Below are 60948 nucleotides of genomic sequence, written 5' to 3'. Positions count from 1 at the left end.
AAACCCAATCCCAAACCATAATATGCAATACACCTTAATTCCTACAAAAATTCTTAACAAAATTGACAAAGTACAAACGGGACTTCATATGGGGAACTACCAACAAGAAGAAAAGAATTCACCTCATCAAATGGTCTACCATTTGTCAACCTAAAAGCAAGGGAGGCCTTGGACTCCACAATTCAAAAGATAAGAATCTATGCAATCTTGCTAGCCTAGTCTAGAGAATCCTTACTAACAGTACTACTCCATGGGCAAACCTAATCATTAGTAATTATGATAATAATTATGCCACAAGCAAAAGTTCTTTCATATGGAAAAGCATTCAAAAGGGGTGCGATTTATGTTCCAAAGGTATTATTTGGTTACCCCACCACCAATCAAACATGAACATTTGGGAAACCTATTGGATTCCGAATTTGGGAAGCCTTAGGAAAACAATAGAAGGCCCCTTATTAAAAACGGATTACTCACAAAAATTAAATGTCATCTTTGATGGTAAAAATTGGAGGTTTTGCAATATATCCTTCAATTTTCCCAATGAAATCAAGGATAACATCTCCAAGGTTAAAATCCGTCTCAAAAGACCAAATTGTGACATCCCAATATGTTCTCTAACTACAAAAGACTTCTGCACAAGCAAAACTTTCTACACTATCATGGAATCAAATATGGACAGGCAAATTGATTTTAAATGGATTTAGGGTCTAACATGCCCAAATAAGATAAAGTTCTTTCTATGGCAATGCCTTCATAACAAGATTTCTGTTACGGCCCTAAACCCAGACCCGATCGTGATGGCGTCTCTCGTGAAGACAAGGCCAACAGACACACACCCAATTCATTTTAAGCAGTTAAAATAATACAAAGTAAGTCTTTAACATAATAATAACCCCAAAGTAAAGGTGAATACTAAAAGTTGCGGAATAGACATAGCCTGACATCGGGGTGTCACCAGTCATGAGCATCTACTACCCGATTAAAGACATGAAAAGTCTAAATAGTCTATTACAGAACTAAAACAGAGTAAATAAGATAGGAGGAGAAGCACTAGGCTGCGAACGCGGAGCAGCTACCTAGTGAATCTCCGAAATCTGCTGGAAGCTCTCAACCCTCGTAAGCAGGACCCGAAGCGCCTGAATCTGCACACAGGGTGTAGGGAGCAAAGAGAGTACTCCAACTCAGTGAGTAATAATAATTAATGACGACTGAGCGTAAAGAAATCACGTAAAAGCACATCAACATACTATAAAGAAGCAGTATAAAACCAGTAAAAACAATGAAACAATAAAACATATAAAGACAAATTAGTTCAGAAGAAGCATCTTTAAAACACATTTTTAATAGTTAAACAATTAAATGAAAAGCAGCTAGAACAGATAAACACATAAAATCCGCCCCTCGGGCACAATGTCAACAGAATCTGCTCCTCAGGCAATATCATGGAACAACACCAGCCCCTCGGGCTATATCTCATATCACAATGGGTACCCGCGCTCACTGGGGGTCTACAGACTCCGGAGGGGCCCCTTACTGCCCAAGTGCAATATCAAGCCATCTCGTGGCATAATCAATAGGCTTTCGGCCTCATATCAACAAGCCACCTCGTAGCGTACAATCTCAGGCCCTCAGCCTCATAATTATAAATCAGTGTATCCTCACAACACATGCCCTCGGCCTTACTCAGTCAGAATCTTATAAGCCACTCGGGCAATAGTAAAATACGATGTTCAGCCCAAATTATCATTTAAAATATCATTTAATGTGTTAAAATAGAGCAAACATGGCTGAGTTATGAAAGCAGTAGAATATAGCATGACTGAGTACAAGTAAAAAGTCAAAACAGTGAGGAAATATCGGTAAAAATCTCCGAAGGGTACAAATAGTTGGCACAAGGCCCAAATATGGCATTTAGCCCAAAACATGATGATAGCAAATAGTTTTCAATCAAATACGCGGTAAAACAGTCATTCGGGATGGACTAAGTCACAATCCCCAATGGTGTACGACACCACACTCCTCATCTAGCGTGTGCGTCACCTCAATATAGTACAACGATGTGTAATCCGGGGTTTCATACCCTCAAGACAACATTTATAATCATTACTCACCTCTATCCGGTTCAAATCTCTAGCTCGCAATGCATTTGCCTCTCAAATCGGCCTCCGGATACTCCAAATCTAACCAAAATCAGTGCAAAACCATCAAAATACGCTAAGGGAACAAAGACCACTCGAGAGAAATCAAATTACAACACAAATCCCGGAATTGACCAAAACCTGACCCCCGGGCCCACATCTCGGAATTCGATAAAATTTACATCAATATACTCTTTGACCACATTTCCTCCTTCGCGAACGCGTTTGACCTCTCGCAAATGCAATGCTTCCTGACTCCAACCTTCGCGAACGTGGCTCCCCTTCTCGCGAACGCGATGCTCAATGGCCCGGCCCTTCGCGAATGCGGGCCGTCCCTCCCGAACGCGAAGGCCAAATCTTCAGCCTCACCTTCTACCCCTTCGCGAACGCGAAGGCCAATTGTCTGCGACACCCAACAACAGATTTCTGCAATCTTCAACAACTTGAAATGGTCCGTTTAACCACCCGAAACTCACCCGAGGCCCCCGAGACCTCAACCAAACATGCCATCATATCCCATAACACCATTCAAACTTGTTTCAATCTTCAGAACGCTCAAAACAACATCAAAACACCAAATTCGCTTCGGATTCAAGCCTAAGAATTCCAAAATCTTCTAAATTACGCTTTTGATCAAAAAGTCTACCAAACCATGTCCGAATGACCTGAAATTTTGCACACACATCCCAAATGACACAACAGAACTATTGCAACTCCCGGAATTCCATTCCGATCCCTATATCAAAATCTCAACTATCAATCAGAAAACGCCAAAATTTCAATTTCGCTAATTCAAGCCTAAATCTACTCCGGACCTTCAAAACACATTCCGATCACGCTCCTAAGTCCCAAATCACCTCCCAAAGCTATCCAAACCATCAGAACTCACATCCGATCCCTTTAAAACATAAGTCAACATCCAGTTGACTTTTCCAACTTAAGCTTTCTCAAAAGAGACTAAGTATCTCAAACCTTACCAAAACCTCTCCAAACCCGAGCCAACCAACCTGATCACACATAGAACCGATAAGCAAAGCAATAAGAAGCAGAAATGGGAGAAACGGAGTGATAACTCATGAAACGACCGACCAGGTCGTTACATCCTACCCCTCTTAAAAAAATGTTCATCCTCGAACGAGTCAAGAAACATACCTGAAGCCTCAAACAGGTGAGGATATCTGCTCCGCATCTCCCGCTCGGTCTCCCAGATAGCCTCCTCTACGGGCCGACCTCTCCAATGCACTTTTACTGAAGCTATATCCTTTGATCTCAATTTTCGAACCTAATGCTCCAAAATAGCTACTGGCTCCACATCATAAGTCAAATCACCATCTAACTGCACCGTGCTGAAATCCAAAACATGATACGAATCCCCAGTATACTTCCGGAGCATAGAAACATGAAATACAGGATGCACACTCGACAAGTTAGGTGGCAAAGCAAGCTCATAAGACATTTTCCCAATCCTCCGAAGCACCTCAAAAGGCCCAATAAACCGAGGACTCCATTTACCCTTCTTCCCAAACCTCATAACACCCTTCATGGGCAAAACCTTCAACAGAACCTTCTCACTAACCATGTAGGACACATCTCGAACCTTCCTGTCAGCATAACTATTTTGTCTCGACTGCACTGTACGAAGCCTCTCCTGAATTACCTTCACCTTTTCTAAAGCACTGCACCAAGTCTGTCCCCAATAGCCTAGTCTCACCCGACTCAAACCAACCAACTGGAGATCTACATCGCCTCCCATACAAAGCCTCATATGGAGCCATCTGAATACTCGACTGGTAGCTGTTGTTATAAGCAAACTCAGCGAGCGTTAGAAACTGATCCCATGACCCTCCAAAATCAATGACATAAGCATGCAACATGTCCTCCAATATCTGAATAGTGCACTCGGACTGTCCGTCTGTCTGAGGGTGAAAAGCTCTGCTCAACTCAACTTGAGGACCCAACTCTCGCTGCACAGACCTCCAAAACTACAAAGTAAACTGAGTGCCCCTATCTGAAATGATGGAAACTAGGACACCATGCAAATGAACAATCTCCCGGATATAGATCTTTGGCAACCTCTCTGAAGAATAGGTAGTACACACAGGAATAAAGTGCGCAGACTTGGTCAACCTGTCCACAAACACCCAAATAGCATCGAACTTCTTCAAAGTCCATGGGAGCCCAACTACAAAGTCCATGGTGAACCGCTCCCACTTCCACTCTAGAATATCCATCTGCTGAAGCAAGCCACCCGGTCTCTGATGCTCATATTGCACGTGCTGACAATTGAGACACTGAGCTACAAATCCCACAATGTCCTTCTTCATTCTCCTCCACCAATAATATTGTCTCAGATCCTGATACATCTTCACGGCACCCAGATGAATGGAGTACCGCGAGCTATGAGCCTCCTCCAGAATCAACTCCCGAAGCCCATCTACATTGGGCACACATATCCGGCCCTACATCCTCAACACCCTATCATCACTAATGGTCACATTCTGGCATCATCATGCTAAACTCTGTCCCTAAGGACAAGCAAATGAGGATCATCATACTGGTGCTCTCTGATGCGATCATATAAAGAAGACCGAGAAATCATGCAAGCCAATACCCGACTGGGCTTCGAAATATCTAACCTCACGAACCGATTGGCCAAGACCTGAACATCAACTGCAAGAGGTCTCTCTCCAACTAGAATATATGTCAAACTCCCCATACTCACCGCCTTTCAACTCAAAGCATCAAGCCACCACATTGGCCTTCCCCGGATGGTACAATATAGTAATATCATAATCCTTTAGCAACTCCAACCACCTCCGCTGCCTCAAATTGAGATCCTTCTGCTTGACAAGTGCTAGAGGCTACAATGATCAGTAAACACCTCACAAAATAGACCATACAAATAATGCCTCCAAATCTTCAATGCGTGAACAATGGCAGCCAACTCCAAATTATGAACGGGGTAGTTCTTCTAATGAGGCTTCAACTGACGAGAAGCATAAGCAATAACTCTACCCTCCTGCATCAATACACACCTAATACCAACTCTCGAAGCATCGCAATACACAGTATATGAACCTGAAGCTGATGGCAAAACTAACACTAGAGTTGTGGTCAAGGCTGTCTTGAGCTTCTGAAAGCTCTCCTCACACTTATCCAACCATACAAATGAAGTACCCTTCTTAGGCAACTTGGTCAAGGGCGATGGGATAGATGAGAATCCCTGAACAAACCGGCGGTAATAACCCACCAAACCAAGAAAGTTGTGAATCTCTATGGCTGAAGACGGTTTGGGCCAACTCTAAACCGCCTCTATCTTCTTCGGATCAACCTGAATACCCTCATTGGACACCATGTGCCCCAAGAAAGCCACTGAACTGAGCCAAAACTCACACTTGGAGAACTTTGCATAAAATTTCTCCTCCCTCAATCTCTGCAACACAATTCTCAAATGCTCCACGTGCACCTCCTAACTACGCGAGTGCACTAGAATATCATCAATGAAAACTATGACAAACGAGTTGAGATAAGGACGAAACACGTGGTTCATCAAATGCATGAACGCTACTGGGGCATTGGGCAGCCCAAAAGACATCACCAAGAACTCATAATGACCATATCAGGTCCTGAAAGCTGTCTGAAGAATATCCGAGTCCCTAATCTTCAACTGGTGATAACCTGAACGAAGATCAATCTTGGAGAACACTCTCGCTCCCTAAAGCTGGTCGAACAAATCATCAATACGAGGCAAAGGATACTTGTTCTTAATTGTTACTTTGTTCAACTGCCTATAATCAATGCACATCCTCATAGTGTCATCCTTCTTCTTCACAAATAAAACTGGTGCACCCCAAGGTGACACACTAGGCCGAATGAACCCCTTATCAAGGAGTTCCTGAAGCTGCTCCTTTAACTCATTCAACTCCGCTGGTGCCATATGATACGGCGAAATAGAAATGGGCTGAGTGCCCGGCATCAGGTCAATACCAAAATCAATATCCCTGTCCGATGGCATGCCCGACAGGTCTGTAGGAAACACATCAGGAAAATCCCTCACAACTGGAACATAATCAATACTAGGAGTCTCTGCACTGACATCCCTCACAAAGGATAAATACGAAAGACAACCCTTCCCAACCATATGCTGGGCCTTCAAAAATGAAATTACCCTACTAGGGACATAATCAGTCAAACCTCTCCACTCAATCCGTGGCACACCCGGCATAGCCAATGTCACTGTTTTAGCATGATAGTCCAAAATAGCACGACACGGAGATTGCCAATTCATGCCCAAAATAACATCGAAATCCACCATACACAATAATAAAAGATCCACTCGGGTCTCCAGACCCCTAATAGTCACCACACACAACAAGTACACACGGTCTACATCAATAATATTGCCCATCGGAGTAGATACATGAATAGGTGAAACAAGAGACTCATGGGGCATATCCAAATAACGAGCAAAGTATGATGACACATAAGAAAAGGTGAAACTGGGATCAAATAATACAGAAGAATCTCTGTGGCAGACTGAGACAATACCTGTAATAACAACATCGGAAGCAATAGCATCGAGTCTAGCTAGAAGTGCATAGAAACGGGCCTGATCGCCACCTGATCGACCTCCCCCTCTAAGGCGACCCCTAGATGACTGACCTCCACCCCTAGCTGGCTGGCTGGGTGGTGGTAAAGAACTGGCGCTGAAGCTGATGGCTGACTCCTATGCTGAGATGAACCCGCAAGGTGATGAGGACACTACCTCCACATATGACCCATCTCTCCACACTCATAGCAACTCCCGGGTGCTAGAGACGGGGACTGAAGGGAACCCCTAATGCCGGAATGACTAGCAGATGCACCTGGCATAGAAGAGCCCTGAACTGATGGAGCACGGGACGAACTCTGAGCTGGAAGGGAACTAAGTGATGACTGGCCCTGATGAGAACTGTAAGAGCCATGACCCGATGACGCCCCACGATAACTTGGGCAAGCTGGCTGAGTATGCCTAAATGGACGGCCTCTGCCATGCTGAAACTGACCTCTCGAAGGAGCACCGCCATAACTACCAGATCCTCGAGGCCTCTTGGACTCCCTCTCATCTCGCTCCTAGCAATGAACTGACTCAATCTCACGAGCAATGTTTACAACCTCTTCAAAAGTAGCACCAGACACCCTCTCCCTGGTCATGAGAATACGGAGCTGATAAGTGAGGCTATCCACAAACCTCTTAATCCTCTCTCTATCTATCGGAACCAACCAAATAGCATGACGAGATAACTCTAAGAACCTCATCTCATACTGCGTCACAGTCATCTCTCCTTGACGCAACCACTCAAACTACCTGCACAGCTCCTCTCTGTGAGACTGTAACACATACTTCTCTAGAAAGAGAACGGAGAACTGCTGCCAGGTAAGGGGTGCTGCACCAACAGACTTACGCCTCTCATAAACCTCCTACCAAGTGAAGGCAGCTCTAGAAAACTGAAAAGTAGTGAAAGAGACCCCGCTGGTCTCCAGAATACACGCTGTGCGAAGAATCCTCTAGCACTTATCTAAGAACCCCTGGGCATCCTCGCCCTCTGCACCATTGAAAATCGGAGGCTGAAGTCTACCAAACCTCTCCAACCTACGCTGCTCGTCCTCTGGCATGGCAGGAGCTACATAGTCCTAAGCAGCTGTAACCGGCTGGGCTGGATGTGCCCCCGGTGTTTGAAGTCCCTGCACGACCTGCTTAGGTGTGCGAGTGGTGGGAGTCTGAATGCCTCCCCCGGCCTGAGAAGTAATTGCGGCTGTAGTAACTGAGATCGCCTGAGCTAGGCCAGTGCATACTGATAGAATCTGATCCAAGGCATCCTGAAGATCCGGAATCACAATAGGCACAGCTGGTGCCTGAGATGGTACTGCTGGAGCATCCATAACTGGGACCTGATCCTGAAGTAGGGTGGCTGGTGGATCTGTAGGTGCTGCCCTAGTTGCTGTGTGGGCTATAGCCCTGCCCCTACCGCGACCACGACCGCGTCATCGGTCTCTAGTGGCCACAGCTGGTGGTCATCCATCCTGACCGATAGCGCGTGCCCTCACCATCTTTGAGAGAATAGAATAACAGAAATTTAGTACTCAGATCAACAGATTCGCACGATAAGAATTTCTAGAATATAAAGTTTTTCCTAAAGGTTCTGCAGCCTCTCGAGGATAAATACAGACATCTCCGTACCGATCCGTGTGACTCTACTAAACCTGCTCATGACTCGTGAGACCTATGTAACCTAGACTCTGATACCAACTTGTCACGACCCTAAATCCGGACCCGATCATGATGACGCCTCTCATGAAGACAAGGCCAACCGACACATACCCAATTCATTTTAAGCAGTTAAAATAATACAAATTAAGTCTTTAACATAATAATAACTCCAAAATAAAGGTGAATACTACAAGTTGCGAAATAGATATAGCCCGACATCGGGGTGCCACCTGTCACACCTCCTTTTTACCACACCCCCGAAAAGGGGTATAAGGGAGTTTTTCCAATTAAAGTGACAATCGAAACGAGATTATTCTATTTATTCAGAGTCGCCACTTGAGATGATTTATAGTGTCCCAAGTCACCGGTTCAAATCCCAAATCGAGGAAAGATTAACTCTGTTTTACAGTTCGCGAACACAGAAATTCGGGTAAGGAATTATGTTAACCCGGGAGAATGTGTTAGGCATTCCCGAGTTCCGTGGTTCTAGCACAGTCGCTCAACTGTTATAATTGGCCTATTATCTGATTTTAATATATGTTTTAGCCCATGATATAATTTTAAATTATTAACCGCTTCTAATTAATTTTTTAGAAAAAGATTCAACGTCATCTAAAACATGTCTTGAACCATGTCACATAAATGCACCCGCGATCCTACGACACATTTTATCTAACGTTGTTGAGATTTGGATTTGGGTCACATAAATGCACAATCGAATTTGAAAATTAGGCATCGTAACTATGTCACGGGAACCGTACCCATAATCACGATGGTTTATTCTATTAACAAAATTAAATTATAGTCGGGTCACATAAATGTACCCCGGATTTTTTAGAAATTAGGTGTCATGACAACGTTACGGGAGCCGTACCCGTAGCTATGATAATTTATTATTAATCACACCTAAAGCAAGTTACGATGTACAAGGTACAAAATAACTTAGCAATTACCTTGGGTCTAAACAAGAACAGATTATCCCACCCGAGGTCATTTTCCAAATAAAACATGGTTTCGATTAATCAAAGATAAAGAATTTTCAATTGTAGATCCACAAATACAGCGATTCAACCTATTAAACCTATCATGGGAACAATTATTCATTTATAGCAGCTAAGCATTTAAGCATAAGAAAATTTCTAATTACATGGCCAAAGTAATATTTTCCAGACTATTTCTGACTAGCTTCAAGGCATTCGAATTTCATGGCAACGTGTTTCACGTTTTAGTGCCATTCGGTTATTAAGCTTATTATCACATGTCATTTGAAATCTAGTAAACAATTGTCCTGAACTCATCATAATGCTTTAAAACTGGAATTCAACTCCAATGATGGTAGCAAGAGATATAATCCCATTTCCTTAGTCGAATTACTAGCTATTACAAATCAGTAGCGAAGGAATTGAAGAATAAAGCCAACAAATGTCCAATTTAAATTTGTCGTGCCCTAGCCGAATTGCGTTCTCATAAACAAATCCAAATTCAAAGAAAATTAGGACAGAGCTACTGATCTTCATAAAAATTTGAAAACCAAAAATCACCAACAAACTTTGTACCTCTACCACTAGCATAGGTGACGATATTATGGGCTAATTAAAACCAAAAATCATACAAAATATACATTCACTGGCACTAAACAATGATAAACTCTTCAGAGAAAGGAAAGAAACGTTTGTGGCAAATTTCATCCAAAACAATGATCCAAGCTTGCACTTAGCCGTGATGAACTTAAGAGAAAAAAAACGAAAGAATTAACGGTGCAAATTTCAGTTCAACGGAGCCTCTAACAACAATTACAACACTTTTGAATCGAGATTCATACCTGCAAAAAGCGGATATAACGTTGGAACTCAGCTACTGGACAAAGTAGCAGATTCAGCAACAGCAACGATAATTCCCAAATTTCAACAGCTATTTGCAAGGAAGATTAGCTAAGCAAGACCAAATAAAGGTTTGAAACCTTTTTTTCTAGATCTGCAATCCAAAATTGAACCCAGAAAGCTTTCAGCTACTTTGGTTGTGAGTTTTTTTTTTTGGGTATTTGAGAAGAAAGAAGATGGAGAGGGAGTGAGATTTCTCTGGTTTTTTCAAATGGAGAAGAAGAGAATGCTAGATGGCTTTTTTAGCCATTGTTAATTTTGGTGAAGAAGATTGAAAAAAATCAGAGGAGGGGCAGGTCTCCTCTTGTTTGCGGTGGATCACTCTCTTTCGTTGTAGCATGCCTTTCTGTTTCAATTGAAAGAACCAAGAAAAATGATTGATCTTTTTTTTTTTCAAACCTGGGGAGATGGCTGCCGTTCTTAGGGGCCTAGGTTTTTAGGAATTGAAAACTTAAGGGTAGAGTTTCTATAATTGGTTATTTTATATGGAAGTGAGAAGGGATGATGACAATTGGATTAGAAGGAAATAGATGACTAAGATTAAATCTTGCACTTAAATGGGCTAATGGGTTGGGAAGAATGAGCTAAGGATAATTGGGTTGGACCATGTCTTTTTGTCTCAATTTTGGGCTAAAAAGACTCCAAAAATTATTATTTAAAACCATAGCTAAATTCCATTAATATAAGATAACTATACTACATGATACAAAAATAAATTCTAATTAATTAAACTAAACTATATTAAAACATGAAACTATTACATATTTTTCGTATTTTTCAAGATTATATAAAGATAAAAACAAGGACTATTTTTGTATTTTTTTTTACTTTATGAAAGGTACATAAAATAAAATATTTTTATTTTTTTTTGTAATTTTCATTTTCTTGTAATAAAATGAAGTAAAAGAGTCAGAATTAGTTGAAATAGCGATATTAGGCCTAAATTAAATATTTACATGCTAAAATATAAAAAATCTTGGGGAGGGTCAAAAATCACATGTCTACAGCTGCCATTCTTTGACTGGAAACACGAAGAGTTTTCAGACAAAGAACGACTAGACAGGTTTTTTGATCCAACCCTTATTTATAGAGACCAAATGCTAAGGGAAAGGAGAATGTGACCGAGTCCTGGTATCTGAGCTGTCTACATATCCTTGGCTATAAAGGAATCATGTCACGTGTAGTTCATAAGTGAATGAGGTGATGGAGTACTGAGGTGGAGAGCCGGTCGAGGTGCCGTTCCGTTGAGGTTCCGGTCTGCGGTCCCGTTATTACATCAAAATCAAAAAAAAAAAAAAACTAACTAAGTCTATCAGCTACAAGTTACAAGATTCCTATCTATGAGTCTTCTGAAGTTTGATATTGAGTCGTGGTTGGTTCTTCATGCGGACTCTGATCTGAATCTTGATGCTTGTTAGCCGCAGGTGTTGATTCAATATTCTTCAGTTTTTCAAACCAAGACGGGACATGCAGAGCTTGTGACCTCAGCCCTGTCTTGAGCAACTCACATCTTTCATTAACTTCTGCATTTGGATTCACTTCTTATCTTTCTTTTTGTTTTTTTTTGTTTTTATTCTGGATTGTGACTAACTTCTGTTGATCATCTTGGACTGCTGACTCGCATTCTTGACGCGAGCTTCTTTTGTTGCTGACCTGAATTGCATTCTGAATTGAATCCCCTTTTTTTCCAAGTGGGCGCCTGATTGCTGAACTTGAACCGTCTTCTCTTGTTCCTTGACACTGTTTTCCCTTGCACCTTGAACCATTTTCCCTTGAAACTTAAACTGTCTTCCTTCGAAACTGCTTTCCCTTGAAGCTTAAGTTGTCTTCCCTCGAAACTGCTTTCCCTTGAAACTTGAGTTGTCTTCCTTTGAAACTGTTTTCCCTTGAAATTTGAGTTGTCTTCCCTTGTTCTCCAGGTGGGCGCCTGATTGCAACAAAACAAACAAAACAAACAAAACAAAAAAAAATTTCCTGCCCCAGTTTGATATTGGGAACATCTGTGAGTATTAACAAAATTGTAAACCACTTATACTATTGATGCAATAATGAATAAACTAAAGACTAGACTAGGATGTACGTCTCCTAAAAGTGATTGAGCTTGCGGAAAACTATAAACTAAGCTTGACTAAAGTAATGACTGACCCTATTCTCCAGGTGGGACCCCTGATTTCAAGAAAACTAAAAATTGACCCTCTTTTTTTCAAATCCAGACTTCCCTTCTCTTTTTTTTTCGAATTCAGACTTCTCTTCTCTTTTTTTTTCGAATTCAGACTTCCCCTTTGTTTAATTATTATCCTAGGAGAAAATTTATCAGACTAGGCTTTCTATCTTAGGAAAAAATTCATCAGACTAAGACTTTGATCCTAGGAGAATTCATCAAACTAAGAACTTTTCCGGAATCTTAGGAGAAAAATTCATTAGACTAGGTCTTTTTTCTTATCTTAGGAGAAAAATTCATCAGACTAAGATTTTTATCCTAGGAGAAAGTTCATCAAACTAGGTCTTCTATCTTAGGAGAAAAATTCATCAGACTAAGATTTTTATCCTAGGAGAAAGTTCATCAGACTAGGTCTTCTATCTTAGGAGAAAAATTCATCAGACTAAGATTTTAATCCTAGGAGAAAGTTCATCAGACTAGGTCTTCTATCTTAGGAGAAAAATTCATCAGACTAAGATTTTGATCCTAGGAGAAAATTCATCAGACTAGGTCACTTTTGGTATCTTAGGAGAAAGATTCATCATACTAAGATTTTGATCCTAGGAAAAAGTTCATCAGACTAGATGACTTTTTTTGGTATCTTAGGAGAAAGATTCATCAGACTAAGATTTTGATCCTAGGAGAAGGTTCATCAGACTAGGTCTTCTATCTTAGGAGAAAGATTCATCAGACTAAGATTTCTATCCTATGAGAAAATTTCATCAGACTAAGACATTTATCCTAGAAGAAAGTTCATCAGACTAAGTTTTCTATCTTAGGAGAAAGGTTCATCAGACTAAGACATTTATTTTTTGTATCTTAGGAGGAAAAATGTAAAGATCAATGGCAAGATTTTATGCACAATAGCAGGACAAACAAAGGCAAAGATTTGAGAAACTTTCCTTTGTAGTCTCTTCTCTTTTTTTCTTTTCCTTCTCTTTTTTTGTTTTCTTTTTCTTCTCTTTTTTTTCTTTTTTTTTTGAACCACTTTCCTTGCACTGCTTTGTTCCTGTTTCACACAAAGAAAAATTGGTTAGTTTTGAAAATGGTGGTCGGTTTGTGGCCTTGAGTCTTGGGCAACTTGGCTTTTGTTCGATCAGCTTGAGTCGGTCTCAAGAGACTTCTGTTCTGCACCAAATCTGATTGTTTCATACCCAGTATCATTTGTATTTGCGGCTCAATCAGCCTTATCCCAACTGAAGATCCTTTCTTAGATGACCTTTTCTGATATCTTGAATGACTTCCTGCTTTTGAGCAATTTGTCTGTTAGAAAGAATCACAAGTTATCTTTGCTTACGCCAAATACGCTGACAAGAGTCTTTTGGGGGAGCCTTTGCATGAATCCTCAAGGCACGTTGACCGTAACAACCGAGTGTATTGGCCAAATTTACTTTGTGCAACTAAAAAGCTGGTAGCAGATTTTGAAATCTTTTCTTGCTTATTTTGACAAGGACTGACTCAGAGGGAAGAACACAATGCTATAAAGAAACAACATTAACAAGAATTGCCCCATGTCGGAAGGATAGAAGGAAGAGTTTTTTTTTTCCAATAACTAGCATTAATGGTCATGACATGCATTTTGGACTCAACGGCCTAATCTATAAAACTAATCCAATCTTCCCTTTTGCCATTCTTATGAGCTTTGAAGTCGGGCTTGTTTGTGCCAATTCTTTGCATCAGCTTCGCGACTCACTTTCGACTAGTGGTGTCCCGAGGGGTTTTCACCAACAAGTCTCTCTCATTTATTCATCTCTGCTTACCGTCGTCTTACAGTGCCCGTGAGGGTTTTCACTAATAAGACTCTCTCATTGTTCTTTATTTTTCTTTTTCTTTTACTTTTTCTTACTTTTTGTGAGTAACTTGACAGTGTTATATGTCGTGTGACCGCCGTTACTCATTGCATGCTTCTCTTGGAATTCTTGAAGGCGTTTCGATAGGTCTTTATTTGGAAGGTTTTTGGATAGGGTTGGACAAAAAGATCGGCATGAAGGCTCAAAGTAGACTCAAAATGATTGGGGTTGTAGACTTACAACTCTTGGAATCGACTCTTTCAAAAATGAAATAAAATCTTTGCCCCAGTTTCAGCTATTGGTGATTTTTTAGAATTTTTTTTCTTTTTTTTTTTTGGTTGGACCGAACCGTGAGGCTGCCTACGTATCCTTTTTTAAAGAATAAGGTTGAACGTAGTTCAAACATCTGACCTAAACTATTTTTCATCTTTCTTTCTGTTTCTCTTTTCCTTTTTTCTTTTTTTTTTTCTCTTTTTTTTTTCCTTTCTTTTTTTCTTTTTTCTTTTCTTTTTTTTGTTTGCCCCAGCTTCTATTTTTGAGGGCATGGACCTTTGACAATTCTTTTTTTTTTTCCTGAACTTTCTAAGAATTGCCCCAGTTTGTACTCTTGGGACATGGATTTTACTTTTTTTTTTTTACTCTAAACTTGATTCCAAAAGAGGGTAGTCAAAGAAAAATAACATAGGCTCAAAAGGGGTAGCAAATGGATATAAAGTGTTTGGGTAGCAGAAAAAGGGCCTCCCAACCTCAAGAACGTCAAACATGGTATCTTTTCGCGATCACAGCATTGACGAACATGTCTGTCTTCTTGGTGTGTTGTGGTCACAAGACATTTTTTCATCCCTTAGTGACAAACTTTCCAACAAACTTCAATTGATTAAACATCCTCAAGCCCGATCTTCATAATGATTTGAAGGTGAATTTTACTCGACCTTAGTTCCAAAGTATTCCAACTCTTTATTCATCCTCAAAAGTATTTTTTTTAGTTATCGAATTCCAAATTAAATCAGTTCCTAAGATCTGACCAAAATTTCCGCATGCATGTCATGTCATTAGAACTAGCGAGAAAAGAACTAGGAACAGAATGACACAAAGGACAAACTGTATTTTATTGAGTAAAAGATGAAAGGGTTTTACAACTAAACAAACAACCTAAAATACGAGTTACAACCCTAAAATAACCGGAATAATGAAAATAGCAACAGAACAGACAGACAAGACTCACACAAACATAATGGAGGGATAGAAGGGTTTGACTCAATAAAACAAATAAAATCTGGATCACAACCCTGAAATAACCCGATAATAGAAAAAAAAATATCAAAACAAGCTACCGAGATTCCTTCATAGTGAGGAGAGAATGACTTTTCAATTGCTAGGCTTGGCATTTAGCCACAAATTTGTTCATCAGAATCAGCAGAGTCTTCTCCAATTTCAACATCATTATCTTCAGTTAGCAAGTTCTTGAGAGGATTCTCATACTCCATGTCACCAGGCATCATCCCCACAAAGTGTGTATCATGATGTGCAGGTAAAGGATTCTGCGCGATATTCTGAATGTCACTGCCTTGGATCACAATCAGGTTTTCCTGGATCATCCTTTCTATTTCTCTTTTCAAATCCCGATAGCTTTCCACATTGTGCCCCTGGGCATTGGAATGGTATTCACACCTTTTAGAAGGGTCAAAGCTTCTCGCACGTGGGTCCACATGATTTGGAAGAATAGGTGCAATCATGTCATAATGCTTTAATTTCTCAAATAAGCTTGCATAGGACTCTTCTATTGGTGTAAAATTATCTTTCAACCTTTGTTCCCCTTTATACCTCTGGCTTGGATGTGGGTTATAGGGCACCTGAAATTTTGTGGAGGCTGTTGGAGATTTCGTGATGCTCGTGCTCGCCTTCTGGGGTGTTTTGGTGGCTGGACAACATACTGAGGTGGAGCGACAGAGTATTGAGGGTTCTGAGGTGGATAATACTGCTCACGGGAGTCATGGAAAACTTGAGGAGGCTGCTCATACCTTCAAGATGTTCTTCTGGGACCTCTTCTCGACCCTGATGTCATCATGATTTCTTCAACCTTATCATTTGTGTCGCTAAAATTATCAGATTCAACCCGGACAGCCTGAGTTGCGGCTTTAAAAACTACTTGACTTATAATTTTTCCTGTCTTAAGACCATTCTCTATTATTTCTCCCATTTTGATTGCTTCTGAAAAGGATTTGCCAACTGCGGACATCATGTTCTGAAAGTAATCTGGCTCTTGCGCTTGAAGGAAGACAGTTATTAGCTCGTGGTCATCCATGGGTGGCTTAACTCGAGCTGCTTGCTCTCTCCATTTAATGGCATATTCCTTGAAACTTTCACTTGGTTTCTTCTTCAGGTTTGAAAGGGAAATGCGGTCTGGGGCAATGTCGATGTTGTATTGGAACTGATTGACAAAGGCCTGTGCCATGTCATTCCAGACGTACCAGCGAGATGTGTCTTGATCCAAAAACCATTTGGATGCTACTCCCGTAAGGCTTTTTCCAAAATAAGCCATCAGCAATTCTTCGTTTCTTCCTGCACCTCTCAGTTGATTGCAATGCCTTTTCAGGTGGGCTATGAGATCTCCATGTCCATCATACTTTTCAAATTTGGGAGTCTTGAAACCAGGAGACAAATGGACATCAGGGAACATGCATAGATCTTTGAAAGCAACACTCTTTTGACCTGCCAACCCTTGCATGTTTTTCAACCTTTGTTCTAAGCTTTTCACTATTTGGGTCATTTCTTCCTGTACCATCTTTCGGGCAGGCTTCTCAATGTTTGCAGGAAGATCAAACGAGTACAAGTGGTACTCAGAAGAGTGGTACTGCTCTTGTTGTGTAGCAAATTGTGACTCATGACGAGGTTGTCCTTGACCACTGGCCCATGCTTGACACATTTCGGTCATTTGCTGTTTCAGTATTCTATTTTTCTCAAACACAGTAGACTCTTGTTGAACTCTTTGACCCTGAGTCTCTTGAGCACTTGTAACAGCTTCGATATCAGTTATCATTTTTCCTTGGATCTTGTGTTTCCAGCTTACCACAAACCGATCATCTCAACTTTCTTCACAATTCAAAACAAAACATGTTAGAATGGATTCAGTCGGTCCTTATTATTATCAACATTTTTTCATTTTTTTCATTTCTTTTTAATGGTGATCGAATCTGATGTGGGTTGCCTACGTATCATGTGGAAACATGAATCAGATCTTGCGTAGTTCGGGAAGAACAGGAATAAATTAAATAAACAAACTTTTTTTTGGATTTTGAACTTTTCGAAAGAAAGACATATAAAGAAGAAAGAAAATATTTTTTGGATTTTGATTTTTCTTCAGCATTTTTGCAAAGAAAGACTTCTAAAGAAGAAAGATTTTTTTTCCTTTTTTTTTTTGAATTTCGACTTTTATTGTTTCTTTTTTTGGAATTTCGATAGAAAAACTTCTAAAGAAGAAAGAAAAATATTTTTGCATTTATGGATTTTTATTCTGAAGTTAGGAAAGAAGTACTTCTAAAGAGAGAGAAAGTTTTTTTGAATCTTGAATTTTCTTTTCAATTTTCGAAAGAAGAATGAAAATATTTTTGTATTTTTGAATTTGAGAAGCAATTAAAAGAAAATATTTTTTGTATTTCTAAAAGTTGGGTTCTCAAAGAAAAATTTTTCTAAAGAAGGAAGTAAGAGATTTTTTTTGGATTTTTGAAAATTAGGGGCCAGAACCGATGAGGTTTACCTACGTATCTCACATCCAGTGAGAATCAGACCCGCATAGTTCTGCACAGTTTTGACGGAATAGGAAAACATGGCACTTGAAAATTTTGGCTCGTTTTGAAATGACTTTTTTCCCCAGAATTTTGGCAGAATTTCAGAATTTTCTAAATATCTACCTCTGACTTTTTGTTTCTTTTTCTTCTTTCTCCTTTTTTTATTTTTTTTTTCATTTTCTTTCTCTATTCTAGAAGCAAGTCAACATGCAAGCCAAAATAGACAGATACGCAAGTAGCACGTAAGATGCATCAAGATGGTCTTTTAATTTGGGTACACCTGTCCTAGACGGACCCAACCCTTGTGTTGAGTCCCCAAAGTCAAATGCACATGATACAAACAAACAATCCTACTAGGGATCCGGCATGAGGCTGAGTTATTCTAAGCTAAAAACCTGGGTATATTATTCTAGACTTATGTACCCGAGCGAACAACTCGAGCCGAGGAGGGGCCTACGTACCGAGAACCAAAAGGCCATCCGGCTTTATAACTTGTCCAAGCCTCTTTCTTATTTCAAGGTATGACACCACAGGAGTCACGCCAGCATGCACATCCCCGAAGATGAGAAGGGAAGGGTTTCGCAATAGTTTATATACAGTTCAAATAATATCAAAGCGGTAAAAAGCGGAATTTAGCATATTAGGCTCAAACATGCAATAAAATCAGATAATAAATAAAGCCAATTATAACAATTATTCTAAGCTCGAATTCTTGAACCCTAAACCAGAAGTTCTGGGTTCTTGTCCCCAGCAGAGTCGCCAGAGCTGTCACACCTCCTTTTTACCTACACCCCCGGAAAGGGGTATACAAGAGTTTTTCCAATTAAAGTGACAATCGAAATGGGATTATTCTATTTATTCAGAGTCACCACTTGGGATGATTTATGGTATCCCAAGTCACCGGTTCAAATTCCGAATCGAGGAAAGATTGACTCTGTTTTACAGTCCGCGAACACAGAAATCTGGGTAAGGAATTCTGTTAACCCGGGAGAAGGTGTTAGGCATTCCCGAGTTCCGTGATTCTAGCATGGTAGCTCAACTGTTATAATTGGCCTATTATCTGATTTTAATACATGTTTTAGCCTATGATATAATTTTAAATTATTAACCGCTTTTAATTAATTTTTTAGAAAAAGATTCAACGTCATCTAAAACATGTCTTGAACCACGTCACATAAATGCGCCCGCAATCCTACGACACATTTTATCTAACGTTGTTGAGATTTGGATTTGAGTCACATAAATGCACACCCAAATTTGGAAATTAGGCATCGTAACTATGTCACGGGAACCGTATCCACAATCACGATGGTTTATTCTATTAACAAAATTAAATTATAGCCGGGTCATATAAATATACCCCGAATTTTTTAGAAATTAGATATCATGACCACGTCACGGGAGCCGTACCCGTAGCTATGACAATTTATTATTAATCGCATCTAAAGCAAGTTACGATGTTCATGAGTGATCCTTATCTATTCATTTACAAGGTACAAAATAACTTAGCAATTACCCTGGGTCTAAACAAGAACAGATTATCCCACCCGAGGTCATTTTCCAAATAAAACATGGTTTCGATTAATCAAAGACAAAGAATTTTAAATTGCAGATCCACAAATACAGCGATTCAACCTATTAAACCTATCATGTAAACAATTATTCATTTATAGCAGCTAAGCATTTAAGCATAAGAAAATTTCTAATTACATGGCCAAAGTAATATTTTCCAGACAATTTCTGACTAGCTTCAAGGCATTCCAATTTCATGGCAACGTGTTTCACGTTTTAGTGCCATTCGGTTATTAAGCTTATTATCACATCTCATTTGAAATCTAGTAAACAATTGTCCTGAACTCATCATAATGCTTTAAAACTGGAATTCAACTCCAATGATGGCAGCAAGAGATATAAGCCCATTTCCTTAGTCGAATTACTAGCTATTACAAAATCAGTAGCCAAGGAATTGAAGAATAAAGCCAACAAAGGTCCAATTTAAATTTGTCGTGCCCTAGCCGAATTGCGTGCTCATAAACAAATCCAAATTCAAAGAAAATTAGGACAGAGCTACTGATCTTCATACAAATTTGAAAACCAAAAATCACCAACAGACTTTGTACCTCTACCACTAGCATAGGTGACGATATTATGGGCTAATTAAAACCAAAAATCATACAAAATATACATTCACTTGCACTAAACAATGCTAAACTCTTCAGAGAAAGGAAAGAAACGTTTGTGGCAAATTTCATCCAAAACAATGATCCAAGCTTGCACTTAGCCGTGATGAACTTAAGAGAAAAAAAACGAAGGAATTAACGGTGCAAATTTCAGTTCAACGAAGCCTCTAACAACAATTACAACACTTTTGAATCGAGATTCATACCTGAGCACAAATAAAACTTGAAAGCCAAAACAAAGGCTGAAAAAGCGGATATAACGTCGGAACTCAACTACTGGACAAAGTAGCAGATTCAGCAACAACAACGATAATTCCCAAATTTCAACAGCTATTTGTAAGGAAGATTAGCTACGCCAGACCAAATAAAGGTCTGAAACCTTTTTTTCTAGATCTGCAATCCAAAATTGAACCCAGAAAGCTTTCAGCTACTTTGGTTGTGAGTTTTTTTTTTGTATTTGAGAAGAAAGAAGACGGAGAGGGAGAGGGAGTGAGATTTATCTTGTTTTTTCGAACGGAGAAGAAGAAAATGTTAGATGGCTTTTTTAGCCGCTGTTAATTTTGGTGAAGAAGATCGAAAAAATCAGAGGAGGGGAAGGTCTCCTCTTGTCTTTTGCGGCGGATCACTCTCTTTCGCTGTAGCATACCTTTCTTTTTCAATTGAAAGAACCAAGAAAAATGATCGATCCTTTTTTTTCAAACCTGGGGAGATGGCTGCCGTTCTTAGGGTCTAGGTTTTTAGGAATTGAAATCTTAAGGGTATGGTTTTTATAATTGGGTATTTTATAAAAAAAGTGGGAAAGGATGATAGCCATTGGATTAGAAGAAAATAGATGGCTAGGATTAAATCTTGCACTTAAATGAGCTAATGGGTTGGGAAGAATATGCTAAGGGTAATTGGGTTGGATCATGTCTTTTTGTGTCTAAATTTTGGGCTAAGAAGACTCCAAAAATTATTATTTAAAACCATAGCTAAATTCCCTAAATATACGATAACTATACTACATGATGCAAAAATAAATTCTAATTAATTAAACTAAACTATATTAAAACATGAAACTATTACATATTTTTCGTATTTTTCAAGATTATATAAATATAAAAACAAGGTACTATTTTTGTATTTTTTTTATTTTATGAAATTTACTTTATGAAAGGTACAAAAAATAAAATATTTTTATTTTTTTTTGTAATTTTCATTTTCTTGTAATAAAATGAAGTAAAAGAGTCAGAATTAGTTGAAATAGCGATATTAGGCCTAAATTAAATATTTACATGCTAAAATATAAAAAATCTTGGGGAGGGTCAAAAATCACATGTTTACACCACCAGTCATGAGCATTTGCTATCCGATTAAAGACAGGAAAAGTCTACATAGTCTGTTACCGAACTAAAACAGAGTAAATAAGATAGGGGAGAAAGACTGGGCTGCGAACGCCGAGCAGCTACCTAGTGAATCTCTGAAATCTGTTGGAAGCTCTCAACCCTTACAAGCAGGACCCGAAGCGCCTGAATCTGCACACAGGGTCCATAAGGTAAAGTGAGTAGTCCAACTCGGTGATTAATAATAATAAATGAAGACTGAGCGTTAAGAAATCACGTAAAAGCACATCAACATGCTATAAAAAAGCAGTATAAAACTAGTAAAAGCAATGAAATAGTGAAACATATAAAGACACCTTAATTCAGAAGAAGCTTCTTTAAAACACAATTTTTACAGTTAAACAATTAAATGAAAAGTAGTTAGAACAGATAAACACATAAAATCCGCCCCTCGAACACAATGTCAACAGAATCCTCCCCTCGGGCAATATCATGGAACAATACCAGCCCCTCGGGCTATATCTCATATTACAATGGGTACCCGCGCTCACTGGGGGTGTACAGACTCCGGGAGGGGCCCCTTATGGCCCAAGCGCAATATCAAGCCATTTTGTGGCATAATCAATAGGCTCTCGGCCTCATATCAACAAGCCACCTTGTGGCGTACAATCTCAGGCCCTCGGCCTCATAATCATAAATCAGTGTATCCTCACAACACAGGCCCTCGGCCTTACTTAGTCAGAATCTCATAAGCCACTCGGACAATAGTAAAACATGATGCTCAGCCCAAATTATCATTTAAAATATCATTTAATGTGTTAAACAGAGTAAACATGGCTGAGTTATGAAGCAGTAGAATATAGCATGACTGAGTATAAGTAAAAAGTCAAAATAGTGAAGTAATATCAGTAAAAATCCCCAAAGGATCCAAATAGTTGGCACGAGGCCTAAATATGGCACTCAACCTAAAACATGATGATAGCAAATAGTTTTCAATCAAATACGCGGTAAAACAGTCATTCGGGATGGACTAAGTCACAATCCCCAACGGTGCACGACCCCACGCTCATCATCTAGCATGTGTGTCACCTTAATATAGCACAACGATGTGTAATTCGGGGTTTCATACCCTCAGGACAATATTTACAATCATTACTCACCTCTATCTGGTCCAAATCTCTAGCTCGCGATGCCTTTGCCTCTCGAATCGGCCTCCGGATGCTCCAAATCTTACCAAAATCAGTGCAAAACCATCAAAATACGCTAAGGGAACAAAGCCCACTCGAGAGAAATCAAATTACAACACAAATCCCAAAATTGACCAAAACCCGGCCCCCGGGCCTACGTCTCGGAATTCGATAAAATTTACATCAATATACTCCTTATCACTCCCTGAGTTCATTCATATCAAAAGCATCAAAATCCATCCACAAACGACCCTTCAAATCCCAAATTCTAGGTCTCCAATTACAAGCCCTAGTTCTTCAATATTAGGCTTAAATTCCATGATTAATTAGGTAGAATTCACATTAGGATCGAGTATTAAGTCCATAAATCTTACCTCCAAGTGTTCCTCAGTGAATCCCTCTTCAATCTTCTTCAAAAAGCTTCAAAATCGCCGAAAAATGGTGGAAGTTAGCCCCAAAATTGCGGATAATGGCACAAACTGACGTTGACCACATTTCCTCCTTCGCGAGCGCGGCTGACCTCTCGCGAACGCGATTCTTCCTGACTCCAACCTTCGCCAACGCGGCTCCCCTTCTCGCGAAAACGATGCTCAATGGCCCAGCCCTTCGTGAACGCGGGACCTCCCTCACGAACGCGAAGGGAAAATCTTCAGCCTCACCTGCTAACCCTTTGCGAACACGAGGGCCTACTCGCGAACGCGAAGCCCAATTGTCTGCAACACCCAACAACAGATTTCTGCAATCTTCAACAACTTGAAATGGTCTGTTTAACCACCCGAAACTCACCTGAGGCTTGCAGGACCTCAAGCAAACATGCCAACATATCCCATAACATCATTCAAACTTGTTCCAATATTCGAAAAACTCAAAACAACATCAAAACACCAAATTCGCATCGGATTCAAGCCTAAAAATTCCAAAATCTTTTAAATTACGCTTTTGATCAAAAAGTCTACCAAAGCATGTCCGAATGACCTAAAATTTTGCACACACATCACAAATGACACAACGGAACTACTTCAACTCCCGGAATTCTATTCCGACCCCTATATCAAATCTCACATATCAACCGGAAAACGCCAAAATTCCAATTTCGCCAATTCAAGCCTAAATCTACTTCGGAACTCCAAAACACATTCCGATCATGCTCCTAAGTCCCAAATCACCTCCCGAAGCTATCTGATCCATCGAAACTCACATCCGAGCTCTTTAACACATAAGTCAATATTTAGTTGACTTTTCCAACTTAAGCTTCCTCAAAAAAGACTAATAGCCTGTTTGGCCAAGTTTATTTTTGGCCAAAAGTGTTTTTTTTGGCCAAAAGCACTTTTGGCCTCAATTTGAGGTATTTGGCCAAGCTTCTGGAAGGAAAAAAAGTGCTTTTGAGGAGAAGCAGAAGCAGTTTTGGAGAAGCAGAAAAAAGTAGCTTCTCTCCAAAAGCACTTTTTTGAGAAGCACTTTTGAGAAAAATACACTTAGAAACGGTTTTTTAAAGCTTGGCCAAATACTAATTGCTGCTCAGAAGTGCTTTTCGAACTAATTAGCCAAACACAAACTGCTTCTCACCAAAAATACTTTTGAGAAAAGCACTTCTCAAAATAAGCTGATTTTTGCAGTTTGGCCAAACGGGCTATAAGTGTCTCAAACCTTACCAAAACCTCTCCGAACTTGAGCCAACCGGCCCGATCATACATAGAACTGATAAATAAAGCAATAAGAAGCAGAAATGGGGAAAATTGAGCGGTAACTCATGAAACAACCGGTCGGGTCATTACAATTCCCTATATGAAATATCTAACTAAAATTGATTTAAATATTGATCCAAACTACCCTATATGTAAAGGTCATATAGAAGAATCCATAACGTACATTTTCTTTACCTGCCAAGGCAGTAAACATTTTTGGGACAAAATTGGATGGCAAAACTTTTATAAGGATCATGGTGATCATTGATTAATCCAGCTAAAAAACTTTGACTACCCGATGAAAAATAATTTTTTAAATTGGAATCTCTTTTTTCCATTTGCTATCTGGCACATTTGGATAAACAGGAATAACAGTAACCAAAACAATACAAAAAACCCTATTAATATCAACCATATCATTGCTAGGGCTAGTGAATTTCATCTCTTAACCGAAAATAGTATTCTGACTTCTCCAAAAATCTACATCAATATTAAATGGCATAGACTCTCAAAGGGATGATTCAAACTAAACATAGATGCAAACATCAACAAAAATTTGCAAAAATGTGGGCTGAGTGGAGTAATAAGAAATGCCAATGGACACTGGATAGTTGGCTTTGCAAAACCAGCTCATGCACGTGGTTCACTACATGCTGAGCTCAAAGCATTACTAGCAGGACTTAAAACAGCTCATACTTGGGGAATGTTCCCTCTCCAAATCGAAACAGACTCTACTGAACTAATCCTGTCAATCTAACAACGTAATAGACTTTATTCTAACATTGTCAACAATTGCAGGTTGTTAATGCACCAACAGAAGAAGGTAATCATCCAGCACGAGTTCAGACAAGGGAATAAGGTAGCTCATCAAATGGCAAAGAATGCAAATGCTGATCTCATGAAGGAGAAAGTTTTTGTGGAACCACGAGATGATGTAAAAAGTCTAGTAGAAAGTGACTTACTAGAACAATATATTTTTGGAAAATTTCTATCTTATGATGCTTGTAAAAATTTAGCAAACTTAGGTAACCAAAGTGTTCTATGCGACACTAACTATGAAAGTCATGTACTGCATATTTCTTAACCTTTAATATATATACTTCCTGTTTGCTAAAAAGACATGGTTAACGAAGTTCTTTGTCGTGTGCATTTTACTTGGTTCTATGAGCCCATTCTTATTTTAAAATATTCTGCTTGTCATTTTTCTAATGGGGCATGACATGAGATGATAGAAATAGAAATATTTATGGGTTCATTGAATACTCTTAAAGAGTGCGTGAAAATCTTATATATATATATATATATATATATATATATATATATTAGACACTTACTCTCATATAAAAGTACGTAGTTGAAATTTTCCACATAAAAACAACATTCTTGACGTGGACATTTTAATGATTGAGAGCCAATAGTCATTGAAAACATGCCACTTGTCCTTTACTTAATATATATATATTAGACACTTACTCTCATATAAAAGTACGTAGTTGAAATTTCCCACATAAAAACAACATTCTTGACGTGGACATTTTAATGATTGAGAGCCAATAGTCATTGAAAACATGCCACTTGTCCTTTACTTATTTTAAAAAGTTTATGAACAACCCATGAAGAGAGATAGAATAAAAAGCTAAACTATGAAGCTATTATTTTCACATTAAGGTAGTTGAGACTTGAGTTCAACGTTTTCATGAAATAAAGTGGCTTTATTTGATATACAATATAGTTTTGGGACGATTATTGCTAGACATTACAATTTATAAAATGGTTTTAGATGATATAAAGATGTTTTCTACTTCCTTAATAATGTTCAGCCTAGAATATTACAGTTAAACATCTCTATAACAAATTCGTTTGTTCTAATATTTTCTTTTTGTTATAGTGATGTGCTATTATACAAAATATATATCATAACATAACATGAAAAATTGGTTCCAAAAAAAACTTGATCATTATAGTGTCGTTATAAAGGATAAATGTTATTGAGAGGTCTAAAAACAAAGCTTTTAAATTATGCATTTGTTTACGATATATAGACCAAATGCTTTGATTCACGTGTAAAACGAAACGATAGGAGAATAAAAACACATGCACGAGAGACACCTACGACACTTCATTTTTTGAAAGTAAATGGAGCTCGCAAAATTGGCATTAGACCTTCACTAACTGCTATAAATATGCCCCTAATAATTAGTTGAGCAAAGAACTACAAACAAACACAACTTTCCCCACTTCAAGTTTCAAGACAAAGCATTGGCAATGGCTGGAATTAAATTTGCTTTCTTTTTTGCTGCTCTCCTCCTAGCGATTGTTGCTTAGTAGTTGCATTCTGCTCTTCCTAGCTCTCTATCACTTTGTATATATACTCTCTTTCCAAATTTATATGGCACAATTTCAATTTTAGTTTATCCCAAAAGAAAAGGACAATTTTATTTCAAAAGTCTACATTTATTTTTCTTAAATCTCCGTATAAAGTCAAACAAGACTATAAAGTAAGATGAAGAGTGTGCGTAGGGGAGGAGCTAGAAGCTTGAATACGGTTCAACTGGACTCAGTAACTTTTGCTCAAACAGTATATTTATGTTAAAAATTCGTTAAATATGTAGAAATATTAAATTTAGTGTTGAAGTTTGGCAAATTCTTTGTCCCACATCGGTGGGCTCTTGAGTTTGGGGGGGATTTTCCCCCTATAAAAGAAGGCCTAATGTTTAGGATTTAAACACACCTCTTATTTGCCTTCTCATCTGTTTAAGGCATTTGTATCTTCTCTCTTTAGTATTATTTCTCTTATATTTTTGGAGTGGAATAAAATATTGGTTGTGTCCGAGGAGTAGGCAAAATTAGCCGAACCTCATAAATTCTGGTGTTCCCTTTATTGTTGCTTTATTGTCTTATTTATTATTTGGTGGCTGTCATAATTTTTGGTATAGTAGTTGTGACTTATTCACACTATATACATTTGGCTTCCGCAACAATTGATATCAGAGCCAAGGTACTGTCTAAGTATGCTCTGTGGTTGCAGCATAGTCTGATCTTCCACATCAGAAAAGATTTATCTTGGTACTGTGTCAAGGTTCTGTCTTAGTATGCTCTGTGGTTGCAGCTTAGTCTGACCTTCCACATCAGAAAGGAAATAATCTTGAATTGTGTCGTCAGCTATTAAATAATATTTGTGTCAAAGATGGGAGACAATAAACAAGAAGAATCTACATCAAGTGTCAACAATACGTCATCATTGGCATCTTCGCTTATGACAAGAATTGTGTCAAATGCGAAATTTGCGGTAGAAATATTTGACGGGTCCGGACATTTTGGGATGTGGCAAGGCGAAGTTCTAGATGTCCTTTTTCAACAAGGGCTAGATCTGGCCATTGAAGAAAAGAAACCAGATGTTATTGGAGAAGAAGATTGGAAGATTTTCTACCGCGTTGCTTGCGGTACCATTCGATCCTTCCTTGCTAGAGAGCAGAAATATCCATACACAAAGGAAACTTCTGCAAGTAAATTATAGAAAGCACTGGAGGATAAATTTTTGAAGAAAAATAGTCAAAATAAATTGTACATGAAGAAGAGACTGTTTCACTTCACCTATGTTCCTGGTACCATGATGAATGAACATATCACCAGTTTCAATAAGTTGGTCATAGATTTGCAAAATATGGATACAACTTATGATGATGGTGACTTGTCCTTGATGTTGTTGGCGTCACTTCCTGATGAGTACGAGCACTTTGAAACTACTCTACTCCATGGAAATGACGAAGTTTCTCTCAAAGAAGTTTGTTCGACTTTGTACAACTATGAACAAAGAAAGCGAGAAAAACAGAAGGGCGGAGAAGGAGAAGCACTATTTGTGAGGGGTCGTCCTCAAAATCAAACGAGGACAAAGAAGGGAAGATCCAAGTCAAAATCCAGACCCAGCAAAGATGAATGTGACTTTTGTCGAGAAAAGGGGCACTGGAAGAAAGACTGTCCGAAGTTGAAGAATAAGGTCAAACATAACAATGGAAAGGCCATTATGGAGTCAAATGTAGCTGATTGTGATGATTCAGACTTCTCATTAGTTACAACAGAGTCATCAACATCATCAGACATATGGTTGATAGACTCGGCTTGTAGCTATCATATGCGTCCCAACAGGGACTGGTTTGTGGAATTTCAAGAAGGAGAATATGGAGTCATCCACACAGCGGATAACAACCCTCTTACCTCATATGGCATTAGTTCAATACGATTAAGGAACCATGATGGAATGATCAGAACATTAACAGATGTTCGATTTGTACCGGATTTGAAGAAGAATCTCATCTCTGTAGGAGCCCTAGAATCAAAAGGGTTCAAAATCATTGCAGAAAATGGAGTGATGAGAGTATGCTCCGGTGCACTAGTGGTAATGAAGGCTAATCGGAAGAATAATAATATGTACCGCTATCATGGCAGTACAGTTATTGGGACAGCGACAGTGACATCCAGTGACGACAAAGAGGCAGAAGCAACCAAGCTATGGCACATGCGCTTGGGACATGCTGGAGGAAAATCCTTGAAAACTCTATCAGATCAAGGATTGTTAAAAAGAGTAAAGGCTTGCAACTTAGAGTTTTGTGAGCATTGTGTCAAAGGGAAACAGACAAGGGTTAAATTTGGTACAACGATCCATAATACTAAGACATTTTGGATAATGTACACTCTGATATTTGGGGTCCTTCCAAAACACCTTCATTGGGTGGGAAGCACTATTTTGTAACCTTTGTTGATGATTTTTCCCGAAGAGTGTGGGTGTATATAATGAAAAGCAAAGATGAAGTGCTGGGAATTTTTCTCAAATGGAAGACGATAGTGGAGAATCAAACAGGCAGGAGGATCAAGTGTATTCGCACAGACAATGGAGGTGAATACAAAAATTATCATTTCAATAAAGTCTGTGAAAATGATGGCATCGTCCGACACTTCACTGTTAGACATATACCACAACAGAATAGAGTGGCAGAACGTATGAACTGGACCTTGCTGGAGAAGGTATGGTGTATGTTGTCCAATGCTGGCTTGGGCAAAGAATTTTGGGCTGAGGCAATTACATATGCATGCCACCTCATTAATCGTCTACCATCTGCTGCTATTGATGACAAGACACCATTTGAAAAATGGTATGGAAAGCCTGCTGTAGATTATGACTCTTTGCACGTGTTTGGCTCAACTGCATATTATCATGTGACAGAGTCAAAATTGGATCCAAGGGCAAAGAAGGCTATTTTTATGGGAATTACTTTTGGAGTCAAAGGATATCGCTTATGGTGTCCTATGACAAAGAAAGTAATATTCAGCAGGGATGTTACCTTTGATGAATCTGCTATGGTAAATAAGGTAACAGAAGATACCAAACAAAATGAAGGTGCTTCTAAGCAGGTGGAGTTTGAGGGAAAATTTATTTTTCCTACACAAGAAGCAGAGGAGGAAACAAATGAAGATTGCCCTCTGGAAGGAGAGCCAGTAGAGGAGATTCCAACTCAGGAACCTCAACAACAACTTGAATCAATAGCAACCAGCAGACCAAAAAGAACAATAACGAAACCTGTTCGTCTCATAGAGACGGTTGCTTGTGCAACCTCAATTGTAGCTGATGATGTTCCTACCACTTATAAAGATGCTGTCCAAAGTTCAGAAGAAGATAAGTGGAGGATTTCCATGAATGATGAAATACAGTCCCTTCATCAGAATCATACATGGAGATTGGCCAATCTCCCGAAGGGAAAGAAAGCAATTGGGTGCAAATGGTTATTTGCAAAGAAAGAAGGATTTCCTAACCAAGTATATGTTCGCTACAAAGCAAGATTGGTGGCCAAAGGATATGCTCAAAAGGAGGGAATTGATTACAATGAAGTGTTTTCTCCAGTTGTAAAATATTCCTCCATTAGAATTATGTTGGCGTTGGTAGCACAATTGGATTTGGAACTAGTTCAGATGGATGTAAAAACTGCATTTTTACATGGAAACTTGGAGGAGGAAATCTACATGACTGAGCCAGAAGGATTCAAAGTTGCTGGAAAAGAAAATATGGCATGCAAACTTGAAAAATCGTTGTACGGATTGAAACAATCTTCTAGACAATGGTACAAGCGATTTGACGAGTTTATGTTGCGGCAAGGGTACAAGAGAAGCAAATACGATCATTGTATGTATTTGCACAAGCTTAAAGATGGTTCCTTTGTATATCTTCTCCTATATGTTGATGATATGTTGATAGCTTCCAAGAATTCGGAAGAAATTGATAAGTTGAAGATTCAACTGAAGAAGGAGTTCGAGATGAAGGATTTGGGTGAGGCAAAGAAAATTCTTGGCATGGAGATAATTAGAGATAGACGTTCAAAGAAACTCTGTTTATCTCAAAAGGAATATTTGAAGAGAGTACTTCAACGTTTTGGCATAGATGACAAGACTAAGCAGTTAGTACTCCACTTGCTTCCCATTTTAAGCTAAGTACTACTATGTCGCCAATGGATGAAGCTGAACGAGAGTATATGCCAAAGGTACCATACACAAATGCTGTTGGTAGCTTGATGTATGTAATGGTTTGCACAAGGCCTGACATTTCACAAGCTGTTGGAGTTATTAGCAGATATATGCACAATCCAGGGAAGGAGCATTGACAAGTTGTGAAGTGGATTCTACGGTATATTCATAATACTGTAGATGTCGGGTTAGTTTTTGAGCAGGAAGACAATCAGTCTGTAGTTGGATATTGTGACTCAGATTTTGCGGGTGATCTGGAAAAACGAAGATCAACTACTGGTTATGTGTTTACTTTTACAAAGGCACCAGTTAGTTGGAAGTCTACTTTGGAGTCAACAGTTGCTTTGTCTACAACAGAGGCAAAGTACATGACTATTACAGAGGCTGTGAAGGAGGCAATTTGGCTTCAAGGATTGCTAAAGGAGCTTGGTGTTGAACAAAAAGGTATCACAATTTTTTGTGATAGTCAAAGTGCTATTCAATTAGCGAAGAACCAAGTTTATCATGCAAGGACGAAGCATATTGATGTTCGGTATCATTTCGTACGAGAAATCATAGAAGACGGAGGAGTCATGGTGAAGAAAATTCATACTATGGAGAATCTTGCTGATATGCTGACAAAGGTGGTGACTGCGATCAAGTTTCAACATTGTTTGGATTTGATCAACATTGTTGAACACTGAAGATTGAAGATTTAAACACAATCAAAAATTTGAAATTTGTTATTGAGAGAAAATTGAAGATGTGGAATTTTGCCAAGGTGGAGATTTGTTGAAGTTTGGCAAATTTTTTGTCCCACATCGGTGGGCTCTTGAGTTTGGGGAGGATTTTCCCCCTGTAAAAGAAGGCCTAATGTTTAGGATTTAAACACACCTCTCATTTGCCTTCTCATCTGTTTAAGACATTTGTATCTTCTCTCTTTAGTATTATTTCACTTATATTTTTGGAGTGGAATAAAATATTGGTTTGTCCGAGGAGTAGGCAAAATTAGCCGAACCTCGTAAATTCTGGTGTTCCCTTTATTGTTGCTTTATTGTCTTATTTATTATTTGGTGGCTCTCATAATTTTTGGTATAGTAGTTGTGACTTATTCACACTATATACATTTGGCTTCCGCAACATTTAGAACATAGTTATTAAAACTTGAAGTCGCTGTTTTAAAATCTGAAATACATATAAAATTGAAATTCTGGCTTCGCCTCTAAGTGCCTGCCGGGGCGGAGGCAGAAGTCGAACAGAGGGTTCGGCTGAACCCAGCAGTTTTTGCTCAAATAATGTATTTTGTATTAAGAAATTCATCAAATATGTATAAATATTAAATTTAGAACCCAATTATTAACACCTGAAATCGTCGCTCTAAAATTCAGATAATTCTAGCTCATCCTCTAAGTGTGTGTATATACATCATTTTATATTAGTGTTTAATTCAATTTTGATTGAATTAATATGCAGTTAATCCGTTCATGATCAGCTCGCCGAAGATGAAAGTGACAGCATTGAGAAACTTACCCTTAGATATGGAAATGGTTGAAAGAAATCTACTAATAGATGGTTGGCTAACTTGTAAGAGAGCTTGCAATCAGAATAGTGATTGCTCTGACGGTTGGTTTTGCAAGGATTGTGCAATTCCTGCCTTAGGGGAGAAATATATGCAATGCCTCCATCATCTAGATTCCTCAAAGGCTCAAAGTATGCTCAAGTGATTCCAGCTGAATTTATCGCGGGATGTGAAAACCTCCTTGTATAGAAAAAAAGGCAGCTCGGTACACGAAGTATTCCGCGTTATCGTAGAGGAATAAAATTGTATTTCTACATGTGTTTATCTTGCTTTTCATATACTACTTTGAGTGAATAAGTGACGGCTAAGATGTTAGATGTCCAAATATTCGTCGTTTATTTTCTACTATCATTTATGTATGTGTCTACCAATTGCTATGGAGCATTAATCTTAATGAATGAAATAAGTTACGAACCTTAACTTACTAACATGATATGAAAATAAACAACAGCTTAAATACTAAGATAATCCATAATATATAATAAATAAATAAATAAAATCTGGTACTTTGCTCATCAAAAAGATTCAGACCCACATGTGAAGGTACATGTTGAAGTTACAATTAAGTAAATAAAAGTACGTTTTATTTAACTGCTTAAGCTTTTAGATAACATCCTACTGATCAATTTGGACTCTGGAATGATGACATACTCACTGCTATATCTAAACACAAATGTGAAAATCAAAAAATCAATTAACTGCATCTTTTTCAGTAGATAAATGAACAAAGACATTTAATATGAAACAAAAGAGGTTGTTCATATCAGCTTGTTCAGGTACTCGAATGGAACAATGGACACTCAAAATCACTGATACTTACACCCAAAAATTAATTCAAAAGGACCAACTACTAAGAAATCTCAGAATGCTTGAAGTCCCTTTCTCCCACTGCTCGATGGAGCCTGAAAGTAGATTTTCGATATTGAATGTATGCTATGAAGCTTGTTTATTGGTTTTTCCACAAAAATAATGACCATAAGAAATTTAATTGGCTGAAAAATTGTGAGTAAACTTGTTCAAGCTTTAGGCTTGAGGGCCTTGACAGTCTCCCATGTGAAATCAGGGTCATCACGGCCGAAGTGACCATAAGCAGCAGTCTTCTGGTACCTGAAGTTACCTCCTCTCTTCAAGTCAAGATTAATTGCAATCATTCCAGGCCTGAAGTCAAAGTTCTCCTTGATCAAAGCCAAAATATCCTTATCTGGAATGGTTCCGGTTTTGTAACTGTCAACAAACACGGAGAGTGGTTCTGCCACACCAATTGCATAAGAAACTTGGACAATACAGCGGCGAGCAAGTCCTGCAGCAACCACACTCTTTGCTGCCTGTCTAACAATATAAGCACCACTTCTATCCACCTTAGTAGGATCCTTTCCTGAGAACGCGCCTCCACCATGAGCGCCCCATCCTCCATAGGTGTCAATGATGATTTTCCTGCCAGTGAGTCCAGCATCTCCATGGGGACCACCAATCACAAAGCGACCTGATGGGTTGAGGTGGAAGATGGTTTTCTCATCAAGGTACTTAGCTGGGATCACCGGCTTGATCACATGCTCTTTCAAGTCCCGGGCAATCTGCTCATTTGTGACAGTTTCATCATGTTGAGTTGAGATGAGAACGGTGTGAACTCTAATAGGAACCATTGCACCATTCTCATTCTTGTACTCAACTGTAACTTGTGTCTTGCCATCTGGTCTGAGCCATGGGCAAGTCTTGTTCTTCCTCACTTCAGTAAGCTTGGCACCAAGCTGAGTAGCCAAAACGTGAGTAAGGGGCATGAGCTCAGGAGTTTCATCGGTGGCATAGCCAAACATGTGACCTTGGTCACCAGCTCCAATTTCCTCCGGTTTCTTTGTAAGATGACCATGAACTCCTTGGGCAATGTCAGGGCTCTGCTGCTCGATGTTGACAAGGACCTTGCAGTTGTCAGCATCAAGGCCGACATCTGGTGAGGTGAACCCAATGCCTCTGCAAGTATCACGGACTATCTTCTCATAGTCTACATTGGCTTTGGTTGTGATCTCACCAAAGACCATGACCATGTTTGTCTTTGTGCAGGTTTCACATGCAACCTTGCTCTCAGGATCTTGAGCAAGGCAAGCATCAAGAATGGCATCTGAGACTTGGTCACAGAGCTTGTCGGGATGGCCTTCGTTGACTGATTCTGAGGTAAACAAGAAAGTTTCCATGTCTGCCCTGAAACAGAGAGAATGTGTTAAGACTGCAATCCTAAAATATTCAACTAGCACGAAAATTGAGGGAAAAGTTGATCATATCTCCGGTGATGATGAGACAATAGAAAGCATAAAGAACTTTAAAAAAATGAAACAAGAATTCAATCATACCAATAGAGAAAAATACTTCTGCCACTTGGTAGCGAAATTCCATGACAAGATAACATGGTGACAAGTGTGGTTGGTTTTTTCAAATTCAGAAAATGTTAGTAGACACTTCAATGCCTTCTCATTTAAAAACACAAGGTATCTTGTTACATCAAACAAAGAGATATATGCAATACTTGTCACATTTCACAACAAACCGTCAATGCTGGACCGACAACTATTGGCAACAAACATTTGGTTTGAACAAATCTTCCATTTTGAAAAACTAGAACAAATATGTGTTTGGAATTTGGATATAGAATAAGGTGAAATCAAACATGAAAACCTTTTCATTCCAAAATCAACTCCAAGCTCGTAATCAGAAGCGACAGCTAAAACCAAACAGACATGCATCTACAATTTAAGGAGTTTGGTACCAAATCCAAACATATTACATTACATTTACACACATGATATTATGTATTTCACCACTGTTAGCACTAATTTGGTACCAATCCACCAAGTGTGACTGTCGTATTGTAACTCTTATTTAAATAATGAGATCCAATTACTCCTCTAGTTAGCACGTAAAACTACCAAATTCATGTGCAAAAATTACAACGCTGGTTACAGATCCTACCCTCGTGCAACAAAAACAGGTTATAAATGAGATAAATTAAATCTATTTACGATTTAACATGATAGTAAAACATAACCAAAAGATATAGATAAAATCATTAATAAACAAAGAGATTTGATCATACAAACTTGTCAGTTACTCATGCCAGAGGCGAATCTAGGATTCAAATTCTATTGCTTCAATATTTTAAGGCTTGTTGCATTGAATCCATTATATTTTTAACGTAATGTTGCAATTTTAATGAATTTTTACACACAAATTTATATTCTGCATCGAAAATACTGAGTTCATATGAACCCGGTAACTTAGGCTGCATCATGCGTAACAAAACAAATAATTCCCCCTTAATCTCTAGAATCCTTAAACTTAGTACATTCAAGTTTAGAAATTTAAGAGTAAAACAACGAAACAAAACATTAACAGCAGAAATGTTGAGATCATAAAAGAATAAATGCAGATATACTCTAGATCTAAATCTAGTCGAGAGAAAAACAGAGCTTGAAAAGTGAATTAAGTGGTAGAATTAAGTACATACCTTGAAGAAGAAACAAACTCTTAGATCTGAGAAGACAAAGAAGAAGTGAGAGCAGAGAGGAGGAGATTTGATTGGGTGTGTAATGGGAGAGATTTGTGTGTGTATATATAGGAAGCGGAATTGAAAGGGGAAAGGAGCCAACGACTCGCTCTCTTTTTCTTATTAGGTACTACTACTTGCATCAGTTCAAAGTTTCCCAAAAAGGCAGTTTTTGAGTTTTAACAAAATTATATTCAATGACAAAGCACATATGACAAAGCACGGTACGCTCCACTGCACAAAGCATATGATATAGACATACTATTAGTGTTTATTTTCACGGCTGGAACCCGTATTATGTAGGTCATATAAAGATAATTTTATCATCGTTCCTAGGCTTCCTTCTAAGTTATATACATTAACAATTAAAAGAAAATTTATATTATTAATGTGAATTTTAACTTGTATAGTAATACATTTTTACTATTTTTATTAAATTACTTAGTATAATTACCTAATTGATTTGATTGCTAAATAATTATTATAATGCCTCAAACAAGTGCGTGCTTAGTTTCCAGCACGACACCGAATGGCCAACCATCGTAGTAGGACCCACCAGCTTACAAACCCACCAACTCTATAGCGGGTTTAATTTTGTGTGTTAGATTATTATTTTAATCTAAAAATGCCAATCAAATACCATTAAATAAAAATAGCCGGACTTCTAAAATCAGCTTAATTTTAGAAGTACTTTTAAAAAAAAATATTTTTAGTGAGAAATAATTTATGTTTGACTAATAAATTTGAAAAGCATATTTGAAAAGCAATTAATGTTTCGTCAAATTTTTAAAAAGTGCTTCTAGGTATAATTTTTCAGAAGTGCTTTTAGGGAGAAATTATTTTCTTCTACTTGTCAAAAATTATTTCTGGTTCTATTTAAAAATAACTTATTTTCTTCTAAAACCTTGGTTAAACACCGTATTTAAAAAAAAATCTTTGACAAAAAAATACTTTTGGCCAAAAAAAAAAAAATTTGACCGAACAAGCTATAAGTATTGGTTGAAGTTGGTGTTATAGGATGTTTTAAGTATTTGGAAGCTTGTACATCGTGCCTCAAGAACTGTACGTGTTGGTTGAGAAGTCATAGGTTATTGACACTTTTTGCCAAATAATTTTAACTTGGAAGGTTGGTAGATTCTTTTTTTTTTTTTTTGAAGGGTTTGGTAGATGTCACTTGGCTTTTTTTTTTTTTTTAAACAAGTATGGAAAAGTTACCAACCCCATAAATAAAAGAACAAAAATAAAATTAGAAAAAAAGGGGAAAAAGAATAGATGGATTCGAAATAAGAAAGAAAATTGAGTGGTATTAAGAGATAGATGTGTTACCTTATTTCTTATTGATGCAATATTATTCCATTGCAGCTATAGTCATTCTCTTTTATTTTCCCTGTCTCCCCTCCATTCTCAAAAGGAAAAAAGGAAACTTAGAAAATGATAAATTTATGTCTAGTCGAACTTTGAATTTTTTCCCTCAGTTTATTAGTGTTGCCCGACTAAAATATGGCATATGTGAGCCACCTTATACACGGCAAGAACAGGATTGAGTTCACTTTTTAGTGACGGACAAATGTGTACAATTTCGTACAGTTCATTGGCATAAATGAGCCTTTTCCCTATATTCTATGACTGTTTGGCACAAATCACACAATATGTCACACGCATAGGTAACTCTATCTGTCAGTTGGTCTTTTTCATATTTGAAGCTTTGAATCAACCAAGCAATCATAGAAATTTAGACTTATATTCTAATTAGTAAAAGAACATAACTTCCTTTTCTTGCTTCTTCTACTAATAATATTATGAGATGAGCTTAATTATTGTGCATTGGCGGTGTTAAGAAATTTTACACAATCAGATCAATCAAAAAATATTAAAAGTAATCTTCCATGTAAAGTGGGAGATGTAATTAAAATTTGAAAATAAAATAAGTTACATATAAGAATTTGCAAATTACTTATATTGGTTAGAGGGGGGAAAAGGTAAAGAAGAAAAATATAGAGATATATTCTTTCAAAGCTAGCTTATCACCGAATAAAAGCCCTATAAGGCGACGTGCCACAGAAAACAGGATAACATCTCTCGAGCTCACATAGGCAATTATTCGAACTTACCTAATATTAAATGTTCAATAAAAACATTTTTTTTCTTTTGAAGGAGGAAAAATACTTGCACCAAAAAAAAGGTGGAAAATTACATATAATGTAAATTAGAGTGCACCTGATAATTTACAGAAATGAAGTTTCCATATTGACCATAGCAAGCTAGTTTATTGAATGGATAGACCTGTTTAAACCCCAAATATGACAATCATTTTCTTCTTCTTTTTTGTTCAAATTTCCATCCTTTTGACAAAAAGGCTTTGAACGACCCGATAACTGTAACACCCTGTAAATTTGGCTTAGGTATGAATGAGTTAAAGGAGTAGTAAGGTTATATTTTGGACATGTGAAACCCCATCGGGATGATTATGGGTAAAATAATTGTTTCAAAATCAAGATGGAAGTGAGGTGCATAAGATTTGAGAAAATCGACTAAGTTTGCAGAAGATCTGTCTTCCATCAGGTTTTACTGAAACTGTGTAAGGAATTTGGGAAAATTCAAAGCATGAAAGTTGTAGGCCTTTGAAATAGCTTTCCAATGATATATTGTGTAACCTGAACGGATACCTGTGCAAAAGGTTATGCGCGTTTTACAGAATAGTATGCGATATGTGCGCCCTGTAGCGCGCCCCTAGCGCAGCCGCGCTTCTTTTGAGGCAGTGTTACTACCGTTTTGGGTGGTCAGTAGCACGGTCAGGTCTTCAGGTGCGCGGGCATGCTCGTGGGGGGTCGTTTTAAAGCCAAATTTCGTCCCCCACAGCCTCAAAATATAAAAACTTGCTCCAGAAAGTGGAACTCTCAAAAACCTAACTCCTTAAGGGTCCTTCCACCACCCAAGGTAAGTTCTAATGGTGATTCTAAGTTAATTTCAATTTCCCAACATCTTATTAATATGGGTGAACCCTGTATATCATTAGATATTTGATTGAGACATCATTGTTGAGAGAAGGAAGTCTAGAACTCGAATTCAAAGGGTTTGAACTTCAAAAAGGTAATGTCTTCACCCTCTAATTGATTCTCGTATTGGTTTAATGATTATAAATCATAGTTCATGAGATATGAGTTGATGAGTTTGATAGAAAAGTATGAACGATTATAGGTTTGGGGTGTTGATTGTTGATTATTGGTTAAGGGTGTTGTTTACCTTTTGGGTGATAAAGAATAATGTTGATTATAACCATTTGAGACTTTAGAATTTATCTAGGAGCAAGAGAACGGGTTATTGGGTGTAGAGACACCATTAATAAGGATTATGAAGCTTTATGTTACCAAGTGTTTGAGAAAATGCTTAAGTGACTAAAACATGAGAATTATTGCTAATATGGAATCCCTTTGACTTGTATTGATATAGATTAAAGCTGAACGGGTTGGTGAATGTTGTATTACGCTCAAGAGCAGGAAGTTAAGGTATGTGAGGCTAACTCTCTATGTTTGGAAATTTTAATGATTCTCCCTACACTACGTTTCTTTTACGACGTTACCAATTGCCTCATAAATATAGTTAAGCCTAGTTCCTTGAATAGTTGCAGAACTTCTATTCTTTAGCTTTATAACTCGTTCATGACTTTTGTTCTGAACGTTGTAAGCTCAGTGCGTATTCAATATGGACTTGGGTTTGATGCCCCCGAGTCTTAGTATAGATTACTCAGTATGACATAAACAGTTGAAGTTTCAGTGTTCATATGTCTCAGTCTAGTCCTATTCAGTATTCCAATATTATGTAACTTAGTGTGATCCAGTATTCATCATGTAACTCAGTGTGATTCAGTATTCACTATCATGTGTTGCAGTATGATTCTCAGTTCCTGATTTTAAATCCCTGAAAGTTGAACACCTGTATTTGAGCCTGAGGCCGCAGTTTATGCTTTATGCATCTTTGGGCCTGAGGCCGTAGTTATGTATACGTATACTTGGGCCCGAGGCCGCAGTTTGTGCGCGCGCACACACACACACACACACACACACACACACACACATATATATATATATATATATATATATATTGGGCCTGAGGCCGCAGTTTATTTATTCAGATAAGCAGGTTGTTCATAATTCAGAAGAGGGAGTATTCATATCCTTACTTCCTTTGTTCAGTTCAGTTATTAGTTATCATTTCAGTCACAGTTATCAATTCAGTTATTAGATATCAGTTATCAGTTACCAATTATCATCTCAGTTTCAGTTTCAATAGTTATTATTCCAATTATCAATTATCAATTCTTAGTTATCAGCTTAGTTTCAGTTTCAGCATTTTTAATTCTTTCTTTCAGTTGCTTTATATACCAGTGCAATTCAAATGTACTGACGTCCCTTTTGCTCAAGGCCTGCATCTCACGATGCAGGTAATAACTTACAGGTTAATGATTCAGAGCACTAGGATTCTCGTACCAGCTACTTGGTGATCCCCAGTTCTTCCGGGGCATTGTTATTACTTTATAGTCTTTCAGTATTTACAGACAATTAGTGTTTTCAGTACTTCATTAGAGGCTTCATAGACTAGAGTAACAATTAGACAGAGTCTCAGCCTTTTCATGTTAAGTTATGTTGGCTACAAATATGCTTCAGAGTTGTATTAGTATTTCCGCACTTTGATATATATCATTCAGACTTTTAGTATGTCAGCATGTGTTAGTTTATCTTCCGCATTCAGTATGTTATGATATCACATGTTGATTCAGCCAGCTAGTTGGTATGCTCGGTCACATGTAGTCAGGCATCGAGTGTCGTGTTACGTCTAGGCCCAGGTTCGGGGCATGATAAATCTTGGTATTAGAGCACTAGGTTCAAGAGTCCTAGGGAGTCTATGAAGCCGTTTCTAGTGGAGTTTCCTTTATATGTGTGTGCCGGCCACTCATATAAACGGTTAACTACCAAGACATCCAGGATTGTCTCATTTCTTTCTACTCTAGATCGTGCCATGAAACTTAGAGCAATAGGTAATCTTCTCTTCCTATAGAATTCCAAACATATTGGATGCCCAAGCGACGCGTATGAGAAACCTAAGGTCCTAGAGAGGATAACTTCCCATTGGGGTATAATTATGGAGTACAGGTTAGTAAATATGAGACTTAAGAGGATGTTAAAGTGGGATGCAATGGATAGTAGTACAAATTCGAGCATAACCTTCAAAAGCAGTTATCATGTCTTATGGCTGTAAGTTTACCTTAGTTACCAGTTATACAGTCTTTCAGTTAGAAAATTTATGGTTATTCAGTATGCCAGTATTAAGTTATATGTTTACCAAATATCCAGTATACCAGTATTAATACAGTGATGCCTATGGGTGCTAAATGAAAATGTAAGTAACATTGATCATAGCAAAATCTTCGCATGTTTTAGGACCAGATTAAGATCAAGCCTCGCCGGATGGTACATGAAGTGAATTATCAGATGATGGTATACTTTGAAGGATAAGTTTGTGCATGGTAGTGTATTCGTATGTGTTCAACCTTAGAGAACAATTTCTTTTAATTCTTGTAAGTGGAGCCACATGTGGGATGATGATAGTTCAGATGTCAGGCTCTAACATTGGTCACTATGGTTTTGGATAGAAAAGAGCCTAAGGATAAAATACCGAGGAGTTAGAAACGTTTGTTATTACCAAAGATGTGATATCGTACAACTCATGCAAATGACTAGAAGATATGATGTATGCAATGAGAACCAAGAGCATCCAATATTGAATTTCAGGGAATGATTTTAAGTTGTTTAGACTTATTCAAATCAGAACTAGATGTACCACGTTAGTAAGCTACTATAAGAAGCAGCTATTGACGTAAGATAAAAGATATGACAGTTCCCCCTTAGGTTATGTGACTAAGTGATTACCGTGGATGTTTATAGTATGATATGATTTTGTATTATATAAAAAGTGGTTACATATTCTAATTTTTGTTTAAGACAGATGAATTCCTTAAGTGTGATCTATTCACATAGTTTAGAAAAAAAAAGGATAGTATGCGACCATAGAATATGGTCGGATGATAAGAGAAATTAGAAATAACCTTATTCCTCACTTTAGTTATCCAAAGTAGAACAAGAAAACGTGATTCTAGTAGGTGTTTAGTAAAAGAATTATAAGTAAGTTTTGAGTTGATACAATGAATTAGCAATTTCAGCAGAGCTAGTAGAGGTACAATTTGATTCACTTAGCCAGGTTAACTCTAGTGAGTGGATGACAATTTGAAATACCGAACGTGTGTTAGAACCCAAAGAGCTTAAGTTAAATCCGAAGTACAGTGATAGTGGGAAAAACAATCAGCTAGAAATAAGAGAGAAAACTATAGAAGAATAGCCTTTAGGAATTATCGAAATGTGGTTTCTCCAGGAGTGACAGTGTGAGCAGAGTTAAATCATTAAGAATGTCTATGATAGTTGTGAATACATTAGCTTTCCATTTATATAGGCAATATAGTCTTTCCTAGTAAGAAGGATTTCTCGGAAGTTAGTTGGAAGATGAGTCGTCATTGACGTAGAGTGCAAAGAATTATAGAAAATAAGGAAAGTTATTGGGATCCCAACAAAAAGAGAAGGATCCACAAGTATAAGACCTTTGGTCTAAGGGGTGATGTGAAAATTTTCAGTAAGTCCAGTTAGAGATTTGAAACCCGAATAGTTAGCATAGGATATGAAAAAGAAAATCAGTTCGGTAATAAGGAAAAATTGTATAATTACCACGGGGATTATGTCTAGCATGTGTAAGAAACACAAAGTGAGTAGAATGATCACCGAGCTTAGTTATTGATGATAAAATGATCACAGAAAAGCTATAAATTCATGCCTATTTATGTGTCACGAGGGTAGTGCCATTGCACGAGACTCTAGTCTTCAGCGTACATGCCAAAGACTTAGTTCATAATGATACTATAAGTGTTTTCAGGAAGTGCTTAAGAAGATAATCAAGTGTGGGAAGTATAACTCATGATGTAGGTAGATAAGAGAACTCTGGTGAAAGAAGTTCACCGGCCAAGAGGAGTTCGACTTCGGACTTCGAAGATGATGGAGTAGTTGTCCAGAACAGGACATGTTCCCCATTAGTAGCCGAAGAGAAGGAGAAAAAATTTGATGATCCCTACGTGTTGCAGTTGAAGAGGAGATTCACAAGTATAAAACGATGACTTTTGAATAAGGGGGAGATGATGGTACTTTGAGGTACCAAGACAGATTGCGTGTTCCAGACATAGATGGACTTAAAGAGGGAAGATCATGTTAGAAGCCCATAATTCCAGGTATTCTTTCCATCTAGGTCCCCCAAATATGCATCATGACCAAGGAGATTGATTGGTGGAATGACATGAAAAAGAACGTCGTAGACTTTGCGGCCAATTGTCCGAATTGTCAGCAAGTGAAAGTCGAGCAGCAGAAAGCATAGTGTTTTATCACAGAATACATATATTTTGAGTGGAGATGGTAAATACAGAGTTTATAACAGGATTATCTTGCTCATCTTGAAAGCATGATTTGATTGGATGATTGTAAATCGACTTACCAAGTCAGCATGCTTCTTGCCAGTAAAAACTACAAATTCAGTAGAAGATTATACCAAGTTGTACATTCAGAAAATCGTCTAATTTCATGGGACTCCGTTGTCCATCATTTCAGACTGTGTTTCTCAGTTTAAAATGAACGTTCAGAAGTTCTTTCAAAAAGGATTAGGAACAAGTTTTTCATCCTCAGAAAGAGGCCAGACAGAGCGCATTATTCAAACAGTTGAGAATATGTCCTTGATGTTAAAAGTAATTGGGATGATCACATACCACTCATTGACCTTGCGAATTATAACACCTACCATTCTAGTATCAAGATGGCACGTGTGAGTGGTGCGACCAAAACACTCATGCAAGTGTACGCGATCTTCAAGTAATATAGTAATAAGTAGAGTATCGTTCCCACGAGGACTTGTGATTAACTTATCAACTGATGCAAAGTCAAACAATTATCGATTCAAGCTAATTCATCACAAAATACATAAATAACCAATTTACAGTTTAACTAGTAGACAAACAATAATACAACGCAAAGTTACTAAGCCACTTATGAAATTTTCTTTTAACAATTAATAAGAGAGATATTCCAGGGTTATGGGCTTGCTAGAGATCATGCTACGCTTTTAGCTTAAAATGATTTATTGAATTATCTGGGTTATTGATTATAGGGTTAATAATACCCATAAGAATCTATCGATTTCTTATGCGCTTATTCAAGTTAAATTAATATATATATTTCTATGGTATTAGTATTAACTCAAATGCATTTACAAATCTTATTTCTCAACCAAACAAGGCAATTAAGTATAGTTCTATCTTAATTGCGAATCTTTCACCCGATGCCCAGGATCCAGATCTTGTTATATTTGATTCTATATGCAATCAAGAATTTCCTTTTTCAAGTTTAACTCAAGATTCGTAAATAGTATTTCACTGTTAGCTATGCAGTAAAATACTTAACAACAGAATCAAATAAATAACCATTAACGATAAATTCAAGATCATCAATTTAAGCTTCAAACAACATAATTATCTAACACCCACAAACCTAGAATATTTGGATTTTTAGCTACTCATAATTATACAAACATCAACAATATAAGTCTTAAACATGAAATAAATAGATACTAGAAGAAAGTTTAGAAAAACTCTTTTAATCCTTGCTCCAAAGTATTGTCTCCTCTTGATTTTGATCCTCCAAGATGGATCTACTCCTCTTTTTCTCTCTCAAAACAGGTCTCGTCTATCAATAATGGATGCTTTACCCTTTTTAATCGTGTAGGAATGGATTTTGACAATTATACCCTTTTTAGACCGAAATAGAGTAGTTCTGCGATTTTTACACATCCGCGCGCCCCGTGCGACGCCCCGTGCGACGCGTACATGGATTGGACAGAGGCAGAATATATTTTAATGGAGCAGAACAATGCAGCACAGAAATTTGCACTGCCGCAGCGCCCCATGCGGCGCCCCACGCGGCGCGGCAGTGCATTTTTTTGCGCTACTTCATTTTTTCATTTGTTTTTCTATCCGGGCTTGCGTTGCGACCCCCGAACACGATCCCAACTTGATTTATTTAGCTTTTACTCAGACTTCAAAGCCTCAAATTAATCAAATTCATCCCAAATTTAATTCTTAAGTCATAATCTCTTCCTGCAAGGCATAAAGCATGAATTTAGTACAATTCATTATCAGTTAAGCTCAAACCTTTGTAAAATGCAATAATTAAAGTATTGTTACAACGACTAAAACACGAGTTTTTAGCCTATATCAACACCCCACACTTAAATCATTGCTTGTCCTCAAGCAATTAACATACATTTCACATAAGGATGACCTTCTTATCAAACAATTTCCTTAACAACACATGCTGACACTTAAGTACCAATTCATAATAGTTCAACCTCAAGACATGACTCACAAGTGCCACGCATTTTCATAACTTGCTTACTTACTCTAACACAAAGGTCAAAACGTTTCCTTGCTTTTACAAATCATGTGCCCTCCCACAACTAATATAGACTAGTTCCTCCCAACATAGTATTCACGAATATTTAGGAACTCAGAATAGGAAGAATTAACTCACTCTCAAAATTAAAATTCATGTGCAACAAATGACATACCATATGCTTGCCCCTAGTGTAATACTCTACTAATTGAGCTTATTCAATCAAAGATCAAATAGGACTTTAATTGGTTGTAATGCAGGTTGAGGAAAGGTGTGATAAATATAGAATGTAGTACCTACACCTCTTTGAGCACTTCATACATACACCATTTCATTTCACAATTTCAGCATTACTCTTATGTTAAACCATCTCCAACCTTTTTGAGGTTTACATAATAACAACAAATCCCATTCTCTTTAATCACCATAAGCTAGGGAATGTCATTAATGAAAATCTATCCCCTATACACACACACACACACACACACATATATGTATTTCTTTTTCTCTATTTTTTTAAAATAAACCAACAAATCTCTTCTCAACTTTAACAACATTAACAAAACACTAAGCGCTCATGAGAGATAGAGGTTCAAACCACTGATATATTTAAATAAATTGGTAAGGTTTATAATATGGATGCCAAAGAAATAGGATTAACGGCTCAAAAGGTTTGACTAAGATATATACCACTAGGTGGGAACAATTATAAAAATGGTTCAACAAAGAAATGCCTATATCATCTCCTAAACTGAATAATGCTACCATTTCGCTTTGAAAAACACTTGAGGGCATGTTCTAGATATCAACTATTATGCACAGAATATTTCAACAACCTCACTCGTACATTGGCACACGACTCATTCAAGCTTGGATCTTTCTCGACTCTCTAGTCAAAGCAGTTAAGCATAGTTATAAATACACAATTTAAGGCACTTACTTTAGAATCAAGAAGTGAGATTGAGCATCACAAATAAGGTACATACAACTTCTAAAGCATGTGCATTTGAGGAGATTAACTCTGTAACTTAGGAACTTTTTATTCAATTGAACTAAAAAAATTACACTATACCCGGTTCAAATACACCCTTGGAAAAGAACTGTATCATAAAGAAAAACCAAGGGGAAATTTTTAAATAACCAAAACTAGCTTACACTAAACTGAAATAAAATGCAAACAACATTTTTTTTCGAATTTCAACTTCATTTCCCTCAAGAAAATCCATCGTCGGGGAAAAAATCGAAATTAGTACCACTTACTACCTACAAACACTATAATCTACTAAACCAAAAAGTTTAACAATCTAAACAAAATCAAACAACCAAAAATACGAAAAAATACAAAAGTAAGTACATTACAATAGGGGCAAGTCACCCCACACTTAAAATCTTGCATTGTCACTAATGCAAAAAGATCAAAAATAGATCGGAAAAGAGACTCCCTGAGTCCATTAGCCTAAGTATCTTCATCTTCAAAAGTGCGCAAATATTCCTCGTCATCTGAGGGAATAGAGTTCACATTTTCATCTGGTGGAAATTGTCCTTGCTGAACCATTCCTAACCACTGTTGAGTGAAAGGTGATAGAGGGTGATTTTGTTGTAACTCTTCCAAGTTCACTTCCCCTCTAGAAGCGCGAAGGTGTAGGTCAGCAAATAACATCTGCAAAGTCTCTTCCACCAGGACAAACCTTTGATCGGCATTAAGTGCAGCTGCAGGCGGATCTATCACAGTAGTGACATCAAGCGCCCTGATAGGATATGTTACTTCTATCTTCCGATCATAGTGATACTCTTCTTCAATGAAGTGCGTCCGCAATAACCGAGTGATCATACTCGGATAGTGTAGGCGGCGTACCCCAAAAGGTCTCACCTTTGACATGTGCTCCAGCATAATTTTCCAAAGATCAACCTGCATTCCTGTTAAAAATGCATAAATCAAACAAACCTTTAGTTTTGATACGTCTCTATCACTTTGTGTCGGCATGATTTCGGCATTTATTATCTTCAAAATAACTCGTGTAGGATGCTGGAATGTTCCTTTTTTCATCTCCTTGTGAAACTCATTTGAATCTCTAGTCCACAAGGCAAAGGAATCTGCACTACATAGCTGCATGCGAATGTCTGGGTAATCTGGTCTACGAAGGAACCTCTGAAACAGCTTATGTGAATGCTCAGTGAAACCTATTATTTGAGTTATGACCTTTGAAGAAAATGGAATCACTCTGTTTTTGACCCTGACTTGATAACTTGCATCTAAATCGTCTCCTGGTTGCCAATTGGCATAAAATTCTTTTACCAAGTTGATATTCACACTATAACCTTGGCGAAACAACCCTTCAAAATCCAAAGCTCGAATATTAGCATATATGGCATTATACTTACGAGCGAGCTTTGCTTCATCTATGACAACTTTTGGAGTTGGTGGCACAACATGAACAAAGGATTGGAACCATTGTATTGTATGGACTGGAATAGCCCTGATGCCATATTTGCACTCTGACACCTCATCTGTATCAGGATCAAAGTGGTCCTCTTCCTCCTCTACTAGTGCCGGAGGTGGTGCCTTTCTACCTTCCCGCCGGCTAGTAGATGAAGCCTCAGATAGGCTAGCGCTCGATCTTTTGCTTGGGCACCGAGACATTATACCTACACAACATGATATATTAGCTAAAAAGACACAAAATCATTTTAAGAGCAAGTGGAGTAAATACCCCACACTTATGGTATTATCATGTTGACACTTAGCATGTGTAACAGGGATTCGGACTACCCTGTTCTTCAATTAGAATGATATAATGCTTATCGACCTACCCAATCATTGGAGAGAATTGCAACAATTAAAAATAAAATAAAAATAAAAAACTAAGCTAGATTTTACAAGCTAGATAAAAAATAAACATAAACATAAAAAGAAATTAGTCTATTATACAAAATTCAAAATTATTATACAAAATATACTACATAGGCACATTAGCATGCATCTTACATCTCATTTTTACATAAAGAAAGCGAAAAATCATGGTTTGGCCTAATATTATAGTTGTTACCAATAATAACATCTCACAATGCAATTTGTTTCTTAGTTTGCAACATTACTCAATTTCATGTCACTTAGACATTTTAACAAACACATTGTAAGCATGTCTTGTATTCTTAAAATTTCAACTTCAAAAGAGGCATAATCACTATATCAACAATACAAATATGCCTCACATCACAACTATAACATCACCACATCTTCACAATAATATTCAATACATAATTTTTCAATTTCTTTCATGTATTTTCGGATTAGGATACGCCTCAACAATCTTCAACAAGAAACTAAACCCATTTCACCTCAACACACCTTCAAATCCTCCATAACCACAAAGAGAATATACATTCTAAATTTCTAATACTATTTTTAACAATATTAACAAAAGAAACTAAAAGAAAGTTAAGAATACAATTCTTTCTAGGGTTTATACAAATATACTTGGAAATAAAAAACAAATACAAAATGAAATACTAATAGACTGAAGGAAAAGAGAGAAGATAATACTTACCTTGCAAAAAGAAGAAGGATTTGAGGATGAATCTTTGAGTGAACTTGTTTGGTTGGAGTTTTTGAGGTGAAATAATGAAATAGAGGGAGGGGGTTTCAGATTTAAGTAAATTTATTTTTAAAATAAAATTGGCCTGCCGCGGCGCACCCCGCGGCGCGGTAGGCCATTTTTTTTAGCTGCTCCGAAAATTTTGTATTCTGCCTCGTCTGCGCAATTTTTCCTGGTGCGGTGTGTGGCACGACGCCCCATGCGACGCGGTAGGCCAATTTTTCACAGAGTTAGCCTATTTTTCGATTTTTAGCTTATAATTTACCCCCTACATTATTGTACACTGATTTTTGGCCAAATTCATGCTTGCACCTGACTAAAAACATCATAACATCTAAAATCTAATATTTCTAAACTACAATTAAAATTAGTGATGTTAGTCATTGGGTTGCCTCCTAACAAGCTCCTAATTTAACGTCGCGGCACGACTCAACATTTCATCACGCATCAACCAAATCTACCAAGGTCTTGTGACGTTTAATATCACCACCCAAATAGTGTTTTAATCGCTGCCCATTCACCAAGAATGTACCACTTGAATTTATGTCCCGCAATTCAACTGTTCCATAAGGAGTTATACTTACCACAACGAAAGGACCTGCCCAACGGGACTTAAGCTTTCCAGGAAAAAGCTTTAGCCTTGAATTAAACAAGAGAACTTCTTGACCCTGCTCAAACTCACGATGTTGGATGTGCTTGTCATGCCACCTCTTGGCCTTTTCTTTATACAACCTGGCATTTTCATAAGCATGCAACCGAAACTCATCAAGTTCATTGAGTTGTAGCAGTCTTTTTTCACCGGCTAAGTCCATATTTATATTTAGCTTTTTGATTGCCCAATAAGCTTTGTGTTCTAGCTTAACAAGCAAATGGCATGCCTTACCATCAACCAACCTGTACGGAGAAGTACCTATTGGAGTCTTGTATGCAGTTCAGTAAGCCTACAATGCATCTTCTAACTTACCGGACCAATCTTTCCTATTTGCACTCATTGTTTTCTCCAAAATCTATTTTACTCCTCTGTTTGACACTTCAACTTGACCACTCGTTTGAGGGTGGTATGCAGTAGCAACCTTGTGTCTTACCCCATATTTCGCTAGAACATTTTTCAATAATTTGTTACAAAAGTGTGTTCCTCCATCACTTATCAACACCCTTGGAGTTCCAAAGCGTGTGAAAATATGTTTCTTTACAAAATTTACCACTACCTTTGCATCATTAGTAGGAAGAGCAATGGCCTCCACCCACTTAGACACATAATCGACTGCAACCAAAATGTATCTGTGACCATTAGAGTATAGAAATGGTCCCATGAAATCAATTCCCTAGACATCAAAGAGTTCTACTGCCAAAATATTTTGCAACGACATCTCGTACCTCTTCGTGATTGTACCTGTTCTTTGACACCTGTCATAATTTTTAACAAAAGCATGTGCATCTTTAAACAATTTTGGCCAGTAAAAACCTGATTGCAAAACCTTTTGTGCAGTTCTGTCTCCACCATGATGACCTCCATAAAGAGAAGCATGACAGTCATGCAATATTGCATTCATCTCCTCCTCAGGGACACACCTTCTTACCAATTGATCTACGCATTGCTTGTATAAAAAAGGCTCGTCCCACATATAGAATCTCACGTCATGTAAGAATATTCTTCTATGATCAGCTGTGAATTCTTGTGGAGTCACTCCACTTGCAATAAAATTCACATAATCAGCATACCACGGGGTTTCATCCAAAGTGATGGCTAGCAAATGTTCATCAGGAAATGTTTCTTTGATTGATTCTCCTTCAGTGACATGGCCTCGATTTTCCCACCTGGATAAGTGATCTGCAACTTGATTCTCTATCCCTTTTCGATCTTGAATCTCTAAATCAAATTCCTGCAAAAGAAGAACCCATCGAATTAACCTTGATTTGGCATCTTTCTTTGCAAATAAATACCTGATAGCTTAGTGATCTGTGTAAACTATGACTTTGGTTCCCACTAGATAGGACCTGAACTTATCAAATGCCCATACTACTGTGAGCAACTCTTTTTCAGTAACAGTGTAATTCATTTGAGCTGGATTAAGAGTTCTACTCGCATAATGAATGGAGTAAAAGATTTTCTCCTTCCGCTGCCCCAAAACAGCTCCAATGGCTATATCACTTGCATCACACATTAACTCAAATGGAAGTTTCCAATCTGGAGCAATGATAATTGGTGCAGTAACTAATCTTCTTTTCAGCTCATCAAATGCTTTCAGACAAGCATAATCAAACTTGAAGGATGTATCTTTCTCAAGAAGCCTGCACAAAGGAGATGAAATTTTTGAAAAATCTTTAATAAAACGACGAAGAAAACCTGCATGGCCCAAGAAACTGCGAATGCCTCTAACTGATGTCGGTGGAGGTAATTTTTCAATTGCTTCTACCTTTGCTTTATCTACCTGCAATCCATTCTTGCATACTTTATGCCCGAGGACTATACCTTCTCGTACCATGAAATGACATTTTTCCCAATTCAGTACCAAATTTGTTTCTTCACACCTAGAAAGTACCTTGTCAAGATTCATTAAACATTCATCAAAAGAACATCCAAATACAAAAAAATCATCCATAAATACTTCCACAAATCTTTCAACCATATTAGTAAAAATAGCCATCATACACCTTTGAAAAGTCACAGGTGCATTGGAAAGACCAAATGGCATTCTTTTAAATGCATATGTCCCATATGGACATGTAAATATGGTCTTCTCTTGGTCCTCTAGGGCTATAACAATCTGATTATATCCCGAATAGCCATCCAAAAAATAGTAGTATTTTGCCCAGCTAATCTATCAAGCATTTGGTCAATAAAGGGAAGAGGAAAATGGTCTTTTCGGGTGACATTATTCAGTTTTCTATAATCTATGCAAATTCTCCACCCAGTAACAGTTCTAATGGGAATCAGATCATTGTTTTCATTTGTCACTACAGTCATTCCTCCTTTCTTTGGAACACATTGGACTGGACTTACCCCTTTGCTATTAGAGATTGGAAATACAATACCTGCATCAAGCCATTTAATCACTTCTTTTTTTACCATCACTTTCATGTTGGGATTTAGGCGGCGTTGTTGTTCTATGCTCGGCTTGTGTCCTTCCTCCATGAGAATTTTATGCATGCAAAAAGCTAGACTAATACCTCTTATGTCAGACATTGTCCACCCAATTGCTCTTTTATGCTCACGTAGTACTCTCAGCAATTTTTCCTTCTGCAATTCAGACAAGTTAGAAGAAATAATAACAGGTAACGTATCAGAACTACCCAAATAAGCATAATGAAGGTGAGAAGGTAAAGGTTTTAGTTCCAATTTTGGAGCTTCTTCAATTGATGGCTTCGGAGGAGGACCATTTGGCCTGTTCAAAGGTTCAAAGGGATTTAAACCTTTCATATATTCACATGATGCATTCAAAACATGCTTCATCTCTTCAACCTCATTATTAATCTCCAAACTGTCGAACAATACAATTGCTTTCTCTAAAGAATCCTTCAATATACACTTGGGGCAATAAGTTGCTCATCCATCTCCATGACAGATATCATAGACAATTCGTCATAATGGCAAGGAAGTTGAATTGCTTTGTATACATTAAAAACAGCTTCCTCATTATCAACTCTCATGATCATTTTTCCTTCTCTTACTTTAATTATAGCATCACCTATAGCCAAGAGAGGTCTTACCAATATAATAGTAACTTTTTCATCTACTTCAAAATCCAAGATAATGAAATCAGCTGGGAAAATAAATTTCCCAATTTTCAGCAGCACATCTTCAATCACCCCTTCTGGGTAAGCTATGGACCTGTCTGCTAGTTGCAACATCACAGTGGTGGGTTTTGGAGCTCCCAAACCCAACTTTTTGTACAAAGACAATGGCATCAAATTTATGCTTGCTCCCAAATCACAAAGTGCCAGGATCCTTAAGCTTTTGAGGAAGTTTATTTTGGACCCTTGAAATGCACTCCTCAGTAAGTGCAACTGTTTCGAATTCAGTCAATCTACTCTTGTTGGCTACAATATCTTTTATATACTTGGCATACTTTGGAATATCACGAATCGCATCTGCCAACGGAATATTCAATTGAATCTGACTCAACATAGAGAGAAATTTGTTGAACATGCGATCATCATTCTTTTTCTGCAATCTTTGTAGAAAAGGTGGTGGTGGCCTTGGAACATTCACAGGCACTAAAACTGTATCATCTTTCTTTGCTTCCTGTGTTGCTTTGGGAATTAATTTACCTTCAGGTATAAGCTTGTCTTTTCTCTTCTTCGAAACATCTTCTAATTCCCTTCCAGTTCTAAGTGTAATTGCAGTAACTTGCGGATTTTTCTCTGTATCACTTGGAAGAGTACCTACAGGTCTTATGTTTTGATTTGTAGCTAGCTGTCCCATTTGCCTTTCCAGATTTCTGAAATCAGTTCTGAGTTGTTGATTGTTATGCAACAATTTCTTCAACAAATCATTTGTACTTTCTTCTGCCTACTGGGGTGGCCTTTGAGGTTGATTAAAATTTCCTTGGGGTCTATATTAATTCTGATTTGATTGATTTCCACCCCAAGAGAAATTAGGATGATTCCTCCAATTTGCATTGTAAGTGTTCCCATATTATTCTTGTTGGTTAATCGGGCCTCTGCTTTCTTGTCCCACATATATAAATAGATTCAGGATTCGTTGGACACATGTCACTCGTGTGATTGTCACCACACATTTCACAACAAATCGACATTTGCTGAACATGTTGCATTTGTTGTATATGGTTCATTGTCATTCTATTCATTTGATTTGCCAATTTTGCTATATCTACTCTCATGGCGGCAAAATCATCAAGTTCAAGTACCCTTACTGCTTTCTGTTTCATTGCTCTCCTTGGTTCTCCCTCACATTTCCAATTATGATCATTAGCAGTAAAGTTATTTAGCAGAAGTTGTATTTCACTATATGGTCTCGCCATGCAACTACCTCCACAAGCTGAATCAAGATTCATCTTTGAAGTCTCATCTAATCCATCAACAAAAATGCCCCAACACCTCATCAGTCTGACAATGATGTGGACAATCTCGGAGTAGTTTATTGTATCTTTCCCAAGCTTGGCGAAGAGTCTCACCATCCCGTTGTTAAAACCCAAGAATCTGGCTTCGCAAAGACTTTGTCTTTTTAGTGGGGAAAAACTTGATTAAGAATTTCTTTGCTAAATCATCCCAAGTATGGATTGAATTAGCAGGCTCCTTCTGCAACCATTCTTTAGCTTCCCCCAACAATGAAAAAGGAAACAAGCTCAGCCTGATATAGTCCTTGGAAATATTTGGATAGTTATAAGTATCCGTGATTTCCAAAAAATTCTGAATGTGCCCCGGCGGATCTTCATTAGATAGACCTACATATTGTCCAGTGGACCGAATTAGCTATACCATGTACTGTTTAAGTTCAAAGTGACCAGTGATATCAGGCTTCACAATAGCCTGAGTCATATTAGCAAGATTTGGCCTTGTAGCTTCTATCACCGGACGCCCTCCATTACCTGCCATCACTGTTGGTTATGGTTGAACTAAGATATCCAACTCTCTTTCTGTTTTGTATCTAGCTTCCAACTCCTTCCTCGCTCTATGAAGTGTTCTTTCAATTTCAGGATCAAGAGAGAAGAGATTGCTTGTGCTTCTACTCCTCCTCATTCAAGAGAAGAGCCTGCGTGACACAAACAAAGTGAACTGAAAATTAATGCTTAAACCAATAGCTGATAAAAGCTTAACTCAGTCAAGTAGCTAATTTCCAAGTCCTCGGTAACGACGCCAAAAACGTGGTGCGACCAAAACACTCACGCAAGTGTATGCGATCTACAAGTAATATAGTAATAAGTAGAGTATCGTTCCCACGAGGACTTGTGATTAACTTATCAACTGATGCAAACTCAAACAATTATCGACTCAAGCTAATTCATAACAAAATACATAAATAACTAATTTACAATTTAACTAGTAGACAAACAATAATACAACGGAAAGTTACTACGCCACTTATGAAATTTTTAACAATTAATAAGAGAGATATTCCAGGGTTATGGGCTTGCTAGAGATCATGCTACGCTTTTAGCTTAAAAATAATTTATTGAATTATCTGGGTTATTGATTATAGGGTTAATAATACCCATAAGAATCTGTCGATTTCTTATGCGTCTATTCAAGTTAAATTAATACCTATATTTCTATAGTATTAATATTAACTCAAATGAATTTACAAATCCTATTTCTCAACCAAACAAGTCAATTAAGTATAGTTCTATCTTAATCGCGAATCTTTCACCCGATGCCTAGGATACAGATCTTGATCTATTTGATTGTATATGCAATCAAGAATTTCCTTTTTCAAGTTTAACTCAAGATTCGTAAATAGTATTTCACTGTTAGCTACGTAGTAAAATAATTAACAGCAGAATCAAAATGAACAACCCTTAATGATAAATTCAAGATCATCAATTTAAGCTTCAAACAACATAATCATCTAACACCCACAACCCCAGATATTTGGTTTTTTAGCTACTCATAATTATACAAACATCAACAATATAAGTCTTAAACATGAAATAAATAGATACTAGAAGAAAGTTTAGAAAAACTCTTTTAATCCTTGCTCCAAAGTGTTGTCTCCTCTTGATTTTGATCCTCCAAGATGGATCTCCTCCTCTTTTTCTCTCTCAAAACAGGTCTTGTCTATCAATAATGGATGCTTTACCCTTTTTAATCGTGTAGGAATGAGTTTTGACAATTATATCCTTTTTAGACCGAAATAGAGTAGTTCTGCAATTTTTACACATCCGCGGCGCCCCGCACGATGCGTACATGGATTGTACAGCGGAAGAATACATTTTAATGGAGCAGAACAATGCAACGCAGAAATTTGCACTGCCGCGACGCCCCACGCGGTGCGGCAGTGCGTTTTTTTTGCGCTGCTTCATTTTTTCATTTTTTTTGCTATCCGGGCTTGCGTTGCGACCCCCGATCCCGATCCCGACTTGATTTATTTAGATTTTACTCAGACTTCAAAGCCTCAAATTAATCAAATTCATCCCAAATTTAATTCTTAAGTCGGAATCTCTTCCTACAAGGCATAAATCATGAATTTAGTACAATTCATTATCATTTAAGCTCAAACCTTTGTAAAATACAATAATTAAAGTGTTGTTACAACGACTAAAATACGAGTTTTTAGCCTATGATCAGTGAGACTCTATATGGGCTAAGTTGTAGATCACCAATTGGTTGGTCCAAAGATGGTGAAGAGGAGTTGTTGGGACCAAATTTGGTCTATCAGTCTATGGAGAAAGTCAAGTTGATTCTAGAGCGTTTGAAGATGTTAGAGTTTCAAGTTGATGATTGGATGTTTCTGAAGGTTTCGCTTATGAAAAGCGTTATGAGATTTGGGAAGAAGAGGAAGCATAGTCCGTGCTATATTATGCCATATAGATTCTTGCGAAGGATCGATCAATTAGCTTATGAGTTAGAGTTGCCACCATAATTAGTGGTGGTACAACCAGTATTTCACGTGTCATGTTATAACATTCAAGTTTTCAGTACTCAGATACTCATGTCAGTTCAGTACTCAGATACTCATGTCAGCTCAATACTTAGCTACTCATGTTATTCCAATACTTAGACATTCATGCCAGCTTATTACTTAGACTATATTCGTGCCAGTTCAATATTTATATATCCATGTTAGTTCAGTATTCACATATCCATGGCAGACCAATATTCAGTCAATGCAGTAGTCATTCAGTTCAGTATCACAACAGTTCAATAATCATGTATTCATTCAGTTTAGTATACAAGTGTTAATGAAAGTTCATGTTTCCACCAAACCCATTTAAGGTCCGGAGTTAGCAGAAGTTACAGTCAGGATAATCATTCGAGGACGAATGATCTCAAAGGGGGAGATAATGTAACACCCCGTAAATTCGGCTTAGGTATGAATGAGTTAAAGGAGTAGTAAGGTTATATTTTGGACATGTAAATTTCCATTGGGATGATTATGGATAAAATAGTTGATTCAAAATCAAGATGGAAAGTGAGGTGCATAAGATTTGACAAAATCGACTAAGTTAGCAGAAGGTCTATCTTCCATCAGGTTTTAATAAAATTATGTAAGGAGTATGGGAAAACTCAAAGCATGAAAGTTGTAGGCCTTTGAAATATCTTTCCAAAGATATATTACGGAGGCTGAACGGATACATGTGAAAAAAGTTATGTGCATTTTACAGAACAGTATGCGATATGCGCGCCCTGTAGCGCGCCCCTAGCGCGGCCGCGCTTCTTTTGAGGCAGTGTTACTGTCGTTTTGTGCGGTCAGGTCTTCAGGTGCGCGGGTGCGCTCGTGGGGGGTCATTTTAAAGCCATATTTCATTCCCCACAGCCCCAAAACATAAAAACTTGCTCTAGAAAAGGGAACTCTCAAAAACCTAACTCCTTAAGGGTCCTTCCACCACCCAAGGTAAGTTCTAATGGTGATTCTAAGTTAATTTCAATTTCCCAACATCTTATTAATATGGGTGAACCCTCTATATCATTAGATATTCGATTGGTACATCATTGTTGAGAGAAGGAAGCCTAGAACTTGAATTCAAAGGGTTTGAACTTCAAAAAGTTAATGTCTTCACCCTCTAATTCATTCTAGTATTGGTTTAATGATTATAAACCCTAGTTCATGATATATGAGTTGATGGGTTTGATAGAAAAGCATGAACGATTATAGGTTTGAGGTGTTGATTATTGATTATTGGTTAAGGGTATTGTTTACCTTATGGGTGATAAAGAATAATGTTGATTATAACCATTTGAGACTTTAGAATATATCTAGGAGCAAGTGAATTGGTTATTGGGTGTAGAGACACCATTAATAAGGACTATGAAACTTTATGTTACCAAGTGTTTGAGAAAATGCTTAAGTGACTAAAACATGAGAATTATTGCTAATATGGAATACCTTTGACTTGTATTGATATAGATTAAAGTTGAAAGGGTTGGTGAATGTTGTATTACGCTCAAGAGCGGGAAGTTAAGATATGTGATGCTAACTCTCTATATTTGGGAATTTTAATGATTCTCCCTACACTACGTTTATTTTATGACGTTACCAATTACCTCGTAAATATAGTTAAGCCTAGTTCCTTGAATAGTTGCAGAACTTCTATTATTTAGCTTCATAACTCGTTCATGACTTTCGTTCTGAACGTTGTGAGCTCAGTGCGTATTCAATATGGACTTGGGTTTGGTGCCCCCAAGTCTTAGTATAGATTACTCAGTATGACATAAATAGTTGAAGTTTCAGTGTTCATAATCAGTTCAAGAATACATGTCTCAGTCTAGTCCTTTTCAGTATTCCAGTATTATGTAACTTAGTGTGATCCAGTATTCCAGCATCATGTAACTCAGTGTGATTCAGTATTTCACTATCATGTATTGCAGTATGATTCTCAGTTCCTGATTTTAAATCCCTGAAAGTTGAACACCTGTATTTGGGCCTGAGGCTGCAGTTTATGCTTTATGCATCTTTGGGCCTGAGGCCGCAGTTATGTATACGTATACTTGGGCCCGAGGCAGCAATTGTGCATATATATATATTGGGCCTAAGGCCGCAATTTATTTATTCAGATAAACAGGTTATACATCATTCGGAAGAGAGAGTATTCATATCCTTACTTCCTTCGTTCAGTTCAATTATTAGTTATCATTTCAGTTATCAGTTCAGTTATCAGATATCAGTTACCAGTTATCATCTCAGTTTCAGTTTCAATAGTTATCATTCCAATTATCAATTATCAATTCTTAGTTATCAGCTTAGTTTCAGTTTTAGCATTTTTAATTCTTTCTTTCAGTTGCTTTACATGCCAGTGTAGTTCAAATGTACTGACGTCCTTTTTACCCGGGGCCTACATCTCACGATGCAGGTAATGACTTATAGGTTGATGATGCAAAGCACTAGGATTCTCGTACCAGCTATTTGGGGATCCCCAGTTCTTCCAGGGCATTATTATTACTTTACAGTCTTTCAGTAATTACAGACAATCAGTGTTTTCAGTGCTTCATTAGAGGCTTTATAGACTAGAGTAACAGTTAGACAGAGTTTCAGGCTTTTCATGTTAAGATATGTTGGCTACAAATATGCGTCAGAGTTGTATGAGTATTTCCGCACTTTGATTTATATCATTCAGACTTTCAGTATGTCAGCATGTGTTAGTTTATCTTCTGCATTCAGTGTGTTATGATATCACATATTGATTCAGTCAGCTAGTTGGTTCGCTCGGTCACATATAGTCAGGCATCGAGTGTCGTGTTACGTCCAGGCCCAGGTTCGGGGTGTGAAAATAACCCAATTTGACGTCCAAAGAAAAGGTCCAATAACACTGCTTGTGTGGGCTGAAATGAGTCCAATTATAACGGAGCATTTGCATCTATACCCGCTTTTTGGGTCATGTTTTAACTTGTGTTCGCTTTGCAAAAAAGATTGCAAGCGTACCCACTTTTTCGCGTAACTTCAGCATGCAGGGATGAAGTAGCAAAGGCAATCACGCAAAACTTCAGCATTCTAGTAGACAGGACTGAAGTAGCAAGTATGCTGAACCAAGTGTGCTGAAGTTTTTGTTTATAATTGCTGAAGTTTTTGTTTTTGAAACTGGCGAACTTCAGTTCTAGAGCTAAAGTTTTTGTTTTGTTACTGGCAAATTTCAGCTCTAGAGCTGAAATTTTTGTTTTGTAACTGGCGTACTTCAGTTCTAGAGCTGAAGTTTTTGTTTGTAATTGACGAACAAACACATATTTGAAATAGAGTAGTTACTAATATGAAGGTTCACTTATGTTTCACTATTTTTTTTCCATTACATTAACTTCTTTGGAAGGTCAAATACCGGTTGAGAAAAATCATCAGTTTCAGTAATCAACTACGAACTGCAAAAGTATATGTTAAATTAGAAAACCACTCTTATTTTACATCACAAACATAGATGACAGGGCTATAATTTCATTGTATAATTTTACTTGGAAAGAAAAGCTAAACTTTGGAAGAACTTCATCTTCTCTATCACTCAATTATTAAAAATACTTCCATTTGCAGATTTGATTACCACAACTTCGTTGGTAAATCAAAGCTAAAAACCATAAAACGTTAGATTAAAGGTAAAACCTTTCAGTCTAATAGTTGTGACCAGGAATATGAGACTGGATTCCTAACAAAAGCAAGGACCTTTAGTCACGGACTTCAGAAAGAGGTTGAGGGCGGATATAATTTTGAAGAGGAGAAGGAGGAGGAGAAAGGGGCCTGAAGTTGTTTAAAAAGTGTGTACAAGTTAAAAGTTAAAAAAAATGGGTATAGGTTAAATGGGGGCGACCAAATAGGACACCCCGTGCAATTTTTACAATTATAACAACCCTTTTCAAAAGTAAATATGGATCTAATGCTCAACCTGACACTAATTGGGCCTTCTTGGTCTAACTAATGGCCCAAATTTCATTAGTACTATTTGAATAAGTAGAAAGTGTAATAATTTGATAGCCAAAATTAATAGGAAATTTTACCTCCAATAGCAAAGGTATACACCTTATTTATTATAAACAAAACTATTTTAAAATATTATTTTCTATAACTACCTTTTATATTTATAGCAAAATAGGTATTTATGATATACACTACCGTTGAGGCGTGAAATACAATCTATGTTCTCTCTCTCTCTCTCTCTCTCTCTCTCTCTTTATTTCAGTTAACCCACGACTCTC

At 37.6% G+C, this 60948-nt stretch overlaps 2 protein-coding genes and 1 long non-coding RNA gene across 5 annotated transcripts; all 3 read right to left on the bottom strand.

Moving 5' to 3' along the window:
• Positions 1 to 840: 840 nt before the first annotated feature.
• Positions 841 to 10932, bottom strand: LOC142181257 (uncharacterized). The gene is made up of 2 exons (XR_012709875.1): positions 10211 to 10932; positions 841 to 1142 (listed from the first exon to the last, which is right to left on the bottom strand). It is a non-coding gene; the product is annotated as an uncharacterized LOC142181257 (long non-coding RNA).
• A 472-nt stretch (positions 10933 to 11404) lies between these two features.
• On the bottom strand, positions 11405 to 20985 carry LOC107796148 (uncharacterized). 2 transcript variants are annotated; one of them, XM_075254158.1, is made up of 2 exons: positions 20433 to 20982; positions 11405 to 17351 (listed from the first exon to the last, which is right to left on the bottom strand). In XM_075254158.1, the coding sequence occupies exon 2, from the start codon at positions 17296 to 17298 to the stop codon at positions 16282 to 16284; it is 1017 nt and encodes a 338-aa protein (XP_075110259.1). In that variant the 5' UTR covers positions 17299 to 17351; positions 20433 to 20982; the 3' UTR covers positions 11405 to 16281. The 2 variants fall into 2 exon arrangements, 1 of the variants encoding a protein (XP_075110259.1); XR_001650330.2 differs by lacking the exon at positions 11405 to 17351 and adding an exon at positions 18227 to 20337 and having other exon boundaries at positions 20433 to 20985.
• Positions 20986 to 33167: 12182 nt separating this feature from the next.
• LOC107801863 (S-adenosylmethionine synthase 2-like) lies at positions 33168 to 36185 on the bottom strand. Of its 2 annotated transcripts, none has more exons than XM_016625262.2 (2): positions 35988 to 36185; positions 33168 to 34687 (listed from the first exon to the last, which is right to left on the bottom strand). In XM_016625262.2, exon 2 carries the CDS (start codon positions 34678 to 34680, stop codon positions 33508 to 33510), a length of 1173 nt encoding a protein of 390 aa, XP_016480748.1. In that variant the 5' UTR covers positions 34681 to 34687; positions 35988 to 36185; the 3' UTR covers positions 33168 to 33507. The 2 variants fall into 2 exon arrangements, with proteins under 2 accessions (XP_016480748.1, XP_016480749.1); XM_016625263.2 differs by having other exon boundaries at positions 33168 to 34682; positions 35988 to 36118.
• Between the last annotated feature and the right edge of the window lie 24763 nt (positions 36186 to 60948).

Source organism: Nicotiana tabacum, chromosome 5 (genome assembly GCF_000715075.1).
Source record: "Nicotiana tabacum cultivar K326 chromosome 5, ASM71507v2, whole genome shotgun sequence".
Classification (NCBI taxonomy): Eukaryota; Viridiplantae; Streptophyta; class Magnoliopsida; order Solanales; family Solanaceae; genus Nicotiana; species Nicotiana tabacum.
Note: the sequence above shows the minus strand (reverse complement) of the source record. Positions and strands in the feature narration are given on the sequence as shown.

Excerpts from the sequence above, each read along its gene's own strand:
- LOC107801863 (XM_016625262.2), bottom strand. The coding sequence starts at position 34,680 with ATGGAAACTTTCTTGTTTACCTCAGAATCAGTCAACGAAGGCCATCCC.
- LOC107796148 (XM_075254158.1), bottom strand. The coding sequence starts at position 17,298 with ATGATAACTGATATCGAAGCTGTTACAAGTGCTCAAGAGACTCAGGGT.